Here is a 72,089-nt window from a genome sequence, read left to right as displayed (position 1 = left end):
ATTAAAAGTTAAAACAGAGTATAAGATTAATATCCAATTTTAATAGCCTTGTTTTTTCAGCAGTCGTCTCTTTAATCATTTCCTTTTGCCTTACGTTGGTCTCTATACGCACATTCTCTTCCAATTCTCAACGAGCCCGGCAAAGTACAAAGTCACATAGATATTGAATTATGCTTAAACTTTTGCATTAGTATTTGGATTATAGTGAAACAGTGTCTTATATTATCACATACTTTCTTTTACAGCCGCTAAAAGTTAGTTTGCAATTTGCATGATCCTGTTCTTTTTCTAAAAACATATACATTCTTTAGAAAAACAAATCCCAGTTACCTTTTTACGTTTTACACTAGATCAGTTCGGTCACTGGTCCATATTACCTGGTTTTTTCATTGAAGTATTTGAATAACTATTTGCAACACGAGTTAACAACTATATATAGCACCAGTTAGTTTATTTGCATTTTCTTATTGAAGTGTTCAATTCTCATTCTTTAAGATAGCACCATGTTGAAAATAATTTACTTACTAACATTGAAGTACTAATAAATTAGTCATGTCTTCCTTTCAAATTTGGAAACTGTTGTAATGGTACTTCATTTGGGGAAGAAATAAAAGAACAGAGTATGTTAAAAAAAAAGTACTAATAATTACATTATGATTTCCGTGTAGAAAAAAAAAGAAGATAGAGCTCCACGGTTGTATGCCATTTACTTGGTGATCTACTGATTTGAATTCCCGTTATAAGAAAAAGGTTCAAGTGGCATTTTACCCCTAAATCAAACTTCATTCGCCAATTTTTCATCATTAGTCGGTTTGGGTTTCCACTAAGTTTTAACTGTTTAAAGTTATAAAGATAAAAATATTTTTTCAAATAATTCATTTTTACAAGTGAAGCACTTGTCAAAACTATTTCATTTTCCGCAAAACCCTTTTTCTTTTAGTGTTTTGTTCGCCGCATTACTCACAAAGAAAAAAAAAACAAGTATCACAAATCGACTATAGATATAAGAAAATGATATATGCGTAAGTCAAGGGAAATGAAATGGTTATATTCTATAGCACACATGCATGAAGCTTGAACTCAAGAGTATTTGAATTTATAATGCTTTGCTATTGTGTCTATTACACCACTAGATATCAACTCATCTTGATGTACACATACTAATTTTCTTATTAATATCCAATTGCATTGTTTACAATGTTGTTCTCTATACTTTGACTACTGCACTATAATAAACTAGTGTTACTACTGCTTACGGAGAACAGCGAAAGATGACTGGAATAAACTAAATTTGTGTTTCCTAATGGTGCTTATATTGATTATGTATTCCATAAATTACAGTTACGTGCTAGATTATGTCATACATGCTATTCGGTTCATATTATTTTTTGGACTATCCAAACATCGTAGGTAGCTTTCTCCTATATATTGTATAGGCATTTTAATTTGTAGTTTTATTCAGGCAACGTATGATCATTCGTCTATACATATATTTTGAGGGGAAGTCTGATTTTTCTATACTGGATAGATTGTAGACTGAGGTAGAGAGAAAGCGTCAGAATGACATAAGCATGTGGTGTGATGTAAAAAGACAAAAAAAAAAAAACTCACACATGGAAGAAGATGAACATGTAAATTGTACAGTGAGGGTTTGAGAAAGCAAAAAAAAAAAGATGAGAGAGAGAGACTGTCGCTGAGACAAACCCACACGGCCATTCTCATGGCCTTCCATCATCCCATCATCGACTACTTCTATTTCCTTAACTTTTTATTTTTGAACCGTTGAATTTTATAGTATCTTCCTCTTTTCAGACGGAAATCAAATCAGATTTTCAATTTCTAAGAGTAAGACTACATACTCAATGATGATCAGAGTAACATGTAACATACACAAATATATTATGCATTCTAATGCGTAATGATGTTTCTATCTTTCAAAAGAAAAACCTTATTACTAGATCATGCATTTTATATATGATAAACGAAATATTACATCGACAAAAGAAAAACTCGAAACTATCAAATATTTTGTTTATAAAAATTATCTAACGATAAATATATCATTATATGAATTTGTGTTCCAACCCTAATCCGACGATCTCTTTCTTTAAATAAAGGGACCCTTAAATAAATAAGTTAACATTCTTTTTTTTGTCGACATAAATTAACATTCTAAGAAGGGTTCATGCATGTTTTCATATTAGAATACAGTAGATGTTGACAAAAAAAGGAATACAGTAGATAATTTCGTAAAGTTAAAAAGTTAAGGGTAACAAGGTAAAGGTAAAGGTAAAGGTAAATGTTTATATAGTCCAAAACGATCATCATCATAACGCCAATGACCAAAGGATATAATTGATTAGATCTCGACCGTCATAATTTTTTGGTTTGTAAAATATTTGTGTACACACACACTAATGCTCTCAACTTTTCTTGTCGCCTCGGTTTGACGTTTATCTCACAATTCGTCCTTTTAAGTCAACCTCTGAGTGATTTAATCGTTTACACGTTCTTTGCTTCAGTATTTTATTCCTTTGACTTAGGTTTATCCTTTAATTGTAGGGGTTATATATTTGCAGGATGTTTCTAGTTGTGCCAAAAATTATATGCATTCATAAAATAAATAATATCACTACAAAAAGTAGTTTTACATCATTTATTTTGAATATTTGCATTAGTTATAAATGATGTAAAAGAGTTTTACATCACTTTAAAAAAATGATTCTGAAAATATTGATGCAAATAATTTACATCAATTTATTTTTTTGATCAAAAATGAAATATTAAATTCAGTGATGCATGGTGCAAATAAATTAGACGATATTTTGATGTATTATTCCAAGTAAAACATTAGATACGCATCACATTTGAAGTGACGGGTCTTCATATATTTTCCACTATCGTCAACTATGTTTACATATATAATTAACTGCGTTATACGCACATGTAGACAAAAAGGTCTTAAATAGTTAATTAATTTTTTTTTTCAAATTGAGGCGAGATTAGTAAAAATGGTATAGGTGGAGCCTGGGTAGATATTTTCGAGACGAAGAAGCGAAGTTGAACCATTCATATTGACTTCAACGGTTATATGCATTCGTTAATTATTAAATCAATGAAACCCTCACATCTTTGCTTTCACCAATTTCAGTTTCTCCTCTCCGTGATTGCAATATTAAATACATAGGTTTACCTCCTGGAAGAACCTTTAAATTCACCACACTTTTAATAACCAATCAAAGTGATACATAAATTAATAAATAAAAAATATCAAACTAAAATAAAATAACTAAAAAAATAACGTCAATTTTTACGACGTTAACGCCGCTAGCTAAACCCTAAACCCTAAATCCTAAAATCTAAATCTAAACTTAAATTCTACATCTTAAACCCAAATTTTAGACCCTAAATCATAAACCCAAACTCTATTCTCTAAACCCCAAACCCTAGACCATAAACCCAAACCGTAAAACCTAAACCATAAATCATAAACTCAAGCCCTAGATCCTAAACCCAAAACCTAGACTCTAAACCCAAACTTTAAACTTTACAGGAACAACATCAACATTAACTCAAACCTTTAGGATATAGAGTTTAGGTTTGGTTTAGAGTTTACGGTTTGGATTTAGGGTCTAGGGTTTGGGTTTAGGATTTAGGGTATAGAGTTTGGGTTTAGGGTTGGGGTTTTAGGGTATAGAGTTTGGATTTAGGGTATATGATTTGGATTTAGAATTTAGACTTAGAATTTAGGGTTTAAGATTTAGGGTTTAGCTGACATCATTATCGTCGTTAAAATTGCCGTAATTTTTTTTTCAGCTTTTTTTAATTTAATATTTTTTTATTTACTAATTTATGTGGCATTATAATTGGTTATTAGAGGAGAAGTGGATTTAAAATTTCACATAGGAAGTGAACCTAAGTATTTCTCATATATACATATATTATTATATAACAATGGATATGCACATAATAATCCATATAGGCCATTATCAGTTAGCCATACATCGATCGATATGTTTTATAGTACCAAAAAGAACCTCTCATACATGCCTTTAAAAAGAAGTAAAAGTCTGTTTTGGAGGATGCTTATGCAAATGGAAAATCATCAATTTGCATAGATATTATGGTATATTTGAAAAAGATATAATAACTAAATCTTCAGTAACATAGATATAGATCCCACGGATACTTTAAAGTTGGTAGAAACAAAATCTTTACTTTGGACAGAGTCTCAATCCTCAGTTACACAGAGGATGGTCAAAAATTCGACTATAGAAAACACACCTTTACCAATCATACTAGGTAGATATTGCTTTACAGATGGATCATAGAATGATCAGAAATCTTTTTTCAGGACAAAGATGGTATAGCACGCTAGACGGTTTTGACGGTTTGATGAGGGCACAAAATACAAGAGGTAGTATGTCATCCCTCCATTCGAAAGTGGAAGCAATTATACGGGCAACAGAATGTATGGGAATTTACGTCAGTTTCAAGTCACTTTTGCAACGGATTTTTCTCAATTGGTAAAGATGGTTTTGAAACCAGAAGAATAGCCAGCTTTTACAAGTTATTTGGAAGATATCAAGAACCTGAGAGAAAATTTCAACAACTCAGATATCATTCATGTTCTCAAACACATAATTCAAGAGCCGATTGTCTATCACGTAGTGCAAGAAAGCAACCGTCGTATGTAGTTCACATGGACGCAGAGTTACCAGTTTGGTTTGCAGAGTGTTGGTGAGTCTATTTATGCTGATGACAAAAACAAAATCAAAAAATAACAGAAACGAAAAAAATGAAGAAACGAAATTCAAACTAATAAAATTAATGTCGAAGTTAAGCACTGAGAGTCAAACTCAAAATTCACTATAGAGAGAAAATAAATCTCACTTAAACCAGTCATTTAATGGGGGTGATTAATTGAGTTTTATCTCTATTTTTAGCTTTAATTTTTAAATCACTAAATTTTATCAATTATGATGTAGCTTTATTTTTATAAGTTAAAGCATACATCAAGTTTCTATTAATTTTTAACAATCATGCTTTAACTTTATTTTTAAAGATACAACAAGAAAATAAAAATAAGTTTTTCTTATGCATTTTAGGAAAAAAACTACATCTTTCTTTTATAGGCTGTAGAATCTGTAAAATGAAAAAAAAACTATCTATAATATCAAATAAATTAGATAATCATAGTAAAAATCATCTATAAATATTTTAATTTAATTTTTGGGTGTTTATAAAATTATTGAAATATTTTAAATAACATAAATATTATTTACATATCACATTTTAAATAACAGTAAACTTTGATAATTTATAAAACAATATTAAAATAAAATTAGTTTAATTGATAAAAAATAATTGTTTTATATATACATTACATGCTCTATTTTTAATTATCTATAGCGTGTAGTTTACCGCTACAACAAATTTAACTACACCAAAAATCTCTATAAAAACATCTATAGTAACAATTTTTCAGATACAACCAACTTATCTACGACTAAATTTTTACAGCTATATTCAAACCATTTATCACCGGTGTATTGACAAACAATTAAGTCAACCAAATAGATATACCTAGTGGGAAATCAAATACTACTCCTGTGCACATTCTCGTTTGCAAACGAGGAAGAACATGGAGAGAAACAATTAATTGTCACAACACTACATATAACTATACTCATCATTTTATGTTTTAATTTTGGTAGAAACATTTCCCAGCTGAGGTATCAAGTGCATTTTAGACCATCTTAGACTATTAATTCTCACCGAATCTTTAAATTTCTATCTCAGCATCCGAGTTTAACTATACTCATCATTTTATGTTTTTATTTTGGTATAATCCATTATACACTTTCTTACAAATATTTAATTATTGTTTCAATAATAAATATATATAATTAAAATCAATTTATATCTAACCAACTACGGAACTACCGTTTTACAGAAATGTGAAAATGAGTTTTAATCAACAAAAAATTGTTTAGGAACTTTTGTATAGAACAATGTCTAATGCTCCATTCGTTTCAGTTTAATTGCCGTTGTACAGTAAAATTTTCAAATAAAATAAGTGTTGTTTTAGATTTTCAATGCAAAACTTATTAACAATATTCTCTAGTTATTTTTCTATTGGTTGAAATATATATAAGTGTATAGGTAATAATGTTTTTATTTAGAAAATATATAAAAAATGTTAGTTTACTTTGTGTGCATATCTTAAAAGACAATTAATTGAAAAGAAAAACATCATTGAATTGAAACGCACCGTTTTGAGAGACAGAAAAAATTGCGATTTTGGCGACAATTTCTCCAATGGATTCGGCGGAATCGCCAGGATCACCGAAGGATTTGACGGAGGTTACGGATGATCGGAAGATGCGGGGTGAGATCTCTGATCCAGGAAACCTTCAAAGGGGAACTGGATTGAAGATTAACGTAGAGAAATCGAGATCAGAAAATAACAATGGAGGTAGCGATGGTGCGGTAACTGAGTTACAAAGGAAGGAAGTTAGATCTGAAAATGAGAATCAAAATGGAAAAGGGAAGTCAGTGAGTTTCGCGAGAGGCTCAAAATCGGAGGGGTCTTCATGGGTTGATGTTGCTCAGGAGAAGAAGGTTATGAAGAAGTACGATGTGGAAATCACAGAGAAGGAAGAGTGTAGAGATTCCAGACGAAGTTATTGAGAAGGTGAATCATCTCTGGGAAGATTAAATTTCTGGACAATGCTCCACACATTGCCAAAGTTCATGCTACGGTGAATAGGATATGGAATCAAAGAGACAAAAAGATGTTGATTGATGTTCATGTGGTAGACGAAACAAAAATGAAGTTTAAAGTTACAGATCCAACGATGCGAGCAAGGATTCTGAAAAGAGGAATGTGGAGTATCGGCAACATACCGATGGTGATCACTAAATGGGTTCCAGATGAAATGAAGGAGAAGCCTGAGATAACAGCTATACCACTATGGTTCATCTCAAAAATGTGCCAATGCATATGTATTCTTGGCAAGGTTTGAGTTTTATCTCAAGTGCAGCAGGTTTCTCGGTTCGTTTACATCCAGAGACTGCTGCGTGCACAAATTTTAAGATGGCAAAGGTATTCGTTAATGCTGATCTTACAAAAGAGCTACCAACCAAGATAAATTTTACAAAGAATGGAGTTTCGTCTTTGGTTGAATTCATCTACCCATGGTTGCCACTGCGATGTAATACGTGTGGAAAGTGGGGGCATACTGATAAAGTATGTATCATAAACAAGAAGGATGGGTCAGAGAAATCAGAGAAACAAATAATAAATGAGGGAGTTGTAGGAAAATATGGCCAAGTTGTTAAAGATATGGAAGAAGAAGCAATGAAGAAGTTAGAAGCAGAGGCTAAACAAGATATTGAATCATCAAAAAGGAGATTTCAGCTGAAATTGATAAGGAGGTTGAAGAGGGGGAATTAGTGGAGAGCTGGGAGGATGCAACACCAGGTAAAGGTAGTAGAAATCCTAATCTGAAATATGACCAGGTGAAGATATTGACACCATCTAGATTCCCAGCTCTTCTTGAAGTAGATGAGAAAGGAAATGGGGTAAACCAAGTTGAATACGAGGAAATTATAAGTGTAGAAGAAGAGATTGTGATAGAAGAAACAGAAGAGGAAGTGAGTAAAGAAGAAAATTAAAAGGAGGAAGTGGAGGCAAGTAATGACATTATGGAAGATACTAATGGAAGAGAAGCACCAGAGGAGGGAAACAAAAGTGGTAAGGCAGGGAAGAGTGTAGCTGGTATAGAGCATTGGCCGGATCTAACAGCTAACTCTATTCGACCATCCTTGCCAAGAAGATAAAAAATGATGCATAAGATTGTTCCAGACAAAAATATGCAAGGAGGTACGCCGTGGAAAAAGGGGAGAGGAACAAAAATCTCATCTCAATGACAGGTTTTTTCTGGAATATGAGAGGGTTCAATCGGTATGCAAAACAAGAAGTGGTGAAGAATTGGATTCAGTCTAAAGGTTTACTTTTTGGAGGGTTGTTGGAAACTAGAGTGAGGGAAAACAAGGCTCAAAGGATCATGTCAACAATGTTTACTGAATGGTCATTTATCAGTAACTACGAGTTCAGCAGGAAAGGGAGGATTTGGGTTATGTGGAATTCACAAGTACACATTACGCCGATTTTCAAGCCAGGTCAAATAATTACGGTTTCAGTTCTGGTGGAAGGGGAAGTAGAGGAGTTCCTGTGTTCGTTTTTCTATGCTGAGAATACAATGGAAGGAAGAAGAGATTTATGGGGAGATATTAAATCACATCAAGATTCACCACTATTTAGAAATAAACATTGGATAATCATGGGAGATTTTAATGAAATTCTAGAAGGGGATGAGCATTCGAGCTATCAGAATTCGGGGATAATAAATAATGGTATGAGAGACTTTGATGATATTGTTCAGTACTGCAATCTTACTGATATGGGAAGTCAGGGTCCAAAGTTTACTTGGTGTAACCAAAGGGAGGAAGGTTTGATCTGCAAGAAGCTAGACAGATTCTTGGTAAATGATAATTGGCTGAATAATCGCACGCAAGCTTATGGAGTTTTTGAGGCATGCGGATGTTCTGATCACCTTCGTGGTCGGTTTCATCTAAAAGCAGAGGCAGAGGGTAAGCGGCGTCCTTTTAAATTCACAAACGTGGTAGCAAAAATGCCAGAGTTTCTAAGGATGATGGAGGATTATTGGAGAGAAAATCAACCATTGTTTCAATCTACATCTGCCCTCTTCAGATTTTCTAAATACCTTAAAGCTTTGAAACCGCTGATAAGGAACCTGAGTAAAGAGAAACTGAGGCAATTATCTTTGAGAGTTAAGGAAGCATACAAGGATCTGTGTGAGAAGCAGGAGAGGCTGTTGACTAATCCAACTCAGAATAATATTCAGGAGGAGCTAAGAGCGGCAGAAAGATGGAACAGAATTGGCATTGAAGAGAATGTTTTAAAACAAAGATCTAAGATGCACTGGTTGCATCTGGGGGATAGGAATAATAAAGTCTTTCACAATGCGGCAAAGATGAGAGTGGTGAAGAATATGATCAGAGAGATCAAATGTAAATCAGGAGTTATTGTTACTTCACAAGAGGAAATAAAGAATGAAGCAGATAGGTTTTTTCATGAGTTTCTCTCTTATGTTCCTGAAGACGTCAGGAATGTTTCAGTTGAGGAGATACAAGAAATTCTAAGTTTCAGATGCAATGATAAGGAGCGAGGCCAGTTGATTAAGACAGTAACTGAAGAGGAGATTAAAGATGTACTGTTCAAGATGCCAAGCAACAAAGCACCTGGGCCAGATGGGCACACTACGGAGTTCTTTAAAGTGTCTTGGGGAGTTATTGGGAAAGATTTTACTACAGCAGTGCAGTCATTCTTCAACAAAGGCTTCTTATCAAAGGGATTGAATTCCACTATTCTGGCTCTTACCCCAAAAAGAGATGCAGCTGTTGAGATGAAGGATTACAGGCCAATCTCTTGATGTAATGTTCTATACAAGGTGATTTCTAAAGTCATTGCCAACCGGCTTAAAGGTACATTACCACAATGCATCCTTCTTTTTATGTTCAAGTCAATGGGGAGTTAGCAGGGTTTTTTCAAAGCAATAGGGGTTTGAGACAGGTCTGTGCACTCTCGCCTTACTTATTTGTCATCTGCATGAACGTATTGTCACATATGATTGATAAGGCAGCTGCTGGAAACCGTATAGGTCATCACCCTAGGTGAAAAAATATTATGTTAACTCATCTGTGCTTTGCGGATGATCTACTGGTATTCACAGATGGGTCAAAAATTTCTATTGAAGGAGTCTTACAAATCTTTCAAGAATTTGAAGCAATGTCAGGTCTCAAAATAAGTCTAGAGAAATCTACACTATATACTGCTGGGATCTCAGATAATCAAGAACAAGATATCATCACAAGCTTCCCATTCGAGTCTGGTAAACTACCAGTAAGATATCTTGGGCTTCTTCTCCTCACTAGAAGAATGACTGTAAATGATTACATGCTGTTAGTGGAGAAAATTAAGAAGAGAATAAAGTCATGGACGGGAAGATTTTTATCTCATGGAGGAAGACTGCAGTTAATCAGTTCAGTCATCACAAGCCTTGCCAATTTCTGGCTCTCGGCTTTTCGTTTGCCGAGTAGCTGTCTTAAAGAAGTTGAAAGTTTGTGCTCTGCTTTCCTATGGTCAGGCCCGGAGTTGAAAACAAGTAAAGCCAAAGTAAGCTGGAAAGAAGTGTGCTTACCAAAGCAAGAATGAGGTCTGGGGTTACGGTCGCTTAAAAAGGTAAACAATGTATTGTGTCTAAAACTCATATGGAGATTGTCTTCTAATAGATCGTCTCTGTGGGTAAATTGGATACATTGTTACTTGATAAGAAAAGGCTCATTCTGATCTATTAAGAGCAATTCAGTTGCCGGATCATAGATGTGGAAGAAACTGTTGAAAATGAGGGACATGGCGAAGTCTTTTCACAAAATGGAAGTTAATAATGGAAAGCAAACATCTTTTTGGTATGATAATTGGTCGAGTTTGAGCTGTCTTAAAGATCTTTTGAATGAAGGAGGAAGTATAGCTTTGGGTATTATGGAGAATGAAATGATGGAGGATGTTCTGTTGAGACATAGGAAACGAAGGCATAGGATCCAGATCCTTAATGAAGCTGAAAATAAGATCGAAAAAGTAAAAAGGAGAGCAAGTCAGGAGGATGATGTGCCACTTTGGAAGCAGTATGATAATAAATTCTCTCGACAGTTCTCTACAAAGAAGACTTGGATGTGTATTCGGCAACCCCAACCGGAAAGTAGCTGGAGTAAAGGTGTTTGGTTTCCCCACTCTACACCTAAGTACTCATTTCTAGTGTGGGTAGCTATCAAAAACAGATTGCAGCTTATGGATAGAATATTATCTTGGAACAATGCAGTAAATGGTACTTTTGTGCTTTGTCAAGTGGAGATGGAAACATGTCAGCATCTGTTCTTTAGATGCCATTACTCAAGTAAAATCTGGAGAGAAATGGTAGAAGGTATCTTGAAGGAAGATTACACCACAAGTTGGGATGAGAACCTCACTATTATATCTCAAGCTAGAAGATGTCCAACAGAAACCTTCATTATACGATACACTTTCCAAGTTGTAGCGCATAGTATATGGAGGGAGAGGAATGCTAGGAAGCATGGTGAGCAACCATTAGATGAGAAGTGTTTAGCGAAGATGATTGATAAAATGGTAAGACTCAAACTGCTACTTGTGAAAGGAAAAGGTAAGAAGTATTTGGAGGAAGGGTTGATGAAATGGTTTGCTACAAGATTATGAAGAATAGGTTTATTTCATAGATTTGGCCGGTTTATGTAAATAAAATAGTAGCACTTGATGTAATGAAGTTTTGATTGAATAAATTTTACATTCATTCAAAAAAAAAGACAATTAAAATTAAACGGAAAGAGTACGATTTTGGCTTGAAAATGTTCTCTACGAGTATTCTACAATACTTATTTCATTGAAACAACTTTAAAAATTGCTGATACTAGTAAGGTGTAAAGCGCCCATTACATATCCCAAACTTTAGTACATACTTTTTCAGGAAAGGATCCGTCAAAAACTTGTTGTTGTTTCCCGACAAATTTCTGATGATTTTCTTCCAGATGAAATAGATCTAACAAACCGTGTTTGTTGGAAATATATCGAGAATAATCATTGTTGACGACTTTTCGATGTATATAATTGATCGGGAGTTATATGTTTTCTTGTAATGCATTACTCGTCCTCCCATCTAGCTCCTACTTGATTGTATGTTTGCTCTTACTTGGTTGTCAAACTCTCTCAAACTATATGACCTTAGATAAGTCTCTGTATTGCTTTCATGCATTTTAATTTTGAAAAACGTTTTGTCCAAATAAAAGGCGGCCACCGTATATCATTATCACTAATAAGTCACACCATAGTAGTACAACATAAGGTGCGACTTGAAGATTAGGATGTTCATACATGAAATTAATGCATAGAAAGAATTACGTTTGACTGTCATTTCTTTTTTCTTTTTAAAAAAGAAGTCAGAAGGTGATTGGTTGGGCCTATAAAAATTTTACCGTATAATTTTGTTTGTATAATTTTTTGATGTAATTGTATCTAAGCTAGGCCTGCGACTTTGACCCGTATCCGATTATCCGAACCGGACCCGACCCAATTTTGACCGGTTCGGTTGGGTTTCGGTACAGTCAAATTTAACCAATGGATAATAATATAAAAATCCACGGGTAACGGGTCGGATCCGGGTTTTATCCGAGCCTAATCGGATACCCGCTATAACCCAAAGTAATGTTTCCCGACATATCCGTTACACGTGCTTCTCGACTCGATACAAAACCCCAATTCCCAAAATACAAACCCTAGCTTTTCGATTCGTCTTCTACATTATAGCGATTGAGAATTGTGAAGGTCTCTATACAAATATAGCAATCAGTGTTATCATAAACCTTAAAGCTGGAACCATTAGTCGATCTCGATCGTCCTTTCTCTCCACCGTCTGCATCTTCGAGAATTCATTTGGAGGTGAGCAGCGATTCCTTTTCGATTGTTTGATTCCTTTTTTGTGTTATATTGATTGGGATTGTTTGATATCTTTGATTCTTTATTTGTGATAAAGTGATTCGTAGATAACTTTTGTCTTTTTATACCGTTGATGATTTTGAATTTTTGATATTGTTGATGTCTCGATGAGTTGATGTTGAGCACGATTTACTTATTCTAATAGTTGTTAACTTGTGTATGTAGATGGATTCTTCTCCAACTTATCAACAAGATGAAATGAACCATGCATCAATAGATGAAGACTTTTCTTCAGAAGAAGATGTACAAACAATGGGTTCGGGAAAAAGGACCACGAGAGATGAAGCTGGTCGTTCTGCAGAAGGGTCAAGAAAAAAGACGAGGTCTTTAGTCTGGAACCATTTCAACAGGCTACCAACCAACTACAAAAGATGCAAATGCCGCTACTGCAAGAAAGAGATGAGTTATCCAACCAAGTCTGGGACCTCTAATCTCAACAAGCATATCACTAACTGTCGGTCATTTATGGTATGGAAGGCTGCAAATAGGTGCAAAGACCAGTCACAGTTAGCTACAGATGAAGAAGGCACCTTGAGTTTGAGCAAGGTGTCTGAGAAAGTGTTCAGAGATGCTACCAATGAGATGATAGTCTTAGCAGAGTTGCCATTAGCCTTTGTGGAAAGCTTGGCATGGAAACACTTCTGCAACAAAGTGCAGTTAGATCCGCCTGTATGTAGAAAAACATGCACAAAGGAGATTGCGGCAATGTGTACGTCGAGGAAAGAAGAAATGAAGAAAGTTCTTGGACATAACAAGCAAAGACTCTCTCTGACAACAGATATATGGACTGCTCCCTACACTGCGGTTAGTTACATGGTGATTATCACACATTTTACTGATTCAAGTTGGAAGCTTAGAAAGATGATAATAGGATTCAAGAATGTGGATATATGGACTGCTTAGCAGAGTGGTCTACAATTGCGAGAGTTCTTGTGGATTGTTTAGCAGAGTGGGATATTAAAAGAGCCTTATGCATCACAGTTGATAATGCCACGGCTAACACATCAGCCATGAAGAAGTTCGAGGAATAATTCATGAACCAAGGAGAAGATGCACTGGTTTTGAATGGCGAGTTCTTGCACGTTAGGTGTGCAACACATATTCTTAATCTGATTGTCAAGAAAGGTTTAAATGAGGTTGATGATAGCGTGACTGCCATTCGGAATGGTATTAAGTACGTGAGGTCTTCAACCAACAGACTGAAGTCTTTTGAGTTTCGGGTTGATACGGGTAAGATAACTAGAGGAATCCTTCCGTTAGATGTCAAGACAAGATGGAACTCGACGTATCTGATGCTAGACCAAGCAATCAAATTCAGGGCAGCATTCGAGAAGAAGAAGGCTGAGGACAAACCGTACAATGACTACTTCATGGAGCTTGAAAATGAGAAAAAGAGGATTGGACCGGCGTCTACAACAGATTGGGAAGAAGCTGAGAGGTTGATACACTTTCTTGTCATCTTTTACAATTCAACTTTGATGCTCTCAGCTACAAAGCGCATTACGTCGCACAAGATCTACAATGAGATTGTCACCATCACTAGGAATGTCAGTAAGATAAGCTCTGCACCAGGCGCTGATGAAACACTACGGTTACAAGCTTTGACGATGATGGGGAAGCTAAGGAAGTACTGAAATCCATTTTTGGAAGTATCTGAGTCTGAGACTACTAAGTCAAAGAGCTGTAAGATGAATAAGCTTTTGATTGTTGCTACTGTTTTTGACCCAAGAAAGAAGATGAACTTTGCTAACCTCTGCTTTGAGAAGCTCTATGGAAAAGAAAGCATCGAGTATAATTTGCTTTCTGAATCCATTACGGATATCATGAAGCGCTTATATGATGAGTACAGTCTTGGATACAGCACAAGTGGTGGAGGATCAGGTGGTTCAGCGTCGCAAGGAGGATCATCTTCACAGTCGCAGTCACAAGAAAGTGGTGCAGTTTTGCAGAGTCAAGTCATAGGCAATGGAATCGGGTATGAAAGAATGGATAATCTCTACGAGGAGCTTGTACAAGAAACAGGTACACAAGATTCTAGTAATGAGTTAGAAGTGTATTTGAGAGAGAAAGTAGAGGCTACAAAAGGTGTTACTGGACTTGGAACCGAGTTTGATGTTTTATCATGGTGGAGAAGAAACAGTGTGAAGTTCCCGATCCTGTCTCAGATAGCTGCTGATATTCTTGTGGTACAAGCATCAGCTGTAGCATCAGAGAGTGCATTTAGCACTAGTGGAAGAGTCTTACACCCTTATAGGAGCTGCTTGACACACTTTATGGTGGAGGTGTTGGTGTGCGCATAACAATGGTTGAAATCGGAGATTAATATAAACGAGAAAGGCATTCATACCATAGAGCAGCTACTTTCAGATGTGGAGCAACAAGATGATCTTATGAGAGGTATGATTCACCTCTTTTGAACTCTTTAGCATATGATCTTGATACTTGAAGTTAGAGCACTTATAGGATTCTGTTTTTTTTTCATAGAGCTTGAAGCTAGATGCAATGTAGAATAAGAAGTGGACTGTGGAGTGTGGACGAGTGAGAGAGAGTGAGAGTGACTGTCTCATTTTCATTTTATGTTTGCCGTTCTTGTTTAAGACTTCAACGCTTCAAGAGTTCAAGTACTTTATATTATGGTGTGAACTTGTTGCTTTGAGAAACCTTTGTTTTATTTTCTGGTTTTCATTTTCGGATTGTGTTCTTGTTTAAGACATCAAGTACTTTGACATTTCACCAAATAAGTTTGCTTTGAGAATCGGTTTTATTTCGGTTACTATTATGATTTCGGGTACTTTTTAACCGAACCGATCAGTACCCAATTGTTTCGGATAAGACTTCGGGTATGTTTTTAACTGAACCGGTTAGGACCCAAATTTTTTGGATTAATTATGGTTACTTTCTTCGAAAACCCGAACCGACCCGGAACCAGACAGAACCGATCTGAAACCGAACCGCAAGTCTTCCATGTACCTATTGGTTACAATTTCTAAATAACCGAAATACCCGGACCCGAACGGTTCTTACCCGGAACCGACCCGAATACCCGAAATCCCAGGCCTAATCCAAGCTGTAAGAATTGAATGAGAAAATAATAAAAATTGAAACATATTCCCAGCTACAACAATATTTTTCCCTACATCTTAAAAACTACAATGCTTTATAAAACAAGATTGCTATTGCCATTTTTTATTTTTTGGTTTTAGATTTAAAAATTAGATAAAGCTTGATTGGTAACTTTTATGGCTGTAGATAGAAATGAAAACTAAAGCCACTTGATACATTCCAACAAATCACCTCCGTCGTGTATATTTCTTCGCTAATGCAATTTAACGAAATCGAATGTACAACCGGTTAACAAAACATATACTCCCAGCTTTTTTTTAAGTGTCACTTTGACATTTTTAATTTTTCATACAAATTAAAAAAATTATTAAAATATATTTATGTTCTTATTAATTATATCTATTTGTAAATAATATTAAGCTGGAAATAAATATAATTTGTTGGGATTTATTAAATTCATGTTCAACTCTATATTGTTTGATTAGTACGATATTGTCAACTTTGGGCTTTAGGCAAGCCCGCATGGTTTTACTTTTGGCTTCTTTCCCAAAAGGCATCGTACTAATTAGAGTTGGACATCTCTTTATATATTAGACATTCTTTGTCTATTCTCCAATGTGAGACTTAGTTTGATATATCACATTCTCCTCCTTAAACTAAGGACCATACTCTCATATCGTGTCCCACAACTGAACTTCTAGGATCTTCTGACTTAATCTCTGCCACACATTCCTCTCATTCATAATTCGAAGGGTCCCATTCATATCTCGAAGGGTATTTTGGTATTCTTGTAGACTTCTCGTCAACCGCTCTGATACTAATTGTTGGGATTTATTAAACCTATTTCCAACTCTATATTGTTTGATTAGTACGATATTGTCCACTTTGGGCTTTAGGCAAGCCCGGATGATTTTACTTTTGGTTTCTTTCACAAAAGGTCTCGTACTAATTAGAGTTGGACATCTCTTTATATATTAGACACTCTTTGTCCAATTCTCCAATGTGGGACTTAGTTTGATGTATCACATTTCTTTTTCTCCTAATCATATCTCACATAGAATTTTTATTCTTGGTCTCTAAGTTAACATCAAGTTTACTTCCAACATTCTCCCCTTAAAAATTGAAGTTAACTTGCTTCAAATCTCCAACTCCTACTAGCTCTCTCATTTCTTTGAATTTGCCTTAGTCAGAATATCGGCTCTTTGTAACGATCCCAGAACATGCTGGACATCCACTTGCTCGTTTTCGACGCATTCTCGGATGAAGTGGTACCGTTTATGTATTTGTTTGCTTCGTCCATGAAATACTGGATTCTTGGTAATAGCTATCGCAGATTTGTTGTTAATGTTGATCATTACTCGTCGGCAAGGTTCTTCAGTTACTTCTTCGAGCAATTCTTCTAACCATATTGCTTGCTTGGCGGCTTTGGTAGCAGCCATAAACTCTGCTTCACACGAGGATAGAGCAACCATCTCTTGCTTTTGAGAACACCAGGAGATGGGATAATCATTCAGATAGAAAACATGTCCTGTGGCACTCCTTCCGCATCTTCGTCTATGTTATGGGATGAGTCGCTGTATCCTATTAGCTCAGTCTTGTTATTTCTTCTGAACACCAGCCCAAGTGACTTGTGCCTTTAAGATATCTCAATGTCTGCTTCAGTGCTGCGCCATGTGAGGTCTTCGGATCATGCATATAACGGCTAAGTATTCCTATGCTGAATGAAAGATCAGGTCGGGTGTGTAAAAGGTATCTAAGACACCTGATGTTTCGCATGTACTCTCGCTCGTCTATTCTCTGTTCATCCGGTGTCTTTGACATCTTTAGGCCAAACTCCATAGGAGTATGTGTTGCATTACATCTGTCCATCCCTGTCTCGTTCAAGATTGTATGCGCATATCGCTCTTGTGTTAACGTTATTCCATGTTGATGAACTTCGATGCCCAAGTAATAGGTTAACAATCCTAGATCAGACATCTCGAAAATATCTGATATCTCTTTCTTGAACTCTTCTATCAGCTCCAGCTTTGTCCCTGTTACTAATAGATCATCCACATACACTGTGACTACGACCAAATGCTCCTTTGATCGCTTTCGATATAACGAAGGTTCTTTAGAACACTTGACAAAGCTTAAACGCTCAAGTACTTTATTGATTTTCTCGTTCCATGCTCTCAGAGCTTTCCTTAAGCCATATAGAGCTTTGTTTAACTTGTATACTTTATCCTCGCTACGTTTAACTTTGAAACCTTCTGGTTGACTTATGTACACATTCTCCTTTAGATCTTCGTGTAGGAAAGCGGTTTTAACATCTAAATGATGTATTTCCCAACAATGAGAAGCTGCAAAAGCTATTATGAAACAAACGGTTTTGATTCTCGCCACTGGAGCAAATATTTCCTCAAAGTCTATGTCGTGTCTCTGATGTATCTTTTTGCGACCAGTCTAGACTTGTATTTGTTTATGCTCCCATCACTGTTTCTTTTGATCTTGAATATCTACTTCAAGCCTATTGCTTTTGCTCCCTTCGGCAAGTCCACAAGATCCCACATTCTGTTTTTAATTATAGATTTCATCTCGTCTTCGCATGCATCTCTCCACGCTTTCTCTTTAATTCCATTAGAATTTCATAAAATAATATTTTTATATAATAAGAAAAAATGTTAAAATTTCACTTTTAAGAATAAGGAGATATAGGTAATAAATATATAGACGAGAAAAGTAGCCACAATATTATATTTTCTTAAGTCTTTCGAATATGTTATCAACTGTTTTTGTTGTTTACCTGTTTTGTCATTAAGTTCGTCGCTATAATCAATTAGGGGCATAGCCTCCGCGCAAGCGCGGGGCCGGGTACATTATTGATGCATTGTGTAGTCTTATGTATAAGATTATTTTTTTTAACTTTTTTTCCGTGTTGTATATAATCTATATTATAATAGATCGATTAGGTTGATATGAGAATAACCAGTGATTTATTATGTGTTGATATTTCCAATCTTATGTGTGGACGTCTAAAAGAGTTTCCGATTTATCTTCATGAATTCGACATCTAGCAACATGTTCCCCATGAATATGCCAGACAGAGACCCACATATCCGCTGAGATTCAACATCTGACACGCTGACTAATTTCCATCCTCATTAGCTATCCAGTAAATCCGCAAGCTGTGCAAGTATAAGAAAATAATTAGGGCTGGGCAAATAAACCGAACCCGAAAACCCGAACCAAACCCGATCCGATAAAAATGAATCTGAACCGATCCGAACCCGGCATAAATACCGAATGGATCTTGTTTTATGGTATTTTGGCTTTATGGGTATTATCTGAACCGAACCCGAACCTAAATGGATACCCGATAGAACCCGAAACATTCAAAATTTCCAAAAAGAACTTGTACCAAACATGATATCAATTCCTAATATGTATTCAAAATATATTAAACATCTAAAATAATTATCTATTATACGAAGATTGATGGTTGAAAGTGGCGGTTGAAGGTTGAAGGTTGAAGTTTTTAGATTTTGGTTTTGTTTTCATTGAATAATGTTTTTCATTTCATGAGAACTTGGTTTTCGTTTTATGCTTTCATTTATTTGGTTTTCTTTCGATCAATAACTATGTTTACCTTTCACTTGATTTTGAATGTTCACATTTGATGTTCCTTTCTTTTTGTTGAACCGATTTTATTTATGTTTTGGTTACAAAATAGGTACAAATCAAGTATTTTAAAACCAAAGAACCGATTTTACTTACTTTTTGGTAACAAAGTAAATATAAATCATGTACATTTAAACCGAAGAACCGATTGAGACCCGAACCCAAAAATACATCGGGTTATACCGGTTCTTTGAAGAATTACGAACCCCGACCCGAACCCGATAGAACCCCAACCGTTCCCGAACCGAATTTTCATATAACCCGAATGAGGCTGATTTTAATAAACCCAAAAAACCGAAACCCGATTGGGACCCCGAATGCCCATGCCTAAAAATAATTATCTACCACAGTTTAGAAACCCCAAACAATAGTGAAACCTTTTATTAGACATAGATCAAGAGAATATACATAACCTTATAAATATGGTCAAGGCGAGATCTTTTAACAGAAATAAAAAATGAGCTCATCTCAGGTCTATGCGAACCCTATTAGTCTGTCCAAGAAGCTGTGTTTCTTTTTCATTTGTTGTTCCTGTAGTTTTAGGCTGTGTAAACGATTTTGTTCACCTCCTCCTTGAAACTACCATTGTGTTTTAATTCGGATTTGAAGTCTGGAAAATTAGTGAATCCCTCCATGGCGTACAGGTCTTGGTGGACAACTTCGGAAAGTAGAACAAACAACAAAGAAAAGTTATATTAATCAAGTTTTCGGTAGGACTATGAAATTCTATCAATTTAAAGAGTTGCAATGATACGTGACACTGAGGTGAGAGTTAAGCGACGAAGTGGGAGAACCCTAGGCCCTAGCTTAGAGACGGTGAAAAAGAATAGACGATTAGGAGGCTTCTTTGGGTCTGTCTGACGTCAGCCTTACCTTTTAAGGCTTATGTAGAAACTAGGTCTGATAGGCCGCGAGTTAATTAAAATGACCCAACAACCATTAATTCATTAAACAACCCTGTTCGAAAACTCATCGCCGAAGGCCGTAAAATCGCCGGAAAAGCGTAACTCGGGCACCAACGGTGACGATTTAGATTGATTCGGTCCAAAAATCAGGATTCTTAAAAAAAAAAAATTTACTCATTTCATCCTATAATCGAGTAGTATATATAAAGATTCATGATATTTTCATGAAAATGGCAAAAACGAAGAAATTGATGTATAACTCGTGAAAAATTATGAGCCGTCGGAGTCAATATTGCATAAAACCTAAAAGTCTAAAAAGAGGAAGAAGACTTGTAAAAATCATAATTGCCTTTAATTAAACTTAATCATAAAAACATGCAAAACACTCATGGTTTCAATTTGAACCCGGGTTGTTAGTGTTTTTAAAGATGTGTAAACCGTTGCACTAAATGATATTTATTGTAAGTTTTTACGAATAGATAATATATTAAAACAAAAGCATAAAGATGAGTCTCACAAAAATAAATGAAATGTTAGTGTTTCTATTCGAACTCGGGTTGCTAGTGTTTTTTAAGATGTGTAAACCGTTGCACTAAATGATATTTATTGTAAGTTTTTACGAATAGATAATATATTAAAACAAAAGCATAAAGATGAGTCTCACAAAAATAAATGAAATGTTAAGGTGGACACCCTTGGGAGAGAGCAAAAACTCTATCTTTATAAGAGCATCTCCAAAAGACACTCTATAACTTCAAATATGAAAATTTTTGCTTTCCAAAAGGAATTTCAATTTGAGGAATGAAACTCTATATTTGAAGTTTCACTACTCAAAACTTCAAATTTGAAGTTTCATATTTTTATTTGTATTTTGGTCCCTACAATTACACATCACATTTATAATTCATAAATATTTTTTTGTTTATATAAAAATTATATCTCATAAATATTTTAAGTTTTGTTTACAAAATTTAAGTTTACACATAAAATTAAATAAAAATTTAAAAAAAGATTTAAAATATTTAGATAACAAAAATATACAAAAGAAACTTAACAAAAAAACTTTTAAAAATTAAATGAAGACATAACTATTACACATATTTAAATATTACAACAACACTAATAGTCAGGTAAGTTTGATCCGGAACCTTTAAAATTTCCAAATATTGTCCAATTTTTTTGTATAATTGAAGATGGTTGTTGTTTTGTTGTTGATGACTTTTCGTACAATTATTTCTTGTTCTTATATTCACCAGTATTAATAGCATCGATAAAAGTTAGTCTTTTAGCAATATTTTATGTTTCTCTTTTACTTTCTTGTTCTGATCTAATGTATTTACAAGTATTAATATCTCCTGATTTCAACAATTTTTATCTCTAATCTACAAATTAAAAACGAGGAGAGCTATTTTTACTTCGAAATGCACTAGTAGCTCATATATGCATTACGAAAATCACTTTATGGAATAATATGGTATTTTGGTTGAAGTTTAATATTAATTAAGTTATTTTATTTAAAATTTTATATTTTTAATATAATATTTTATTAATTAATATTGTTGTAATATGTTTATATATGTGCTAGTTATTTACAAAAGTTTTATGAATTCAAATTAGTTATGACAAATATAAGGACTATATTATAAAATACAAATAGTTTTGAAGTTAAGTTTGAAGTTTTGCTTTTGGAGAAGAACACCTTTAAACTTCAGTTTTGAAAACTTCAAAATAGAATTACTTTTTAGAGATGCTCTAATATACATGATTTTATCACTTACTACAAAAAAAATTCAATATCCAAGAACTTTTTTTTCCGTAGTATGTGTACACGCAAGCAGAATAAGAAGAGTTGAAGGAAATAAAAACAGCTAAGACACTTGGGCAGATCGAATGAATGTGTTGTCCGTCTTAATATGTCTTCTAAAAGTCATAACGTGACAAAACACCTTTTCTAATATAATATTAATATCTTAATTCTTTCAACTACCTTATGATATTGAATATATTAGTTAATTAATCATAATCTCGCCCACTTAATTCGTCGATTGCTTCATTATTCTTTTTTATTTATTTTTCTTCTTTCAATCATATCTTCGCCGTACTTGCTTATTCTAGTAGCATATCTTACCATTCACAAATGTTATGATTAATTGATTATTACATTATTTTATATTTTAAACCTATATAATACTCTATCTGTTTTATAATACATGATATTTTGATTTATTCGGAGATTAAAAAATCTATTTTTATCTAAAAAATAACTTTACAAATATAATTTAAAAATCATTTAATCAATTAAAAAAATGATTGCAAAATCTAACTGGTTAGACAGTTTTCAGTAAAGTTAAAAATAATATAAATATATCAAAACTTCATCTATATTGAAACAACGAACATCTTCTAAAACATCAACTATTATGAAACGGAGAAAGTATTAAATATTAGGTAAAAGCTACATTAAGGTCGGTTGTTAGTGGTAGAGTTAATATCCATATTGATGACTTCTACCTTCAGATAATTCAAGTTTTGATTTGTTGGTAGATATGTTAAAAAATGTGCGTTTCTCTTGGAATTTTCATGATTAATAGTCTTTGGTTTAAAGGAAAACGTAACAGTCTAAGACTAATATAATCTATTCCTATTACTACAAGAAAGCAAACCCCAACCTCGTCATTCCTTAATTTATTATGTAAGTCTAACCTAACCCTAATTAGTAATTTAACATTTTTACCAAAAAAACCCTAATTCATACTATGTGACTGTCCTCGGCTTAGCCATTGTTTAAAAGTTTTCTGATTTCACTTTTGTTTTAAAAAATTTCAAGAATGTTAAAACATTATATAGTTAAAAATCTAATATATCATAACTGCGATATTGTCCTAGTGATTATGAAAACTAATTGATAATAAGATTTTTAGTTAAGCGTACCTCTGAACAGAAGTATGAACTTACATATCAGTTTCGGAAAAGAAAAAAAGTATGAACTTACATACTTTGTATTCGTTTAAGTAACATCTTAATTAGATATTTAAATATCTCCTGAAAATAATTACTTAAGTGGAAAGATTAATAATCGAGTTGATAATTTATCAATAAACCTAATGTATTCATCGTCACCAACTTTCCCACCCGCCCTAGCCCCACAGAGATGTAGACCAAATCATAATCCTTCTTTCTAGAGGTCATTAACGATTTCTGTTTTTTAAATTAGTATAATAGGGGTTGACATATCTACAAAAACATGTTCACCCCCTCCTAAATAACATCTTATCTGATTGTGACTCTCTCTGATAATACGGATGAAATCAAAATACCAGTTCAGATGTTTAATTGTGTGTGTAATATACGAGGTATATGCTGTCCATGATGTATTTTTATGGGAATTTCACTTGACATAACATTCATATATTTAACTTTTTATTTTTTAATTTATCGTTTATGAAAAAAAAAATATCTTAAAATGTTATTTTTCATAAATAAAATAAAAGAGAAGTTCTAAGTTAAACGAGACTGTCAGATTATTTTTTTTGTAACAAATTAAAGTGGTTGTATCCCCCTGATTACTCGTGTAAAGATAAATCAGTTATCGATACATTTGAAAAAAAAAACTTATTTGATAATTTGGTGGTTCTAATTGGTGACCACCATTAGATGAATGGAAAAGATAAATAGAATGAAAAATAAATTTTCATTTGAGAAACTGAAAAAAAAAACAAATTGTTTATTTTGTTCATCATTAGGATTGCAGAAGAAATTTTGTTTTATAAATTTATTCTTCCATGAAAAATTTAGAGAAAAAGTGGGATCCCACGTATTAATAATCTGACCAAAATTTTTACCCTAATTAGTATAAATTTTGAGGAACAAAGAATTTGCCATAATTTTCTTTATTTCAACATAATCACCAATTGAAACAGTATTTTAGTTGCAGTGACTCGTAAATTAATGAGGTTGAGTTACTTCTCAGAAATTTCGGGTAAAAATATGTAAATGGATATTTGTGGAAAAATGAAAATTGTAGGTGGTCTTTAAGAAAACATTAAAGTATGACAGGAACTTACAAGTCAAATAATTTTAAAAAAAAAAAAACTTACAAGTCAACAAAGAAATAAATATGTAATATCATATCCTTAAGAATAGGAGTTGACATATTAATTTACTTATTTTTTTCCCTAGTGCTTTCAAATTTGTTTTTAAAAGAATTCATCTTATCAATAAAACAACAATATAAGATTGACAACAAAACCAAAAAAAAAAACGAAAAGGTTGACAACAAAACATCATAGAAGTGATATGGACAACCATTCGGGACACATCTCTCCGAACATTCTCCCGATCTCTATTGTTTGGGCAGGCTCATTCTCATTCAAATCACTATTTCTTAAAAGGTAGGTACCAATCTTGAATTAATCTTTCAAAACCATATTTTCCAATTTAGATTAGTTTTTATCTAATATTTTAAATATCTAACATATAGTATACAATAATTGGTGCATATACATGTGTATCAATATCAATTACTTTTTTCAAAAGCCGCTGCTAAGTTTCAATATTATAGAGCCTAGACTAGTATAGTTTTTTTTGTAAGACATTTATACTATTAAAACAGAAGTCATGACTTAATTCTTGTGTGATTTTTTTTAATTTGGACCATCCTTAGAAAGTTGTTTAAATTATTTTTTATATAAATATTTCAGCTATTTGAATATTCTATAACAAAAAAATCAAATAGATATTCCTATATTTTCTCTCAAATTGTATCTGAAGAAAAATCTTTTCATATCTCTTTTACAATATAAAATATATTTCATTTTTCATTAAAACAAAGCTTTTAAATTTTCAATCAGTTTCGTATTTGTTTAAAATAAATGTATATTTCTTTTTTCACTTAAAAAAAAATTTAATTTTTTAAGTTAATTTCGTGTTTATTTGAAAATTAAATATATATTTCATTTTAACTAAAACAAACTTTTAAAATATCTAATTAATTTTTGTAATTATAACTAATCTCATGTACAATATTTTACTAAATTTACGATACTAATTAAATATAATAATTTTCAATTAAACTTTTGTTCCTTAATCAATAAGATTTTTCAATTTAGAATTTTATATCACATGATTTAATATATGCTATCACTGAAAATTCAAAACATATAAATTAAGTTACTGTATGTGAACTATAAATTTGTTGTGTTTTAAAATGTTATATTAAACAATTTATAATATGTTAAATATTATAGTTAGCCAAGTAAAATAAATAATTATGTGTATAAAAATGAGAATAATCATCCGTCGAGATCTAGTTCTTCATTAATAACTTAAACTGTCTATTTGTAGCTGAATATATAACGTCTAGTGAAATTTATATGATTGCAGTTTTAACTAAGAGAAAATATCATTTGCGACGATAAACCAACTTCTAACATATAGACTAAAACGTATAGCACTAGACTATTCGTTGATGATATAACATTCATATTTTCAATTTCAATCGTCATCAATATGTGAAAAATTTGTAAGAGCACTGCATAAGATCATATTAAGTTGTCGTGATCGGATGATAGCAATACCTCATTTTTGCATCATAAAATATAATGAATTAAGCAAAATATTTTATTAACAAAATAATATGTTTTATTGACAAACAAACAAATACATTTCTTTACTCCAAAAGGGCAAAAAGGATTGATGATAACAATACGAAGAGAGCAAATAATGGAGACACTTTTTGTTCTGCTTTTCTCGATCTGCCATGATTGATTATATTCTTGAGACTAAACTTACTTATTATAATTGAATAATCTTAAAGAGAAAGTAACGTTTGTTTAATTCTTGGACTTTGTGCATTTGATTATCACATAATGATTAACCTATAGGATTATAAAAAGTATATATAGTTTGCCTACGTTTAGAGAGAGGTTTAGCTTTTTGTACCAAAGGAATTTATATCTTTGTTATCAGAGCATCTCCAATGTACACTTCTATATTTTTCTCTAAAATAGAGATCTCTATTATAGAGGTGAAAATGCTCTAATGTATGCTTCTATAATAGAGTTATTCTATTTTAGAGGAAATATAGAGGAAAATTACTTTTTGTCTCTATATTTAGAGGTGGAAATAACATATCTCTATATTTTTTCCTATAAATAGAAGAACTCTATTATAGAGGCATACATTGGAGCATTTTCACTTTTATAATAATTTTTTTCTATTTTAAGAGAAAATATAGAGATAGAAATAGAGGTGGGTTGGAGATGGTCTTACACTTAGAATGCTTGCAACATGATAAATAATGTTGTTAATGAGACTGATACAAGACAAATAATGTTGTCGGTACAAATGTTGAAACATATATTAGTTTATGCATGTGAAAAAGATTAATTGTTCAGTTGAATCGTTTTTACAAAATAATTTTTTCAATATTGATATAAATAAACGTATCATAATAAAGCTAGTTTTCAGTAAGTATTTTTGTATAATCCTTCAAACCGACAGAAGTATATTTTTTTTTTGTATATGAGAAACAACCATTTTATCATATTAGTTGAAGTATAAGATGTGTATTTATTTTAGGTAATTTCTCCAAACCGACTAAAGACAATTGTATTATTTTTCTTAAGGAACCTACAAACAAACAAAAATATACAAAATCGTTATGTAAAACGTGGTTATAAACTTGGAAATTGCCGACAAAGAATTGGAAGTCTGTCTGAATCTGAGGGCCTTCAAGATGTTTGAAAAGAACAGGATCAATCAGACAGTTCGAATCTTGAATCTCTATCAGTTTTCTCAATACAAATAAAATGCCGTGGACCCTGTCAGACAAAGTAGTCGGCAAATTCATCATAATACAGAACATCAATAGTGTATATGATGATGAAGCATCTTGACAGGTATATTCTGTTAAAGCCCTACACAACTTGAAAACTTGCAAGTGTTCGAAGACTTGTCTTATTACTAAACATCTTCTCATCTTTCGCTGTGAAGGGATAAATATTGTTTGAAGTAGATAGAACAATCTCTCAAATTCAAATGGCCAAGTAACATAAGTGAGACCAAAACAAAAGTCTTGACCCGTGTGTAAAGTTACAACTCTGTTACACTTCAGTTGTCGATATACAAAACATCGTCTTTCGACAAGTTCATTTTCCCATTCTTCCTCCTCCCTCCTCTCCTTTGAGCTCCATCAGATTCTCCTCTCTGTTAAAAACATACCTTAATCATTACAAAACGAAGTGAAAACCAAAAGAAACAATGAAGGAAAAGAAGACGAACCTTCCTCAAGACAAAAGAGAGGTATAGATATGCAGCTTCCCATTCATCAGCTGATAATGTGCCTGAAAAAGAACAAGTGAGTTTATGTTTCAATAGAATCAAAACGAGTCATATGAAGTCGAACAAAGACTTACTCTGATCTTGGTTACCATCACCCAAAGCACCAAGCCTTCTCATGAGTTCTACAAACTCCGGTTTCTTCATATACTCATGGACAAACTCGTGTGCGTTCTTTACAAACACCAACTCTAGATCATACTGTTCACAAGTTCATGGGACAATGTCAAAGCTTATACACAACGAAAAAAATAAACAGTTTCTAAGCTAAGCCTATGAAACATGGAGAGGAGGAAAATGATATACCTCTTCGGCTAAAGACTTGAAGACGTTAAAGGGCACAATCCATTCAGGACAATCAACAGCATCCTACCATTACAAAATTTGCATGATACCTCTAAATGTGTAACCGTGGTAGACTACTAAGTGTATAAGATTGAAGAAAAATTTTAAGTACCTCAAGATGAAATACGTATTCAATACCAAAAGGGCTGCTAGATTTGAACTTCTGAAGGAGGATACAGCGAGAATCATCATCAGAATACTAGAAGAGAATACTGTCTGCTAGACACGACAGTTAAGATAAAGCTAACAAGGACTTTGGTAGTGAAGTAACGAAACAAGCATAACCTTTCGGGAATGCTCTTCACCAAAACGAATCCAGTATACACTATTACCAATCTCCAAACCTTCAGCTGCGTATTCAGACAACAACAAATAACCAAATTTAGTTTTGCCAAAACCAAGAATCAAGTGAAAGAGAAAGGAACACAACTCAGTGCTAATAAGATACAAGACAAGAAAAAGAGAAAAAAACATTAAGAACCTTCTCGGAGTTTTTTAATGATAACATTGGCATCTGGCATTGTTCCTATAAAGACGCCTCCAGGACGAAGTAGAGCTGAGACATTAGCCAAAGCTCGCCGTGCACGTGCCTCAGTAGTCCATGAGTAATGCATAGCAAACTACAATCAAACAATGACTTGCCATATTGAAACTTCAATAGTTTGCACAGCCAAAGTAGATACTGAATCTTGAGGAAACAAAAGGAATTGAAACACAGAAAAAAGAACCTGGCAACTACAGATATCAAAAGGAGCATCCTCTTCAAGAATCTTATCTAGTTCTACCTGAAATCATTGATATGCAAATCCACTATTAAGATTGAGAAGCATTGAGTTGTGTGTTTTTACATCTGCATCTGATATAGTATCATGCCAGGAACTTGTGTACTGAACAAGATTCCAAAACTATTCGAGGAGCTTATCTCATTTATACCTCAAAACAGTCCCCACATAATAAACGGGAGGGAAAGCTGAACTTCTTACGACGTTGGTGATGGTCTGCGTCACCATTATAACGCGTCCGACAATCTTCAATCTGTCACGAGAAAAATCATTACACCATATATATATATAGAGACAGCGCAAGAAATAAAGATATTCAGCGGTCACTTACCGACCCTTCAGCTATATCGATTCCAACATAATAACCAATCCTTGCCTTGTCCCACTTGATCAAATCACCACCCTGGTAAACAGTAAAAGCAATACATTGCAATCAGTCTTAAGAAACATAAGCACTGACATGAACACAACAAGAGACAATAACCTTCCCACAGGCAAGGTCTAGAACAGCATCATCAGGACGAGCATATAGCTGGATCAACACACTTTTAATCTGTTTTGTTTTGCGAAGAAGAAGAACGAAATCAATATCTTTAAACACAACAAGCCTCCTGGATGAAAGAAGATGCTGTGATTAACCAACCCAATTGTTGAGTTTCTTAAGATGAATGATGGGACTAGCTTCTCTCTCTTCCAAAGTTTGGTTTGTTCTTCGACTGTAATGATCTGCTACTTTCCTCGCAAAGTTCTTTGTGGTATCATCATCCAGAAACTGAGAATCACCTGATCTCAAACCAAAACGAATCCGACACTAAGCTTTACAACTATTGCTATAAGCACACTCAACAAACAAAGTAATCTCTCACAAAGCAATAAAATCACAAGAATTGAAACAAGACAGCAAAACACAGTCCTCAAACAAAGTCATCCCTTACACTCAATAAGCAGTAAAATCACAAGAGTTGAAACAAGACAGCAAGCAAACACACAATCCACAAACAAAGTCATCTCTTACACAGTTATCAAAACAGAGGAACGAAGAAGCTTGATAGACCCAAACTATATAAAGGACACAACTTTTTGTTTCCCAGCGAGCAAAGAAGATAGCTTTCAGAGCAAAGGAATGAAATTAAGATAAAGAAACTGTAAAACCCAAATCGAAACCCAGATTATGAAAGCTGTTATTTATTTTTTTCCTCGAATAGGAAGAGAAGGGGGGGGGGGGGACGATTACCTTCAGGGTTTGATTTGAATCTGGTGGAAGGAGGAGGAGTGGAGCTTGAAGGAGATTGGGAGTATCCTCTTTTCATAATAAAGAGAATCTCTGTTTTGTGCAAAGGAGGGAGGAGCAGAATAGGGTTTATAATTAGAGTTTGTATTTCGCTCTCTTCATAAAAAGAGGAAATTCTGACTCTCTTTGTTTCACGCCGCTCTTCTTTCTGATTTCTGAATCTACTGCCGAACAAAAGCAAAAAAAAAAAACGGAGTTTCTGGTCGAGTGGTATACAAATTTAAAAAATATCGATTCCACTGAGGATCGAACTCAGAATCTCTGGTTTCGTAGACCAGCGCCTTATCCATTGGGCCATGGAACCAGTCGCTAGTTACGTCACCAAGATGTATTTATATTTTAATTTATAACACGTTACATCAGATTATAGACTCTGATAGTATTTATTTAGCAGTAGTTCCAGTGCATGGTTTGGCTGATAGCCCAAGGTTCTTCTGAGTTCTAAAATGGGAACCGTTTTTTTTAAGGGAGTTCCTTCTGAGTTCAAAAATGAAATTTGGTTTAGTTTTTCTATATTAAAATAAATAAATAAAGTTGAAAGAAAAAAATACGGAGAGATCCACTCAATCAATCCCAATATATAAAAAGGATTGATGGAAGATTTTTAAGCTGTTCACCTCTGCCTGGAAATTCATCATACAAGAAATCAAGTTTCTTCCACATCACAAAATTCATTGTCTAACTGGGATACGCTTGACACATGGACTTAATCAAATTTATTGTGTCCTACATACATGCAAACAAGCTTCTACCTAACTTCGACGTAACGACTTCTGACTCTACTTAATCTTCATCGTGATCATCCGCTAACCTTTTTTTTTGACTAAATTATCTGGAAATTTTTCGCATTTCTGAAATCGTCGTTTCTCTGTGGTTAAGGATCATGCAGTTAATTTAATTCACTCTTTCACAATTAATTTCCCTCATTTATCATGACCGCTTCAGAGATGCTACCGCTCCGACTCCCTATGTTTCTCCCAATATATAAACTCATACGCCTCAGATTCTTAGCTACAAGCCTACAACCATGATCATTAAACTCAATACATCAGTGGAAAAAAAATGGTGATGAAATCGATAAAGATCTCCGACAAGACTTCACTGATCTAATTTTTCGGTGACTTCTCTCCAGGACTTGCGGAATCGGAGTTAAGCGACGACACCTCTGTCACTATTGACACAGACAGTTCCCGGTTTCACTTACATGAAGGTGACCTCTAAGGTAAGGCGTCAAAACCCTAAAATCGTCTGCAAGTTAATTGGTTTGATACATCCTAATTTAGATAACTGTAGGCCACCTTTTACTACTAATTTTCTCAACCATGGATGTATATGTTGTTGGGTACATAAAGCTGGTTAATGGCCAGTCTATCATAAACCGGTCCGTTCTTGATGAAGTGGAAATAGCTACCATACAGTCAGTGGTTGATCTAGAAAATATTTTGAGTGGGAGTAAAAAAAATTTAATGTATTAATAATTTTTTGTTTGATGTTTTATTTAATAAGAATAACATTTAAGAAAAAAATAAACTAAATAATACAGCTATAAAAAATTTAAACCGGAAGAAAAAGAATGAACCCATTAACAAAAAAAAACTGGAACTATTGTGAGAAACAAAATTTAATTGAATGAGAAGAACTCATGAACGGAAAGACTCAAATGAAAACAAGGTGAGGGGAGAACTAATACATGGGAAAAAAAATCAGAAAAGTAAGAAGAAAACAATATTATAGAAATCAATGTAGAAAGGAAAGGATGGGGGGAGTGTAAGAGCATCCGCAATGGGAGTTCTTAACTGGAAGTCTTTAAGGAAAAAATAATTAAATAATCAGTGGACTCTACCAAAAGTTAAGGATTCAATCTTTAAAATTCTTAAATAATGATTTTTTTTTAGTGAATCCTTGCACTATTTGCGGGTCCCCACGACATGTGGCGATCCGCGATTGGTTGATATTTTTTTATCTGAAAAAAAAAAATAATAATACTTAAAAAATCAAAATACACTTTTTATAACGACTGTTATTTGAAAAACACCATTGCGGACGCTCTAAGCCTGGTCAAGTAGGGGCATAGTGAGATAACTAGCCAACTAAGCTGGAAGATACATGTGTATCCTGATACAAATAAATTTATCTGTAATTATTGTGGGGCAGCTGCCACCTTCATGGGCAACGTGGATCCGCCTCTGCATACAGTATGTTTTGATTCATCTCAAACTAAAATTATCAAAAACCAAAACCTTTTCTTTATGACTTATTCTTGGTGAACCTCTGGGAAGCTCCCACGTTACATTTAAGGCAATCAGTAGGAGGTACAGACCCTTACAAAATGTTCTAAAATTTCCATTTAAATACGAGCCTCTTTAAATACGTTGAGTCACATATATGTATATGTATCGATTTGACTTTTCTAATGGGCCTTTTGAGTTTGGGTCTGGAGAAAAATTTCCAAAAAAGGTAGAGGGAGCCTCTGTTCTATAGTTTGCGATAGATTAACATTTAACTTCTTCTTACTCTCTAGAGAAAAAGAGGAACTAGACTATTGAAATGGGTCGGGCGTTGGGCTATTTTGGGCTTTTGTTATTTATATTCAAATTTTGAAAGTTTTTTTTTTAACATCAAAACTTGAAAGTATATAAACACTAACGTATTAAAATGGATCATCAAATAGCCGTTTAGCTAGAGGATCATGGCTTTTGAATCCGAACTTGGATATTGGAGGTTTGCTTTCTTATTTTTTTCCAAAGTTATATTTAAGGTTTCATCTCGATAATTCGTTTTCTTCGTGAACATGAATTGGTTTTTTCTTTTCTTCTTCTTCTTTTCTCTATCTAATTTTCTTGTAGCCATTTATAGAGAAGAATTTGAATCAGAACTTGAAACTGGGTGTTTATTTTTGTTAAAGAATGTTTAGGTTTCGGCGACCATTGTTAATTTCAAATTTAATCTGAATATTTAGGTTTCAATCTCACTCAGAGGAAGATACGAAGACGGCGACGTTCCGTACAATCCCCGGGGTATCGGTGAGTGCTAACGCCGCAAATGTCGCTGAGTTCGACAGAACGACGTCGTTTCTTCGATTCCTTTGCAACCGATTCCGAGAAGCTCCGGTCCGATCAACGGTTTAGGTTTATTCGCGTTCGAGAGGACGACGTCGTTTCCTCACCGGTTCTCAGATTTGTTCATGTTTAATCATCAGGTAATGAATTTGTTCGATTAATTGTTTTTTTTTTCAATTTTCATCATCACTAGTTTTTTTCCTCTTTCAGTTTTTCTTGTGGGATTTTAGGTTTGCAGTTATACATCGCGAAATTTCCAGAAATCATCTGGGAGGTGGTGTAACTTTACTCTTTTGATTTTTATAGTTTCACAAATTGTATCTTTCTTTTGCAGTAAGAGCTCAGAAACTACGTAGGGTTTTTCTCAATCACTCAAAGTAATACACATCTGCATGCATTGATATGCATTCAAACATTCATCATGTGCATTCATACATTCATCATATGCATTCATCGTATACATATGCATACATCCATATAACATACATAATACATACCCAGCTTACTTCTTTCTTTTTTAGATTTTTTTTATTTACCGCTTGCTTCTTTTTTATTTTTTGTTTCTTCGTTGATTCTTTGCTTCTTTGTCCTTATTTTCTTTGTTGTCTATTCTCTTTGCCTCCTTCCTTGGTTTCGTGTTTTCTTAGTTTCTTCTTTGATTCTTTGGTTTCTTGATTCAATTGTTTGTATATCTGCTTGCTCGATAAGTTGGTTTCTATTTCTTCTACAACGGATGGATCCCGTAAGGCATCTGACACTTCTTCTCGTGATATATACTTTTACTCAACTGACCTTTTTATATCTGCCTTTTCTCTAACTTATTCAGTTTCTGACATGCAAGATAATACCTCAGAGTCTTAGAAAAACGGCTAGATCACATTAGCAGGATCCACGGAAATAAGCGTCAGTACTCCCAAAGAGATGGCTGCTTGCCTTGACCAATCAGTCCAGGTGACTTATAATCTTGTATCTTTATTATTTCAGTGTTTACTAATTAAACATCGTATTGGGCATTGCAATCATAAAGTCTGTTTGTCGTGTAGTCGTTCACATGACATTTTCACTATCACTGTGGAACAAATGCGCAAGATCAATACAGATTCTCCTGAAAATGGTATTTACAATGGGAGCTTGAAAGAAGAGTATCATTGTGCCAAGTTGCACATAGTATACCTTGCCGGTTCAGAACGAACCAAAAGAACTGGTTCTGACGGTATGAAAGTTAAAGAAGGTTAGTGTTCTTGTGTTTCATTTTTTAGACCAGCAATAAAGCCTTGCCGATTATTTTGTTGTAATGGAAGTTGATCCTTTTTTCACCAGGAGTTTACATAAATAAAGGCCTCCTTGCGCTGGGTAATGTCATCAGTGCGCTTTAAGATGAGAGAAAGCGCAAAGATGGTGCTCATGTTCCTTACAAAGACAGTAAACTTACACATAAATAAAGGTATACTTGTCTTCTAATTTCTTGAATATCACATTGCTCAGTGTTTGCTCCTTTCTCACAAGTTGTTGCATGCTAACTTCTTAGGTAACCTGCAGGGTTCTTTTAAGCCCTTAACATTTTGGTTAATGCTGGTTTTGTATCTCTAATGCTTGCTATGTGGGTTTCAGCTTGCATCAGTACTGCAGATATTAATGCTGAGGAAACACTTAACACACTTAAATATGCCATCCGTGCTCGAAACATCCGGAACAAACCTGTTGTAAGCTATTCCGATATATCATGTCAATAGAAGAGACTAGTTATTGCTTGAAACTAAGTTACTCTAATTTTCTTGTTCTATAATTTGATATCTTTAAACATAGGTTAATAGAGATCATGTGTCCAGTGAGATGCTGAAAATGCGCCAACAGCTAGAGTACTTGCAGGCAGAGCTTCCCTTACGGGATGGAGGATCCTCATGTGCGAACTCCAGGTATGTTGTTGACCTTAGTGTCTGGTTTTTACTTGAAAATTCAAGAAAAAATTGACGTATAAAGGAAATGATTGCTTATCTAGAAACTGCTAATGAACTCCATCAGTGTCGTAGCAGATATGCTGGTGTAAAGCATTCTGAAAAAAAATTTAAAGACATACAATATGTAATGTCCGAACTGATACATTTATAATTTTGTGGATACTCGTTATTTTTATGAAGTATTGAATTGTTCGGTGGTAGGATGAAATCATCGGTCTCGTCAAACCTGATGGGCTAAAAAGGAGCTTGCACAGTATGGAGTCGTCCAATTATGCTATGGTTGAAGCCACAATAGGTAAAAGAAATCTTCCAAAGAGTTCTGATACTAGAAGAAAGCAATGTTATTTAAGACAAGAGTTCTCATATTATGTGCAGGTGATTCAAGGGAAATAGATGAAGAGGCAAAAGAGTGGGAGCACAAACTCTTGCAAAGTAGTATGGATAAAGAGTTGCATGAACTGAACCGTCGTCTGGAGGAAAAGGAGGTCTCTTTCACTTGTTTTCTTAGAACTAAAACGTCCTGGAGGGTTTGAGATTTATTCTTGTCCATAACTACATAATCGATGTGTGAAAATAGTCTGAAATGAAGCTTTTTGACGGCTATGATCCGGCTGCGCTAAAGCAACATTTTGGGAAGAAAGTTGCAGAGGTGGAGGATGAAAAGAGATTTTTTCAGGTGGAATATGTTTTGCATTTGATGCTCAAGTCTCATCAAAAAGGATCATTTTGAGTTGTTGAACTGTTCGGTTATTTCTTGCTTTAGGGAAGAGAGAAACCGTTTGTTGGCTGGAATTGAAAACCTTGCTTCTGATGGTGAAGCACAGAAGTTGCAAGATGTGCATGCTCAGAATTTGAAATCGCTTGAAGCACAGCTTCAGGACCTTAAGAAAAATCAAGAGAACCATTGTCAGCTACTGAAGCAGAAACAAAAGAGTGACGACGCTGCTCGGAGGTTAGAGGAAGAATTCTATCCATCAAGGCACATAAGGTATAAGCATGATGTGTTTTTCAACTTTGAATATATATTTTTCAGTTATCGTATATGCTCATGTCACATCTTCTCTTTGAAAATACATTTGTTTGATTGTCTTCCTTGGATTTGATAGGTTCAGCTGCAACACAGAATGAAACAAGAAGCAGAACAGTTTCGACAGTGGAAAGTCTCCCGGGAGAAGGAACTTGTGCAGGTACCTTTGCCTTTTATATCTTACCTAAGTCCTTGAGTTGATATTTTTATCCATAAGAAATCTTCTCTCAAATAATCATAGATTCTAACTGTACCTTTACACTTATACTTCCTGGCTAACAAAATTACGGCAAGAAGGCAGAAAGAGCGAGTATAAAAGGCATAAGCTACAAGCTTCGAATCAGCGCCAGAAAATGGTATGCACAAGATTGTTACTATGTAATTCTATAATTTTGAACCTTGAGTAGTGTTCCATGGTCTCTGAAAGATAAAAAGATTCAGCTGTGATATTAAGGAAAATTTTCACTCTTGGGTTCTTCAGAGGAAGATAGAAGAGGCTGCAATGGGTACCAAGAGATTAAAAGAATTGTTGGAAGCTCGGAAATCTTCTCCTCGTGAACACACATGTATGGTTTTTTTTTTTTTTTTTTTTGAAACAGAACACACAGGTATGTTGTAAAATACTTTTAACACTTAAATGGAATCATGTCACTGAGTAAAGTAGTTGATATGTGGAGTCTGTTGAATAGCTAGCTTGGGCCCTACATGAGTTATCCTCGTATTTAAAGAAATAAAATGGTGTTCCTTTTGTGCTTTTGAGATTCTAAGTAGAACACTCTTTGTGCAGGTGGTACACACGGTTTTGGAACAAAGTAGGTGCGCATTCACCATATCCCCTTTTTTATTTACATTGTGCAGTTTATATCATTGTGGTTCATTACAAATCTAATTCAGTTCATACTCTTCTATACCAATGAGAAGGCGTTGCAGCGATGGCTAGATCATGAATTGGAAGTCATGGTGAATGTACATGAAGTACAAGAAACAAAGCCATGTGTATGTCTCCCCAATGCATTTAGCCTTTGTAATAAGTTAATCATCACCAAGACTGTTCACTTTGTGTGGTTAGCCTTGCCGGAGAGTTTTCTGTGTTAAGACAAGTGGATGAGTTGGCAGTGAAAGGCTTAAGTCCTCCAAGAGGGAAGAATGGCTTTGTTTGGTACTTCTTCTCACATGAACTTTTTCATTCGGTTTCTAATTTTGCCTTTGACCTTATTTTACAAGTTTTGTCTCAGGGCATCATCGTTGTCACCTAATGCAAGGATGGCTCGAATATCTTCACTTGAGAACAGCTCGGCATATCTTCAAATTCTCTAGTAGCCATGGCCTCACAACTCTCTGAGGCAGAAGAACATGAACGTGCTTTAACAAACTGTGGCTGCTGGAACCAGCTACGTTCAGTGGGAGAGGCAAAGAACTTGCTTCAATATATGTTCAACTCTCTTGCATAAACAAGGTGCCTCCAGATTCCAAGTGACACACCTCTAACATCGAAGAGAATATATTTCAGCGGGAAAATTAGCCTTCAACAAGTGTGTTCATGTCCTTTCTTTGTGCTCATGCAGGTGCCAAGCTTCTTCCTTAATTCTTTGATTTCTTAACTCAAATGTTTGCATTTCTGCTTGCTGGATAAGTTGGTTTGTATTTCTTCTACAACGGAAAAGGATCATGTAAGGCATATGGAACTCTTTCTCGTGATATACTTTTACTCAGATGTCCTTCTTATATCTGCTTTTTCTCTAACATGTTCATTTCTTACATGGAAGATAATACCCCATGCTCTTAGATAAACGGCCAGATCACATTAGCAGGATTCACTGAAGTAAGCGTCAGTACTCCCAAAGAGATGGCTGGTTGCCTTGACCAGTATTGTATTGTTTGTTTAGGAGAATGTCTGATGGATCCAAAGGATTAACGGTAAATCTTAAATTTTCATCTTCGTCTCATGTTGCAAAGTATCAACTTTTAAGGAAAATTGACATTGTTTATCTTTTTTGAGTCTAAAACTGTTTGCATTTTTTTTTTTTTGCAGATACAAAAATAAATATATGTACTCTCCTTACTTCTTTAAAACGGTAAAATGACATAAGAATTTGCTTCTAGGAAGGAGAATTGGATTATTTCACATAAGTCGACATTATATCGTTGCATTACTGACTTTCAATGAAATTTTTTGAGGTTTTTTTTCATTAACATTTTCCACTCTTTTCTTTTTACCTACATTCATAGTCCCGAACATATTTTTGTCTTTTGCTTCTCAGGTATGCTTGTTTCCACACTTGCATTGCACATCCCTGTTCAATGTATAGGGTCTCATTAGATGTATGAAATCATGACTTTTTCTTTGTTCAAAAGTAGTTTCGTTTGCTTGAAGCTGCAAATCTTTATTCGTTACTGATAGGACATTTGTGACCAGTTTATCAAACTGTTTCAGGACTGTCAGGACAAAGGTACAATTATTTAGATAATCTAGAAGGATCTTGCTACACACGTATCCTACGTAGTCAAAGACACGTTTTTGCTTAATCAGGTCCATTGCAGATGGAACTCTAAATCCTTCTGCCAGGTATTTGTCTTCGCTTTTATTCAGTTTACATGTGATGCACTTTAGGTATCTGACATCATTCTAGAGTTGAATAAGAGTGTATTTGGATATGATAAAGTCAATATTCATCTGGAGACATGTGAAGCTTGAGCTAACTGCAAAATGAAACATAATGAGACTATGTTCGAGTAATGAAGACTAACTACTAAGCAAACACCATCTCGCTTATTTTTGTTGTTGTTCATAGGTGCCTTTCTTCTATATTACGTCGGCTTTCTTTCTGTTGCTCTCAATTCAAGTCCCATGTTAGAATACAGTTGGAGCAATCAAAAGTTCTTTCACTTTAATAGTTCATAGAAACTGCAAAAGTGAGAATTCACTTGAAACATTTGTGAAGGCATAATGTTTTTCTAATCGATTAATATGTGTATGTTCTTTTCATCTTGGGTGGTGGTGGTGAAGTGAAGGATGTGTGCTTATTAAGAAAAGTATCGAGAATTCACTGCAGGTAACACCCGTTGTATACTCATTTTATATGAGTTTACTCTAATGTTTGGTATCTGGGTTTGTGTGCTCCGAGGATATTTGTATTTTGTTGTTGTTGTTGTTGTTGAAGATGTCTACGAAAGTCAAAAAGGGTTTGGATACATGAACCGGTCTTGCCCATTTAATATGTAACCTTGATGCTATATTTGGGTGGTAGTTAGCAAGCTGACTTAGATTTCATATCATTCATTTGACAACTGCTTGATCAACTTCGCATGTATCTTTTTATTAGAGGTGAAAACAGTTGAAAGCGACTCTGGATTGCAGATACTCCATCCGGTGAGGTGTTGGTCTGGCAAAAAAACAAATAAGGTATAAGGTATTAAAGTTTAACCTTGTCTTAAACCTGTATAAGGATTGTGACATTTTGTACATGCCTTCTTGGCATTCGTTTTGTGGACTATAGGCAGTGCTTGAGAGTGGAAATTTCAAGAAGAATTTGCATCTTTCAACTAACTCAAGCTTCACTCTCTTCCGGTATGGTGTTCATTCTCATTGTTTTATTCAGTCTTCGATTTTCTTCTATGATTTGAAAGTTAATCTCTCTTTTATGTTCAGTGTAGCAGATTTCATAGCCAAGGTAGCCGAGAACATTATAGGTATATACTATCGAAATCACAACAGTTATGCTATCCACAGAGAGTGTGATCGTTGTGATTTCAGGACATGCATTCATGCATCACATTCATACATACATGCATATGTTCATGCATTGCATACACACATACATTCATGCATATTTGCATCCTTTATTCTAGTTTTGTTCATTTCTTTCATCATATGCTTAATTTAATTGATTTCTTGCTTATTTAATCAATTTGATTGATTCTTTCTTTTTGGTTTCTTCGTTTCCTTGATTGCTTCCGTACATGCTTAAGTTGTTTACTTGCTTTCTTTTGTGATTCTTTTTGGTTTCTCTGCTTCTTTCTATTTTTCTGCTTAGCGCTTTGGTTGCTTTTTTTGGGTTTATTGTTTACTGCATGGCTTCTTTGCTACTTTTTCTTATTTGCTTACATGCTTCTTAAAATGCAATAAATTATGCATAGCTAAATATTATCACTCTTACAGTTTATGTAACTTGCAGTAAAAACTATGTCGTAAAACCTATTGATTTATGTGGTGAGTTCGCTGTAAAAATATGAGTTACTATTTTTCCAATAGTGTTGATTGGTAACATTTTCGATGTATAAGTTGCAGTATATATTATTTTTAAAAAATATAAATAATATTTAATACAATTTAATAAGATATTTTAAAAATAAAATACATAAATTAACATTAACTAAGGATATTGATCTATATATATATATATAGCTCCCATATATATACAAATATTTTATGTACATAAATTTTTAATTACCAAACAATATTAAAAATTAAAATTATTTGAAAATTTTAATGGACTATTTAAATGGGAATTATACAAATATTTTATTTACCTAAATTTTTAATCATCAAAGAAATTAACAACTAAAATTATAGATTTTTTTTAACTAATGAAAATGAAAATACTTTTCAGAAAGGCTTTTTTGTATAATTTTGAGAAAAACTTTGGCTAACAAGTATATAACCATATTAATTGTTAAATATATTGTATTAATTAATATAAACTAAATGTACACAACTACAACTACGTGATTATGTATTTGTAAATTGTTAAATTTGCTAAAATTCATAAAGAAGGCGTGGGGTAGTTAATAGACAAAACTAAAAATTTCTAACTCAAATCTTAATACATGAGATTTTTGTTGATGTTGATTTAAGATTTGAGTTATCATTTTTACAAAGATTATAACTCAAAATTGTTACTCAACAATAAACAATTGTAACTCAAACACAACTTCAAAATTTTAAAACTAATTCATGATTGGTAACATTTTTTATTTATGTGCTTAACCCAACCTAAATCAAATGTAATACATGTTACCAATCAACGCCTATGTTTTATTTTATAGCTGTGTATTCAAAAATATTAGTTTTAGTCTTTTAAACAGTAATTAATACAAATATAATTTATTAACAATAGACAATTATGTTAATTGTTTCAGTTGGTTAGTTTTCCGTAAATTGTTGTCTAAATTATGTACAATATTTATCATTACCAACAATATTTAACATATTTAGCAAAATTCAAAAAGACAAATTAAAATATTTACGCATTCTCATTTTGCAAAATATTATAACAGTAATGACACCAAAATTTATCGTAATCAAAAACTAATAACTTGATACAATTTTAATAAAAAATTATTAGTCAAAAATATGCCCGTGAATCAAAACCTAGTAATAGTCTTAATTTCATATGAAAGATTATAATAATTGTTTGAAAAACTTACTTACCACATGTCCATTGCGCATATATACTTATTAAAATGAGTTTTTTAGAAATTCAAGAGTCTCCATTACTTATCTTCTGTTAGATACTCTTGTAATAAGAATTATTTCTAACTGTTAATTTTCAAAAGAAAATAACAATTACATAAATAAATATGTTAAAAATACTTAAATTAAGAATACCTTTAGAATTATTTTGATCCATGAATTATCAGTTGAGCAATTTCATTGAGAATTTCCTATAGAGTAAATAACTTGATATATCATAAGAAATTTATGAGATTACGAGAACTTTTGGTGTCATTAATATAGGTTCAGTCACTTTTTAACAACATTTAATAAAATAAATAAGTTATACTAAAATATCAACTCCTAACGCATTAACCGGGTAACAAAATCATCATTAATTTTGTAAAAGCGTTCCACCATTCAAAACCAAAGACTTGCAAGCAAAATCACAACACTTGAAACATGAAGAGAGCAAAACAAGTTAGACTACAAACAAGACAACCCGTTACTTTTTTGCCCCTAAGATCTCCATGTCTCCCATATCTAAATCTTTTTCTTCTTTTAACACACTTGATCTCTTCCTCTATTACTCTCAGCTTCATGCATCCCAAACATTGTATCATACATGGGCTTGTTCAACGTCTCCGGCAAGTAAAACGCAAGCCCACCTCCCACTAACCCACAAACCGCAAACACACCAAACGGTAAACCCTCTCCTAAAACCACCACAAACGGCGCAAGAATCGCTCCCATCTGAGCCGCTTGAGTCGCGCAACCCAACGCGGCGTTCCTCACCACCGTAGGAAACAGCTCCGCTATATATATAAACAAAAGATTGTACGTTCCAGCCATTCCAAAAATCCCCAAAACACCTGAAACCATCCTAACCGTTTTCCACGGACCGACGCCTCCTACAACGAAACCGGTTATACAGAACACGCAGCTGAACCACTGAGTCCCTATGGTTAACGGTTTCCTCCCGTACCGGTCTAACAAAACCGCCGTGATGGCGAAAGCTGGCATCTCGGTGACGGCGTTGAGGAAGACGTTGAGGTAGAGATTGGTCTTGAGGTTGCCTACGTTGAGGCTTAGTCCGTAGTATACTATCGAGACAGTGAAACTTATTGCAATGGCTAAGATAAGTCGTATCCGCGCTAGAGGCGAGTTTAAAACGTCATGAAGCGATCCTTCGACAACATTATTCCTCTCGCCCTCCTTATCTTCCTCGTCATCTAGAGAAAGTGTGACACCAGCTGGAATGTTACGCCCGTTCGTTTTAGCTATCGTATGCATCAGCTCCATAGCCTCGTCTACTTTGCCTCTAACGAGATACCACCTCGGGGACTCGGAGATAAACGGGATGACGATGAGGAGGAAAAAGAGAGACGGTAACGATGATACTATAAAAAGCTCTCTCCACGACCTGAAGACGTAAGCTATCCCGGAGAGGAGCGCAATGCCGGTGGAGAAGAAGTAGAACGTCGACATTCCGGCTACACCGCGTTTGCTTGGTCCAACCGGTTCTGTGGCTAGGACGAAAGCGGTTAGGCCGACACCACCGGTGCTGAAACCGGTTAAGAATCTGAGAGCCACGTAGACCCAGTAGTTTGGGGAGAAAGCTGTCGCGATACCAAATATTGCATTGATGATGCAGACAACTGTTAGTGAGCCTTTTCTTCCTAGCTTCGAGTCCGACAGGTGTCCGAATACTCCCGCACCTGCACAATAGCCAAGTCGGTATAAATTTTCTTTATGACTTGTTTGTAACTAACCAGAGAACGTGATCATAATAAAAGTAAACAATATTAAAAAGGGTTAAAGACTTGTTAAAAAAATTCGAATAGTTCATGTATAGGGACCATAACATAGTCAAGTCGGTATAAATTTCATGATGACATGTTTCTAAGTTGTAACTAACCAGAAAACGTGATCATAAAAGTATACAATATTAAAAAGGCTTAAAGACTTATTCGATAGTTCATGCATAGGGACCATAAAGTGCTTTATGTTGGACTAGTGGCTCACAATCTTTTTATTGATATGATAACGATATCTTTAGCGTCATCGAAGTTTGACAAGTATGCAAGTGCAACTGGATATTCCTTCGGGGTTCGGATATCCTGTTCATTTATATAATATGTAGCAAATTTAGAGATTGGATATGACAAAACCAAACTGGCTCTTTTTAAGAACTAGTCTAAACATAACCCACAAAAGACAACTACTTTTGATTTTTCTATCATAAAGCCTACATATAAGTCATTACTATAATGCTACTTTTACGTTGTCTAGTAGATAAGTGTGTGGTCACGTTTATTTCAAACGCGAATGTGATTGTGATAATCATCATTATGTACATGTTTGCAGACTAATTTATATTAAACACATTTTGATAGACATTTTTGAACAAACACATGTAGAAAGATGGATGAAATGATGAGTGATGGGCATAAAACAACCCAATGAATATATTCCAGGCAGGCGCACGACAAGCCACGAACAATATATGTGCTCGCTCTAACTTTTCATTTTTAAGTGAATTAAAGAAAAGAACAATATTATGACTTCTATACCAAAAAGCCAATAAGATAAAATGTAATGTGACTCATTTGTCAGTCACACGTATATCATATATACTACAAGTAGCATTCGAGTCTACGTGACTACAACTCACTTTGTTGTCGTTATATAGTTTCCTTTATTCTGCCGCAATACAGCTATCATGTAATTCAAATCCTTTCTGTTCTTTTGCGGTAATCAAATTCAGTTTTTTTTTGGTGAGTAGGTCAATTTCGACCGCATAATAAAATATGAGTGAATGCATTACCATTCATTTTTATAAAAATATATGAGATATATCTTTTACGCTGCTGAATAATATTGTTTTCCAATTTTTTTGACAAATCATTAAAAGAGTCATGTGAACGGGGCACGTGGTACGATCCTGAAGGACTCAGATTCAAGCCTAACGTGGTCATCGAAATGCTTTAAATCTTGTTGGTCGACCGATATATTTTAAGCACAACTAAGACCATCTTTAACGCTTCATATTTGTGGTCCTTAACAAGATCCTTAAGCATTAATGTTGATTTAATTAAATGGAAAACAAATAAATGCTAGATAATCGATCCTTAGTGGGTTGATTTGGTGACCGAAAATATCAAGGGTTTTTAAAACACGTGTCAGCTGCTCATTTATTTGTATTTTTTTTCTTTTTCTTTTATTTCTTTCTTTCTTGTTTTCGTTCTTGTTTTGTTCTTGTTTTCTCCGCGAGAAGAGACTGATCGAAACCGACGATGGAAACGACGATTCTGTCGGTCCACTCGACGGCTCCTCCGTCTTTGCCGTGATTAGAAGGATCGAAACCCACCACGGACGACGACTCTCTCGGTCCTCAGCGCGGCTCCTCCGTCTTGTCTTGTTTTCTCCGTCGGAAGAAGGGTCTAAAATCCATCACAATCGACGCCTCTCTCGTTCCTCACCGCGACTCCTCCGTCTTGTCTCCTCACCGCGACTCCTTTGACTCCTCCGTCTTGTCTCCTCACGAAGACTCCTCACCGTGACTCCTCTGACTCCTCCGTCTTGTCTCCTCACCGCGACTCCTCTTACTCCTCCGTCTTGTCTCCTAACCGCGACTCCTCTGACTTGTCTCCGTTAGAAGATGGATCGAAACCCACCACAATCGACTACTCTCTCGGAGCCCACCGCATCTGCTCTGTCGGTTCTCGTCTTCTCCGAGTGAAGAATGGTTCAAACCCATGACTTCCCGTGTATGTACTAACTTTCTCACTTCATTCTTGTGTTTTCAATTTAATTGTTAGCTAGCAAACTGGTTTAGACTATCATATTGTTTGATCTTAAGTTGATTGTCTTGTTAATTATGACAGGGAGTTTGAGCTCTGGACATGAGGTCCTCCGACTGAAGTCACAACCGGAAGGAGGTTCAGTGCAAACTGTGGGTGAGGTATGTGTGCAAAAATCGACTTTAATTTCTTGCTTGCGACTGATGAATGCTTGTTAGAGTTAGGATGAATGCTTGGGTTAGTGGTTAGTAGGTAGAGTGATGAATGCTTGCCACAAGTGGTTAGTTTAATGAATGCTTTGTGATGAATGCTTGTTTTAGTGTTGTAATAGGATGTGGTTAGGTAATAAATATGGTAGTTACATGTCTTCTCAGCTCAAATCTTCTCTTGAGAAAGAGTAAAGACAATTACTCTCCCGTATCTAACCGCATCTTCTCTTTTCATCTATAAATCTTTTGTTCTATCTTTTCATATTCCAACAAAAGCTTCTGCTCTTTCTTTTCATATTCCAACAAAAGCTTCTGCTCTTTCTTTTCATATTCTTTTTTCTTCCTTCTCTCTGCTCTTCCGTATTACAATATGGATCACACGAATTTTGTTGACCTTCTGACCAGTCAACAAGATAGTGTCATTCCTCAATCGTTTCCTTGGGAGAGCTCATCACAAGTCCCTGTCTTCAGCACTCAATGTACAGAAACTTCAAGTTTCTGTGAAGAGTCATCTACACAGCGCAAAGAAAGAAAGAAATGGACTCCTTCTGATGATCTTGTGCTCATAAGCGCCTGGTTAAACACCAGTAAGGATCCTGTCGTGAGCAATGAGCAGAAAGCAGGCACATTCTGGAACCGCATTGCAGCCTACTATGCAGCTAGTCCGAAGGTGGAAAGTGGAGATAAGCGAGGAGCTCTTCAATGCAAGCAAAGGTGGCAGAAGATCAACGATCTTGTCTGCAAGTTCTGTGGTTCCTATGCGGCTGCGACAAGACAGAAAACAAGTGGTCAGAGTGAGAGTGATGTTGTGAAACTCGCACATGAAATTTTCTTCAATGATCAGAAGATTAAATTCAACCTTCACCATGCTTGGGAGGAGCTCCGCTATGACCAGAAATGGTGTGAGCATGCTAGTAGTAAGCTTGGTGGAAGCGCTAAGAAGAGAAAATGCGAGGATGGAGCAGAAACAGAAAGCTCTCAAGCTACTATCAATGTCGATGATCTACCTACCAAACGGCCTGCTGGTGTTAAGGCTGCGAAAGCAGCTTCTGCAAAGAAACCAATAGTAGATAAGGAGGCTGATGAGAAGTTTGGCAAGTTGTGCTCAATTAAAGAGAAAGACCTTGTCTTGACAGAGAGAGTTTCCAAAATGAGACTGCTTGACAGTCTCATTACAAAAAAAGAACCACTTTCTGAAAAAGAAGAAGCACTGAAGAGTAAGCTTCTTACAGAGATGCTGGATGCTCCATAATATGATGGTTCTGTCGCATGTTTAAATGTTTCTTAATGGGATGTTTCGGTTTGATGCTTTTGTTTCATGTTTCATATTTCTTGTTTCTGTTTCATGTATCGGTTTGATGTTCTGTTGTATGTGCTTCATGTATCAGTTTCTGTTTGATGTTTATGTATCTGTCTGTTTGCGATTTCATGTATCAGTTTCATGTATCAGTTCTCTTGACCACTTCTTGTTTCCATTTACGATTGCATCTCTTTCTGTATGTTTTTGTTTGATGCTTCTGTCTGATTGTATACAGAGAGTCAAGAGAAGTCACAAGATTGCAGAGAGAAGTCACAAGATTGCAGAGAGAAGTCCCGAGATGTTTGGTTAAACATGTCACGGGAAGACACAATGCCACTAGAGAAGTCACGAGATTACAGTTGTGATATGTCTGTTTGTGGACTTTATGTTTGTCTGTATGTAACTTTAAGTCACGAGATTTTTATGTTGCTTATGCAGATTTATATATATAATTTATATGTCACGAAACTTTATGCTTCTCTCCTTCTCTATATAAAGTATTGAGACATGAAGTATTTTTTTCACCAACAAGTTTCATCTGATCACCGACTCTTTTTCTCGCACCAAAACACTCTCTTTCTCTTCACCATCACACTCTCCTCACCAAAACTATTCACATGGCATCTTCATCCCATAATACGTTTGATGTAGAAGATGGTGAAAGTTTTGATCAATATTTTGATCGGTATGTTGATCAATATTTTGATCAAACTTTCGATAGTTTAGCCATTAATCATGGTGATCAAGAAGTCCAAAAAAAAAAGAGAAAAAAACGAGTTCACATCGAAAGGAACCGTGAAGAAGGCAATGTACGTTTATGGGAAGATTATTTCAGTGAAACCCCAACATATCCTTCTAATCTATTCCGACGGCGATTCAGAATGAACAAACCATTGTTCATGCGTATTGTTGATCGACTCTCCAATGAAGTTGAATTCTTTCGACAAAAGGAAGATGCTCTCGGCCGGCTTAGTCTCTCTCCACTTCAAAAGTGTACAGCAGCCATTCGTGTCTTGGCATACGGTAACGCCGCTGATGCTGTTGACGAATACCTCCGACTCGGTGAAACAACTACTCGTTCATGTGTGGAACATTTTGTCGAAGAAATAATAAATTTATTCGGTGAAGAGTACCTAAGAAGACCAACACCGGCTGATCTTCAACGTCTACTTGAAGTTGGTGAGTTCCGTGGATTTCCCGGTATGATAGGAAGTATCGATTGTATGCATTGGGAGTGGAAGAATTGTCCCACCGCTTGGAAAGGGCAATATTCACGTGGTTCCGGAAAACCCACAATTGTTTTAGAAGCGGTTGCTTCTTTTGATCTCTGGATATGGCATGCGTTTTTTGGACCGCCAGGTACTTTAAATGATATCAATGTTCTTGACCGCTCACCTGTTTTTGATGATATAATACAAGGTCACGCTCCGGCAGTCACTTACTATGTCAATGGAAGGGAGTATCATTTGGCTTACTATCTCACCGACGGTATTTATCCGAAATGGGCTACTTTTATCCAATCAATTCGGGAGCCACAAGGGCCGAAAGCGGTTTTATTTGCTAAACACCAAGAAGCTATCCGAAAAGATGTCGAGCGTGCTTTTGGAGTCTTGCAAGCTCGCTTTGCAATTGTTAAAAACCCGGCACTTTTTTGGGACAAAGGCAAAATTGGGAATATTATGAGAGCATGTATCATACTCCATAATATGATAGTGGAAGATGAACGAGATGGATATACTCTGTCTAATCTTTCGGAGTTCCAACACGGAGACGACCCCGGAAGTTCACATGTCGATCTCGATTTTCAAACGGATATCCCTTCAAATATCGCCAATATGATGGGTGCTCGAAGTAGAATTCGTGATCAACATAAGCATCAACAACTGAAAGCGGATTTGGTTGAACATATATGGCATAAATTTGGACATAATGAAGACATCAACTGAGTTCGGAAGTTTGTTTTTGAATTATTCTCGATTATTGTACTAATCTATATTTTCATGTTTTTTTTAAATCTATGTTTTAAATGTTATCTTTTAATATATTTTATTTAATAAATAAATTTTATTAAAAAAAATTATTAATTTTTTTAAGAACCTCGAATTAAGAAACCTCCATTGGACCGCTAAAAATGGAAGTTTCTTAACAGAGATCCTTAACCCCACTTAAGATTTAATTTATTATTAAAATTTTCTTAAGGATCTCAAAAAGGGTTTTAGGGTTAAAGATGGCCTAAGTACAACTAATTATGTCAATCTATTCATTAGTTAACAGATAACCTCAAAAGAGCTAAATCCGCGTCAATAAAGAGAGAGATCAGATTAATATGCCCTTTATACACCTCTCGTATATAGTAAAAATATTTTAATTATTTATTTGGTTGAATATGTGTGTTCCAAAATCTTGGATTCCTTGAAACATTAACACATTCTCAAAGTTGGATTTTGTTTTTATTTTGCTAAACCTTAGTTTTAACAGGGAAAAATTGACGTGTAATTCATTTTCGACAGCTGTTACTTTCTGTTTTTTCCAATTTTCAGAGTTCAGCGAAAAAAACATTGTTGGTGAGAAAACGAACTTACCGATCATGCAACCAGCGAAGAAGAGGGCTTGAACGAGACCGATCTTATACTTCTCGCCGCACACCAATCCCCACTCCGACACCGTGGAGCTTCCTTTGCCTTCTGTCCATTCCCAAGAACCCGGATCCATGTCGCAATACGAAGATCCGACCGGACAATCCGACCCGACGCACCTCCAGTTCGGTTCTTGATCGGCGAATATCATCACCATGGTGTGAAACGCCTCTAGTGCCCAAGCAAGACACGTCAGCACGAAGTGCTTCATCTGCCACTGACCAAACTCGCCGCAGTATCTCTGTAACATATCGTCTATGGATAATCTCTCCACTTCGTCGGCTGCTTTCTTCGCCGGAGTATCCAGCAGCGGTTGCCGGACGTTGTTATTGTTATCCTCCGGAGATTCCATAATTATTCTCGAGTTTTTAGAGTATATTATTTTGGAGGCGTTGATTTGTTTGACGCAAAGGAGAAGGATTCTTTGTCGTATTTATATTAGAGAGCCAGAGAGGTGTATGGAGAATGAGTCTCTTTTCGCTGGTTGTTATCTGAAAACGGAAAAGCGAATAAATATTTGTTTTATCACATTATGAGTTGTCCTTTAGTTAAATATTTCACATTCTATATTAATTCAATTTCTAATATAGAAGTAAGCCAGGGTCGATACAGAATTCAATCTATATTTGGTTCGTTTATATAAAGCGTAAGAGTGGAGTGTATTTATATATAAGTGCGTGTTATTTCATGCTAAATTTGTTCCAGCCATATAACCAATATATCTTTCTTTTTTTTCCTCTAAAAATGTTAATATCATTAACGATCCTAAGAGAATGCTTCTGAGGCAAAAAGAAATAAAAACAAGGAAGCACTAAAACAACTACATCTTAACAATGTTTGCTATACATCTTAACATGATACCATTCTCTTAATCAAATAATTAACCATGCAATAAATACATCTTATGTTTTTTTGGCTAGATTAAAACTTCCACTAATCAACAATTATCAAAAGTTACACACTGTTAAAAAAACAGAGCAATCACAGTAAAAACTCCACTGGGACTGTGAAGAGAGCATTATTTCCGCTAATTTCTCTGCACAATGATGACTAAATATTACAGCAAATGTTGTCAAGTTCATTTATTAAACGTTGCTAAAACCTTTCACATTAAATTCATTGACTAGTTAACGCACGACGTCACCAGTCACCGCTAGTAATTGACTAGCTAACTGAAGGGTACTTGGGTCAATCTCACGCAAAAGTGTGCATCTTCAAAGTCTTGATTAGTAACCGTTGATTCTAATCCCAATCCAACGGCAGGCAATACAATCCGCGCGATTGCTTTCTATTGGCTTACCATCATTCACACGTCTCTACGCGCTAGTATATATAAATCCCCAAGAGCGTTGTTTCCACTGTATAATTTTTCGTACGCTTCCCTCTACTTCTTTCAAAACTTTCATAAAACAAAATGGCGGGTCGTGGAAAAACTCTCGGATCTGGGGTTGCTAAGAAGGCGACGTCTCGGAGCAGCAAGGCGGGTCTCCAGTTCCCCGTCGGCCGTATCGCCCGGTTCTTGAAAAACGGCAAGTACGCCGAACGTGTCGGCGCCGGAGCTCCGGTCTACTTGGCCGCCGTACTCGAATACCTTGCCGCAGAGGTAATTAATTTACTCAGTTCTGTCGATTTTGTTAGATTAATTTAGTTAACCGGTTTGGTATTGTGAAATTGGTTTTTTGTAGGTTTTGGAATTGGCTGGGAACGCGGCGAGGGACAACAAGAAGACAAGAATCGTGCCGCGTCACATTCAACTGGCGGTGAGGAACGACGAGGAGCTGAGCAAGTTGCTTGGAGACGTGACGATTGCTAATGGCGGTGTGATGCCGAACATTCACAATCTTCTTCTTCCCAAGAAGGCTGGTGGTGCTTACAAACCTTCCGGTGACGACGAATAGATCTCAGTTCAGTTCTGTAATGAAGTGTAGATTTAGATTAGTCCTGTTTTAAATCGATCTTGTCTGTAAACGTTTGCAGTGTGTTACCCTTAGATTAAATATGTCTGGTCTTAAAAGATTTGATCTTGAACATCGTGAACTTGACCAATGTTTCTCTGTTTCCATCCCCATAAAAGAGATATAATTTGCCAATGTGCAACGGTTAAATCTGAATCCTGCTCTACCTCTAGATCAAAATCAGTAGATAATGAAATTAAATAGCGCGATAGTGTCTAGTTGACACAAGTATACAATGTCGTCTTTCAAGTTTGTATATTTATCATATGGTCTCAAGGTAAGGCCAAGTTCTTGGATTTGTAATTAGGTTGAAGGAGTTATGTTTCTTGATAAAGAATATTAAAAATATTAAGGAAAGTGAAAACTGAACACACTACATCTAAATCTTTGAAAGTCTGTTAATTGGGTTTTGAAGAGAGTAGAAGTAGAGGACGAAAAAAAGAAGCAAGAGGATGATAAAGTCATTCAGAAACATATAATGAAGATGTCAAACCAATTGAGTTTCAAGAGAATATTAGAAGCAGCAGCCATGATCATTAAGGATAGGAGAGAGATGAGTTAACTTAGACTTGCACAGAGCTTGGAACATAACAGCCCACAAGATTGTAAAGGTTCGAGTATTGAGAAACTATTCTCTCCACTTGTCTGATATCACCACTCTCACCATCAATGATATATCGACTTTTTGTGTAACATCCGCCGTAAATATAAAAAACCACCACGGTCTTCTTCTCCTTGTCAATCAAGAAACTCCCAAACATACAACCATGACAGAGTAATTGCAACGTTTCAACTTTGAACAACTTGCTCCACGACACAGCGCCGGGCTCGATCTTATCCGTAACCAAAACATCAACCTTAGTACCACACTGGTGTTTAAACAACAATGCAAGTTTCTCTCCTTTAACCGAAGACAGAGACGCAAAAGAAAAAAACTCACATGATATAGGCAGACGCGGTCCAAGACCCTCTCTCGTAAAATCAAAACACTGTAAGAAATTCTTTCCTGATTGCTTATCTTTATCACTGGTGCTTAGCCTAACGATTTTATGGCTAGCACATGATTTGTCGTATCCAAAAGCAAACATCTCATACGAACGTTGTCTTGGGCATTCGATCCATCTTGTTTTACCCCAATACGGGTTATAAACCAAAAGCCTACGTTTGTTGCGTCTCCATCTATATATAATAGCAAACTGAATTTTAGAATTCAATGACGTCAATTTTTTTTATAGGAAAAAAAATTGAAGATCTAATGGTTCATATTAATTAGATATTTAATCCAAGGGTTCTATTTTTTCTAGATGATGTCATCTCTTTTAAAAACGGAATTTAATCTAATGGTTGATATTAGCACATCTGTTAATCCAAAGGTTGATATTATCACACCTTTTAATCCAAGGGTTAAGATTAGATTTACTTGACGAAGACGACGGACGCTACCGAAGCTTTGTGTCGGTACTTGGTGAAGCATCTGCGTCCGTTAATGGAGTCGTGACCCCTGGTTTGCATCTCTTCCTTTGTTTATATTTGATAACCAGTTTGCCCTTGCTCTTGTTTTCAATATTTTTCCCGGACTCCTGATTCAATTTTTTGATTATACACCAAATTTTATCTCCCGATCATCAACCGTTCATGATAATTGCAGTTGCCAACATCCTCGATCATTGAATCTTTGTTTGTAAAGGTAAATCTTCTGAAACTTTCGATCTATTTTTTTTGTGTTTAAAGTTAATCGATGAATTTTTGTGTTATTGTGGACCATTATTGTGTTTGATTAATTGAGAATACTGTATTAGATGAACTGAGAACGATATATGTCTCTTTTCCGGATTGAATTTGATTTCGCTGTTTTTTGTTTGTCTCTATTGTTTATCTGTCTCTGTTTCTCAATTTTCTTGGTTTGGAATTTCGGTATATCTCTGCCTTTTTCTCTGTCTTTTCTCTTCTTCTTGTCTGGCTTAATTGAACAATTCGATTCGAACATATGAGGTGAAGTTGTACCTTTAAACAAATTACCCACGCGATACGGGATTCTCTTTGGAAAAGGTCAAAGAACAAACCCAAAAAACCTTAACTTTTTCTGAAGTCTTCATAAATCTCCAAATGTGGAAAATGTTCACGTTGTAGCCTTTTCTGCTGACTCCAAAATCTCTATTTGCCTAGATCGTTGTATTCAATTGATCTCATTTCGGGTAGTTTTTTGTTTGTTTGTTAAGTATGTGAATTTTCATTAAATCAATAATGATGCAGAGAGATACATTCAGCTTGATGAATCAAAACCTACTGTATCTAAGTTGCTACTCAAAGCAAAGTGTGTCTTAGGGAGCCACAAAAAAGCTAAAAAGAACTCACTAAGACAAACAAAATTTCAATCCCAGCCATATGGATGTGATTAAAGCTTGACTAACATTATGGTTCAATTGACAACCTTTAAGTTAACAGCAGACCACAGCGAATAGATTGATGTCGGGACCTGCATCAAAACCGCACGAGGCCAAAGAGGACACAGCCGGAGAACAGTGAGGGACCGCAATGTTAGGTACAGCAGACTCACTTCGGTTAGTTGCTTATCGATCCCTTTGGTTAGGGTTTAACTGTGTTTTGGTATACATTTGTACCAACGTAATTAGATTCCGACCACTGAGCAGAATGCAACCGTTCTGGAACATAGCTTCTCCTATACTCCTTTTCATTGTGATTCTGAACATTTTAGTTTTGCTGAGCCATGTTAGTTTGGTGTTGCAGATCTTTTTGTATGGTTGATGGTTCTTCCATTGTTTTTTCTTCATTTTTTCAGCAAAGTTGATTCAGATTGTTGACAAGTTCAAAATGAGGGGTCTTTAAGAGGGCAAAAGACTTGCTAAAATTTAGTTGGGAACACACCTATCGTGCATGCGTTTAAGTGTGGAAGATTGTACTCGAAGAAGTAGAGCAACGGGAACGGCAATATGCGTTAAAAATTTGATAGTTATAATGTTCAAATCATTGAAATACAATAAAAACATAATCTCTTTGTAATAACGTACCATGTATCAATGTATATTTTTTATTTTTAGTTTTGAATGGTTAAAGATTTTTTTTTTTTTTTGAGCAACAGAATGGTTAAAGATTCATTTTAATTATCTTGCTCTTTGTTCCTCAACAAGATATACAACCCCAAAAAAAAAAACAAATGAAGAAAGAAACCAACAATGAATTTATCAATATGTTTGCGATGTTATTTATTAGATGTAACGATTCTTGTGACCTGTCATGAAAAGCTAACTTAACGGAGTAGGCGGATAATGGCAGGACGACTTAACATCCTGGCCAAGAGGAAGGATTAGGGTTCCCTCTATTGGTACACCACTATGTCTGCTATCGGTCTTGCAGTTAATATCCTGGATTCCCGGTGAAAATTAGCAAATTATTACACTTATTGTATATATTCATTGTTTTTGGTTGCAATGGAGAAACAAAGTAGCCAAATATGGGGAAAGGTGGAAGATTATGTCAAGAAAGATACATAGCATCTAATAACTACTAACGATCTCGCGATCGGTTTATAGTAGGGATAGCCATTCTATTTTTGTGACCTCTGGCCGGTGTCAGGCTTCGTTTGTGTCTGTCTCTTTTGTTTCTTTTTAGCTTTGTTTTTTGTTATCTACTTCTGTGTTTGTCTCTTTAATTTGTTCATATCATGATGCCATCAACAAATTCCTCCAAATCTCATTATAGATGTCTAACACACTAACTCTTGAAAGATGGTAAGTGTTCATTAAGAGTTTGGATCAAAAAACAAATTAATTGCATTATTTAAACAATTAAAGTAAACCATTGTAATTTTCTAGATGCACATTTGTAGTATTGTATAAATGTATCAATGCAATAGTTTAATTCTTTTATTGCAGTTAGATGATTAACCGTTGCAATATATGGTGATCAACCATTGCAATAAACCACTGCAAAACGAATAGCCATTGCATATTTTAAAACTTTTTACCATTGTTCATTTTAGTTTTTATATAAAGATTTGTGAACATTGGTAAAATCCAACATAAAAGGTGAAAAAGGAGATTCATTTTCAAAGGATTATAAAATATATTTGGAAAACACACATAAAACTGAAAATTTTATTTTTTATATCTTTTGTATATCAACCTTATTTTTAATAATAGAATACTTTAGGTGTTTTACTCTTCTAAAAGATTTTGTGTAACCCAAAACTTGACAAATGTTGAAATAATCTTCAAGAAATTGCGCAGATGCGCTTATCATTGCCCAAATTCATATTTTACATCATTCCCAAACTAACATGTTCGCCTTTATGCTGGCCAGTTAAACTTCAAATGCTATTAGCTATGTAAAATGCCTTATACATTATAAGAATTGGGTGTAAAATTCATTATTTTTAAGAAATCCATATATAAATTTATCAGAAGGCAATAAAAAGTGGCAAAAGCCAACCTATCTTAGTCAAAAGAGAAAGCCAACCTATTTTATCTTATTTAGTGATTATGTAAATTATCATTCTTTAATCTAATAGTTCTACCTTAAATTTCAGAAAATTTTATATTAAAATATTCATTTTTATATATAATCATTTTGTTCTTGATATTATTATATATAATAATTATTTTACTTTTCCCCCGCGATTCGCGGGGGTCTGAAACCTAGTATACATAGCAGTAAACCGTTGCAGTGAAAGACACGATGTACAAAGCCAACTTTATCTGAGTTTTTTTTTGAGTAATAAATATACCTTTACGATTAAAGGATGGACCAAAGGTTTTGTTGTGAAAGTCATAAGGATTGACGCTTATCACATGATCATTGGTATCCCCCGTGATCACAAGAACCACCCTTTCTCGTTGTGATGTTGCTGCTTTTTCAATGTGCTTATTGGCAAAACTTTGATCTTTAGTTAAAACGTTCCAGCTTTTGCAAGTAGATCGCACTGCTCCTATAGATTTCACGGAAACCCTAGAGAGAATCTCCTCTAGCAAAGTCCATGGGAAGATTGGATATTATCATTGGATTCATGTTGTTTCAAGTGGAAAACAAAGATAAATGAATAAAAATAAGTTGATCAAACTCTTTTTTTCTTTCCTCTTTGGTTGCTTTTCGAGGGGATGCCGATAGATTGTTTATTTAAGGCACATAAACCCTAATGCATGTTCACGTCTCATAAGAAGATCTTTGTTATTGGGCTACTCTTATTTAGGTCCAATTAAAGCTTTGTACTGGATGCATTCATCTTATTATATCCTGAAACTAGACTGAACAAGAAAATTGTTCTCGGATATTATCAGATTTTCAATGTTATTGACCAAACCAAAACAAAAACCGAAAATATCGAACAAAATTCAGGGTTTTTTTAGCTCAACATCAAACTTATCATTAACCAAATCAATGTCTTACATCAGGCTTATCCTCAACATAAGATTTTAACCACACTGGCAGAACATAATACAACTTAGGGACAAAAGACGAGAACGTAGAAGTCTCCTTCTCTATTCTGTCTGCTACTTTGTTACCACTCCTAAAGTAATACACCACTTCAAATCCTCGATTCTCTGCCAACAAGATGGAGATTTCATGTATTAGGGGCTTCATTCCAGGCTACATAGCTTCTTCTCCACTGATTAGTATCTTCAGCACAATGGAGTCTGCCTCATAAATCACTCGCGTGTATCCAAACCCGGAGATGGCTAGAATTGCCCATCTTAGCGCTTCAATCTCTGTCTCTAATGATGATCTCGCTCTTGGTAGCTTCCTCGCCCCAGCCCACACAAGATTCCCCTGATGATCTCTCGCCACCCATCCCATGCCTCCTTCACCTGTATCTTTCTTCCAGGCTCCATCAATATTACATTTTAACCATGTTGGCGGTGGTGGTTTCCATCTCTGTACAGGTTTCTCTGGTGTGGCTGTTTTAACCTCCTTCTCTTTCACCTCTTCTCTACTTTTCCATTCCATCTCATCCTCCTTTGCTTTAGTGATCGTTGCAAGAGCATCATAGTCTTTACCTTTGAACACAAATTCATTTATGCTCTTCCATAAATGCTACAAAAGCTAAGGTACTAGGCCATCTTCTACTTCCTCCTTTGGAAACTCTTTTTATTTTTTTCTGATTTAAGATCCATTGGTGGTTAGAGTATCGAATCTGACTAAATACCGTTAAGAAGAGGATGAAACGATGACACTGCCCAGATTAATCTTGCATAAGGGCATTGAAAAAGCAAGTGATTTATACTCTCTTCCTCAGCTGCGCATCTGCTACAACTCTGATCTTTAGCTATATGTCGCTTCATCATATTGCCTACCACTGGAAGGGAGTTACTGATACTAGAATGCATCAAGACTTGGCTGCGTCACTTCTGCCTGCTCACTTGATTCCCCAACAATATTCACTTGAACCCAGTAACCGGATTTGACTGTGTAGTGTCATGTCTTTGTGTACTCCCATGAATAAGTATCTTCACTTCTCAGTCCTGCTGGGGTGATTCTTCTAATTCTCTCCTTCACCTCTTCTGTAAACAAATCCTCCAGCATTTCCTCATTCCATGCTCTTCCACCTCGATCCATCAACTCACTTACAGTCATATCATCAGAGACAGGCCATCTGTTTCGACTCTCGTTGAGCTTCATCGATTGTATCATAGTTGCTGGCTCTTTTCAAACCCAAGGATGATGCCAGACCTTAGTGCTTCTGCTTCTGCCATTCCCAATAACTACTCTGGCTCCCTGCTGGATCAATTTCTGAGCAGCATGGATGCTACACCATGCATACGATGGACGAGAGCCAAGAGAAGCATTCAGAGGATCTGAATTTTTGAAATATCTGCTCTTGAAAATCTTGGCCATGAGAGAGTGTGGGTTAGTAACCATCCTCCACAGTTTCTTTCCCTACAGCTCAATGTTATATGCTTCCAAATCTTTAAAACCCAACCCTCCACACGACTTCGGTTTGCATAATGATTCCCAACTTTTCCAATGCATTCCTCTTGATTCCTTATTATTCCTCCACCAAAAGTCAGCCATGAGAGAGATGATCTGTCTGCAAATCGATTTTGGAATGAAAAGCATGCCATAGTATAAGTAGGAAGAGCCATTGCCACTGCCTTCAATAGCACTTCTTTTCCGCCTGGTGAAAGTAATTTGGTTTGCCACCCGTGTACTTTCTGTTCCATATAAATACTCAAACAATTTCTACGTCTCTATATCCGAAAAAACCAAAAACAGTTTCTATTTCTTAGCACTAACAATTTAAAACTATTTTATTTATTTAGTTTTATATTTTAAAATCTTCATACCTCTATATTATTATCATATAAATGAAGATGCCAAAATCTAGATTGAGGATGCTAAATAACAAAAAAATATGATAATCTATTCATAGAAGAGAAATGAGATACTGCTTATTATTTAAACTTGCTTGTAAGAACAATCAAAGTAAATGGGTCAATCAGTAAACGGTTAGCTTTAGATTTGCGCAGAGCTTGAAACATAACAATCCACAAGATTGTAAAGCCGTGAGTATGGACATTCGATCTTCTCTACTTCTCTGAAATGACCACTCTCCCCATCAATCTTATTTGTATTATTATTGTGAATGCTTTGGTGGATATGCATGATTTTCTTCCATTGGTGGATGGGTTTTGGTCAGAGACAGAGCCTTTGTTTAAATCTACATCAGCTTTATTCAGATTAACAAAGAAATTCAAGGCTTTGAAACCAATTTTGAAGCAATTAAGTAAGGACAAAGTGGGGGATATAGTAAAGAAGACAAGGGAGGCATATAAAATACTTTGTGAAGCTCAAACAAAGACTCTTGAAGATCCTACTTAGATAAATATTGAAGCAGAGTCTGTTTCGTATGGAAGATGGACTTTTCTTTCAACTTTGGAGGAAAAAGTAATTAGTCAACGAGAAAAAATTCATTGGCTGGATGTTGGAGATGGGAATAACAAGAGTTTTCATAGAGCCGCTAAAGTACGGGAGGTTCAGAACTCTATAAGAGAGATAAAGAGACTGGATGGTTCAGTTGCAGACAACCAAGAAGATATTAAAAAAGAAGCAGTGGATCATTTTTACTACTTTCTAACTCATATTCCAACTGAATATAGTGGGGCCAGTATAGAGGAGTTAAAATCTCTTCTAAACTATGAATGTTCTGAAGGTGATAGAAGCATGCTAATGAGAGCTGTAACAGCAGAGGAAGTAAGAAAAGTCTTATTCTCCATGGCTGTAGATAAATCGCCAGGTCCAGATGGGTACATGAGTGAGTTTTTTAAGGTTTCTTGGGCTATCATGGGAGGGGATTTTGTCATTGCAGTCCAATCATTTTTCGACAAAGGGTTTCTGCCAAAGGGTATTAACTCCACCATTTTGGCGCTCGTCCCAAAGAAGAACGATGCTATTTTCATGAAGGATTATCGATCCATATCATGCTGCAATGTGATCTGTAAGGTAATATCAAAACTGCTGACTAATCGTATGAAAAGACTAATCCCTCTCTTCATATCCTTGAATCAGTCTACGTTTGTAAAGAATAGATTACTAATGGAGAATGTCTTGTTAGCTTCTGAACTTGTTAAATGCTATCATAAAGACTCGGTGACAGAGATATGTGCAGTAAAGATAGATGTATCAAAAGCTTTTGACTCCGTTCAATGGTCATTCTTGTTTGCAGTGCTTGCATCTTTAAATTTTCCAGAAAAATTCATTGTATGGATAAAGAAATGTATAGAGCTGGCGTCCTTTTCAATCCAGGTCAATGGGGGAATTAACGGGTTATTTCAACAGCAAGAGAGATATGCGTCAATTATGCTCTCTATCACCATATTTGTTTGTAATATGTATGCAAGTTTTATCTAAACTCCTAGTTAAAGCTGCAGCTGAGAAGCGAAATGGGTATCATCCTTACCGCAAGGAGCTGAGCTTGACCCATATTTGCTTTGCTGATGATGTTTTGGTATTCTCATATGGGAAAAAGAGATCTATTGAAGGCACTATGGCAATGTTTCAGGAATTTGAAAAAATGTCAGGTCTTAATATCAGTCTCGAGAAGTCTACTCTATATCTGGCTGGAGTTAAAGCAGATGATAGAGTTGCCATTCTGGAACCATTCCCATTTGAATCTTGATCCCTCCCGGTTAGATACCTTGGTCTTCCTCTTCTAACCAAAAAGATGAATGTTCATGATTATAGCCCTCTCATTTCAAGAATAAGAACTCAGATTTTTTCCTTGACTGCGAGACATCTTTCTTTTGCTGGACGGCTTCAACTAATTGGGTCTGTCATATATAGTATAACCAATTTTTGGATGTCGGCCTACAGATTACCAAGTAAGTGCATTCAAGAAATAAATAGTAGTGTTGTTCGTTTAATGTACGCTGGTACGGCGTCTGCGTATGCAGATATGTTTTTCATTAAAGTTTGTTCGTTTCATCGACACAGGTATCTGCGCGGCCGAACGCAGCATCCAGCGTCAGACGCCGAAAAAATTAGCGGCCGCAACTTAAATTTCGCGTCTACTTAACCTATTTATCGTTTTGTCCTTAACCTAATTCACTAATTACCAAAAATACCTAAACTAATAGACGCAGAAGCAGCCTTCAACTCCCATAGAGGCAAGCCTTCTCTTCTCCAGCTCTCTCTCGAATCTCGATCTCGAACCTAGCTCTCTCTCTCTCTCTCTCTCTCTCTCTCTCTCTCTCTCTCTCTCTCTCTCTCTCTCTCTCTCTCTCTCTCTCTCTCTCTCTCTCTCTCTCTCTCTCTCTCTCGATCTCAAACCCAGCTCTCTCTCTCTCTCTCTCTCTCAAACCCAACTCGAACCCAGCTCTCTCTCGAACCCAGCTCTCGATCTCGAACCCAGCTCTCTCTCTCTCTCTCTCTCTCGATCATATCTTCTCTCCCGCTTGAGAACTGTTCCTGAAGTGAGTGCCTTTGGGAATGTTGATGTGTTGGGGAAAATTGATCGTCTCTCTGACAGTGGTGCTTCTAAAACGGCTGCTACCCTCCACGCTGTGTCGATCTTGCTGAAGCTTGGTCGCTCTTAAAAATGGTAAATTGAGCTTAGTGCCTTGGATTATCCCCTCATTACTCAAGACGGTATGTGATTCATTTGCGGTCTTAGATATTTTGTTTTGAAATCTCTTTTGAGCTTTGTTGTTATGTTTGGTCTCTGATGGTCTGTGCTTATAGCTCTCACTCTTGGCTTCTTGAGATTGTGGTCTGAAAAAAACCCAAATGAGCTATTAGATTCTGCTCTTGTTTAGTTGTTACTTGAATGATGTGTGTTTAGCTTTGTTGCTTGAACGATGTGTGTTGTGTTTCATCTCTGCCAATGGTTGGTATATGAGCTTGGTATATGAGATTTGGTCGTTCTAGATGGTAAAGACATGTTTTTTGTACGTATATAAGTGTATACATGATGAGAGGTCCTTAGTGGTGTGATGTGTATGTATGTATGATAATATCTTAACAGTCTTGATGAAATGGGCTGGCTAAGATCCCAGATATTGAGAAGTGCTTAGAGGTTCTTGCCACTTTGGAAGCAAGGACGATACTGGTGAGGTTCCTCATCTAATTTTGGAAATACAGTTTAAGAATGATGGCAAAACCTCACACTGGTTTGATACAGTTTCACTCTTAGTTTCCTTTTTTATAAATTCAAGTTAAAGTGACTCATGATAGGATTGTTTGTAACTTACCTTCTTGTCTGCTTGAGCTGCTTTTAGGAATCTTCTTTAGAAAGGGTATTGCGTAGGCAACGAGACATTGAATTGTAAAGTGCTCAACATTGTTTTCTCCTGCAAAAACAACAGAAAAATTTTACCGTGTTATCGTTAGATAGTTGATGACTGATAGTTTAGCTTTGTTACTTGAACGATGTGTGTTTCAAGTGTCTTGGTGAACAAAGAGCCCAAAGAAGGTTGAAGAGAAGAAAATAGCCGCATGGGGAAGTGATGTTCCTAATGATTTGGAACTGAACGAGGAAGCACTTGCTAATGCTCTGAGAATAAAAGTCTCTTTTACCATTTTAAGTTTTTAACCTGAAGAAACTTATTTCGTTTTGTGTGATGATGTTGTCTCCCTTTACTCGCAACACCTTCTCTTGTAGTATTAATAAACTGAAATCTTTGTCATTTAAACTTTATGAAATTTTCTATTGTTAGACACATCCTTATTTTCTTTAATTGGCTGGAAGTTCTATAAACATCACAGGAATAAAAAAAAAGATCTTAGTGTCATGGGTCACATATGGCTCACATTGTCTCTTGCTGAGTGCACTTGATTAATTATGTTGAAATATAATTCTCAAGATTCACAACAACTTGATAAGGAAGAAAATATGGATTTCTACCAAGAAAAAGATTCTAATAACCTTTTCAAAATATAAGTTATTCTAATAATAACATAATAAATTTGTGTTCTTTCTGTAAAATTTCCATATTTTAAAAAATGTTGTTATATTTATACATTTGACTAAAATATATTACTAATAAAATATAATATATTGTAAATATATTTTAACTACATTTTTTTTTTAAATACAGTTTTACAAATTTATAAAAATAAAATATGAATAAATGAAAATAGCTGCAGCGTCTGCCGAACGAACAACCTAAATCTGCTTCATGCGTCAGCGTCCAGCGTAAGCGTCAACTTCCAGCGTCTTCGAAACGAACAACAATCTGCGGCTGCGGCTGCATCAGCGTCGGCGTCTACAAAACGAACAATAATCAAATGAACATGATGCAACCGCAACCTCAGACGCCGACGCAGCCGCAGATTTCTGCGGCAACCAAACAAACCGCACTAATATTTGTTCGGCTTTTCTCTGGTCTGGACCGGTCCTATCAACACAAAAAGCTAAGGTAGCATGGGTGGATGTATGTAAACCGAAGGATGAAGGAGGTTTAGGACTGAAAAATATAACTGTTGCAAACAGAGTATCTTGTTTAAAGCTAATTAGGTGCATATTGTCAGCTAGATCATCTCTATGGGTTAAGTGGATCTGGAAATATCTCATCTGGAAATATCTCATCAGAAAAGGTTCATTCTGGAGTGTAAAGGAGAAGATTTATTTAGGGTCTTGGATGTGAAAGAAATTATTAAAACTGAGATCTTTGGCTATGCAGCTGTTTAGAGTGGAGATAAATAGTGGTTCTACTACTTCTTTTTGGTTCGATAAATGGTCATCTTTGAGTAATTTGATTGAGTTAACAGGGGAAAGAGGAAGCATGGACCTTGGTATTCCTATAAACTCTACGGTGGAAAGTTCTGTCCAGACATAAGGACCAGAAGACATAGAGTCCTTACACTTCGGCTAACAGATCAGGAAGTTATGGCTCTAAGCATCCAGGTCTCAATCAACAATTTTCTTTTTTAATAACTGTTGGGATCTCAACGCCTTTTTAGGCCAAAAACTAATCTCATGACGCCTTATATAATAGTGTACATAGACGATTAAATTCATTTAAAGAGCGGCTAATGGCCAGTGTTACTCGAACCCATGACCAGGACGAAAGCTCCAGCTGGAGCCCGATTACCAATAGGCCAATGTGACCTGGTTTGGGATACAATTTTTATATATTTGTTTTGCTCATATCTCTTTGGTTATATTTCAGAATTACGTAACATTTATTTCCATTTGATATATTGTACGCATAATTTGGACATGTATTTAGAGAGATATTAGAATAATATGTTTTTATAATACAATAAGTTTTGCATGTCAAAAATTTGAAAAATAAATTTTGTTAGATTCATCTTGTTAATTAGATGAAGAATATATTTTGACAAAATGTGATGTGAAAAATTAAATTAAGTTACTATTAATTTAATTAAAATGATCTTTGTATAAGATATACATGTTTTATTTGTTAATTCATGTTGGAAAATACATCGATCTAGTGGGAGTTCTCTTGTGTTTATAACTTAATCTACTAAGAGTTCTATTGTGTTTAGAACTTTAAATTTTCCATGAAATAAATTTTATATTCTAATAAGATTTTAATATGGTGATGATTAGAAACATAATGAACTCTCGATCTTGTATTTAACTCAAATTAATATGATTTAATTTATGTTCATTGCAAGATTATATTATGTGATTGAATTATGCAAAGAAATACATATCTCTAGATGTGTAGGCAAGTATTTCATTTGCTTATAAGAACATCATTGAGAACTCAACTAAGGAAATAAACCGGACTCTTATGAATCGATCTCTCCCTCACAATCTGTATCTTGAGCTCGCAATCACCAGATTCGATCTACTCTCTAAGTGTTTAATCCTCACAATTCTCACGCTCTCGTTTGCAACCAAGAACTAAAAGAATCAAAAGAAAAGAACACACAGATTGTTTGCCCAGTTCGGGATTCAATGTGAATCCGTACGTCTGGGTGCTTGACGGCACAAGCAAACGATTTCACTAAATCACTCCAAGAGATTGTACACAGAACGATGATCAAAGAGACTTATACAATCACTCGCAAGCTCTCGATCAATCTTTCTCCTATCTCTCTCTGATACTAGCTTCACGTTTTTCTCTTCCTCTCGACTTCTCGTGATGATGATGAACTTCCTTTCTCTCTCAGCTATATAGAGGAGACCGGTATAGAGGAATAAGCTGACTCCAATAACAACCCGGTTATCGCCTTCTCCAAACTTGTACCAAGAGTTAATGAACCAAAACCGGTTCAATACTCTAACCCGTTGTTGAATGTCACAAACTCAACAATCTCCACCTTGACATCAACAACAAACGTCCATCTCTCATGCCGTCAAGCATAGCCATGCGCTTAGCACTTAGCTACTCCGAGATCAACAAGTGCTTGATCAAACTTGTTGCTCAGAATCACCTTCGTCAACATGTCTGCTGGATTCTTGGATGTATGAACCTTCTGAATCATCACTTCACCAGCTTCTACCATGTCTCTCACAAAGCTCATCTTCAACGCTACGTGCTTCGACACTGCTACATGCTTTGTCCTGTCGTGGAAGACGTTGTTCTTTGCCAAACATATAGCGCTTTGTGAGTCGCAACCAATCACTACTTCAGATTGACCATACCCCAGTTCCTCTGTCAGCCCTCTCAACCACAGACCTTCCTTTATAGCTTCTACTAATGCTATGTACTCTGCCTCCGTTGTAGATAGAGCCACAACCTGTTGTAACCCCGACTTCCAGCTTACGGTGTTGCAACCAACTCTGAAGATGAAACCAGTTGTGGATCTTCTACGATTGAGATCACCACCAAAATCCGAATCTGAGTAACTCTCTACACGAAACTTCTCTGCAGACTTCTTGAACACCAAACCCACACTCTGAGTTCCCACAAGATACCTTAGTACCCACTGAACTGCTGCCCAGTGCTCCTTGCTTGGATTGCTCATGAATCTGCTTACAAGACCCATGCTAAACGCAAGATCTGGTCTCGTACTAATCATGGCATACATAACACTACCAACTGCATTTGCGTACGGAACTTCATCGTCTGAACTTGCAAAACCTTGTTCTCCTTCCTTCAAAGCTGTTAACTTGAACTGAGCTCCAATTGGTGTTGACACACACTTGGCTTCACCCATTCTGAACACTTGTAGAATTTTCTTCACATATTTCGACTGAGAAAGCTTAAGAACTCCACCTACTCTGTCTCTCTCAATATTCTTACCAAGAATTCTTTTAGCCGGTCCAAGATCCTTCATGTCAAACTCTTTACTGAGCATCTCCTTGACCTTCTGGATATCTGCCATCCTCTTAGCTACTAGCAACATGTCATCTACATATAATAGCAGATATACATAGTCTCCTTCCTTGATCTTCTTCAGATACACACACAAGTCAAATTCGCTTTTCACAAACCCATTCTTCAACATGAAAGTGTCAAAACACTTGTTCCATTGACGCAGTGCTTGTTTTAGCCCGTAGAGAGACTTCACCAACTTGCAAACCTTGCCTTCTTGCCTTTCCTCTACGTAACCCTCAGGCTGCTCCATGTATATATCTTCATCTATAGTACCATGCAAAAATGCCTAACTCTAAGTCTTGATCAACCACTATAGATAGCATAACCCGAATCGATACATGTTTAACAACCGGTGAGAATATCTCCTGGTAGTCGATTCCTTCCTTCTGAGAGTACCCTTTTGCCACCAGCCTTGACTTACATCTCGGTTCTTCAACTCCAGGAATACCTGGTTTCAGCTTATAGATCCATCTGCAACCTATAGCTTTCTTGCCTTCAGGTAAATCTGTCAGAAACCACGTCCTATTCTTCTTCAATGATGTCATCTCATCATCCATTCCAGCATTCCATTTCTCCCAGTCACTACTACTCATAGCTTCATAACTATTTGGTTCTTCTGAGTCAATCACCTTTGCTACTAACAATGCAAACGCCAACTCAGAATCTTTAGTAAACCTTGCTGGCTTCACTATCTCCCTGCGAACTCTATCTCTCGCCAACTGATAGTTACTCAAATCTTCAGTTTCTTCTGTTTCCTGTTGCTCCTCTGACTGAATTAACTCTGTAGCTCCACCTTCAGCCTGACTCTCCTCAGTTGATCCAGATCCTTCTCCAATTTCCTCTGAGCTTCTGATCACTTCTACTCCTCCTGATGTTTCCTTGATGCGACTTTACGATAGACTCCTTTTGAATATCTTTGTACAACAAATCCTCTCTAAACACTGCATTTCGGCTAATGATACACTTTCGATCATCAAAAATCCAGACTCGATATCCCTTCACTCCAGTAGGGTATCCAATGAACACTCCTCTCAAAGCTCTTGGTTTAAGCTTCCCCTGATCTATATGTACATACACAATGCAACCAAATCTTCTAAGATGTCTGTACCCCGGTGTCTTCCCTAACCACAATTCTTCAGGAATGTTAAAGTCAATTGCAGATGACGGAGTGCGATTGATAACGTAGACAGCTGTTGCAACCGCTTCAGCCCAAAATTTCTCTTCCAACCCTGACTCGTTTAGCAGGCATCTGACCTTCTCCATCACCATCCTATTCATGCGCTCTGCAACTCCGTTCTACTGCGGGGTGTAAGCGCATGTCCTGTGTCTCTCTATACCTTGCTGCTTACAGAAATCATCAAATGCAACATTACAGAATTCTAAGCCATTATCAGTCCTAAAACATCTAACTTTCTTATTCACCTGATTCTCTACTAGTATTTTCCATTCACAGAATTTCAAGAATGCTTCATCCTTAGTGGCTAGAAAATAAACCCAAACCTTTCTAGTGTAATCATCTATGATCGACATGAAGTATTGCTTCCTAGCTAGAGACAAATGCACATGAGGAGATCCCCAAAGATCAGAATGCACATACCTCAGTACCTCTTCACTGTTATGTTTACCTACGTCAAAGCTAAGCCTCTTAGCTTTTCCCATAATGCAGTTCTCCCATAATGCAGTTCTCGCAGAACTCCAAATCACTTATCTTTCCCTTGTCTAAGATACCTTTCCCTGCTAGCAGCTTCAGGTTCTTGATACTCGTATGTTCCAGTCTGCTATGCCACAGAGCTGTATCATCCAAAGATCAGAATGCACATAACTCAATACCTCTTCACTGTTATGTTTACCTACGTCAAAGCTAAGCCTCTTAGCTTTTCCCATAATGCAGTTCTCCCATAATGCAGTTCTCGCAGAACTCCAAATCACTTATCTTTCCCTTGTCTAAGATACCTTTCCCTGCTAGCAGCTTCAGGTTCTTGATACTCGTATGTTCCAGTCTGCTATGCCACAGAGCTGTATCATCCAAAGATCAGAATGCACATACCTCAGTACCTCTTCACTGTTATGTTTACCTACGTCAAAGCTAAGCCTCTTAGCTTTTCCCATAATGCAGTTCTCCCATAATGCAGTTCTCGCAGAACTCCAAATCACTTATCTTTCCCTTGTCTAAGATACCTTTCCCTGCTAGCAGCTTCAGGTTCTTGATACTCGTATGTTCCAGTCTGCTATGCCACAGAGCTGTATCATCCTTTGATACTACTGCCAGCACCGTGCTTACCACTGTATCTCCATCAAGAAGGTATAGACTCCCACATAGGGATCCTTGCAGAGCTAACTTCCCATTCTTGTAGAATGACGTCTTACCAGCCCCACCTTCTTGCTTAAACCCCTGCAGATCAAGTGAGCTCACAGAAATCAAGTTCCTTTTGAGATTAGGAACATACCTGACGTTAGTAAGACACTTGACTGTCGAAACAAGCAATCTTCACCTTCGCCATCGATTCCTTCATCTCTGAGGAACCTGGCTCTGATACCACTTCTTATGAATCGATCTCTCCCTCACAATCTGTTTCTTGAGCTCGCAATCACCAAATTCGATCTACTCTCTAAGTGTTTAATCCTCACAACTCTCACGCTCTCGTTTGCAACCAAGAACTAAAAGAATCAAAAGAAAAGAACACACAAATTGTTTGCCCAGTTAGGGATTCAATGTGAATCCGTACGTCTGGGTACTTGACGACACAAGCAAATGATTTCACTAAATCACTCCAAGAGATTGTACACAGAACGATGATCAAAGATACTTATACAATCACTCGCAAGCTCTCGATCAATCTTTCTCCTATCTCTCTCTGATACTAGCTTCACGTTTTTCTCTTCCTCTCGACTTCTCGTGATGATGATGAACTTCCTTTCTCTCTCAACTAAATAGAGGAGACCGGTACAGAGGAATGAGCTGACTTCAATAACAACCTGGTTATCGCCTTCTCCAAACTTGTACCAAGAGTTAATGAACCAAAACCGGTTCAATACTCTAACCCGTTGTTGAATGTCACAAACTCAACACGGACAATGATAATTACTATATTTGGTATAGAAAAGTTCAGTATGTCCTCGGGGAAGAAGAGGTGAAAGATTTTTTTTTCATTTCATGAAAGAGCCTTAGCAGGATACTGCAACTCAACATGAAAGAGATCAAGAGGCAAATGCTGCCTAATTTTTTAAAAAGGAATAGTATTGAGTTGTGTGCATGATAATCTCATGTGTGAGTTTGAAGAGTATGAAACTTCAAAAGGCATATGAGAAGCCTTATAAAAGAGAAATTCAATGCCATGTCGATGACAAAACTTAGGATACTTAATCAAAAGTTTACTAATTATAAGCATGTTAAACATGTTTAGAGAGATCAAAAAAATGTTGGTCAGAATATAGTTCTCTTTACCTAAAAGTTGGAACCAGATGAAGGTTCAGATGACACACACAATACCAATGTTATAACCTTTGAGGATATATCATGTCATCTTGAGTTTGAACTTTGAACCATTACAAGTGGTTGATTTCTTCCCCGATTGCATCTAATTCCAGTTTATTCATCGCTAAACTGAGACAAGATGTGTTTTTAGTTGAATACGCTTCTGCTCATATATATCTAACACATAGTCGGGCTCAATCTTATTCGCAACCCAAACATAAATCTCACATCTATCCCATGGGTCTAACAACACTGCAAGCTTGTAATCTAAAACCAAATCAATGAATGTGATGATAATTTGATAATTGATTGACTAAAGAGTTTCAGTGAAGCTGAGAGGGTATGACATAAGATTGCAAAGAAAAGTGAAATCATGATTTTTTTGTACAGAACTTGTTGTAGAATCAATAGATACTAATATGAAGAAACAGAGAAATGAATTGCAATGACACCGAAGTCGAAACCGATTTCTACAGGAAAATCCAACTGTTTGTATCAGTTGGAGACGGAGAGAGAGGATACACGGGAGAATTATTATCCAATTATTAGGTAGGCACTACGTTAGTTAAACGAATATTTCCTTTTTTTTGTCTAAAATAACTAAAAGCAAACTGAAACTGAACTAAATCCAAATACCAATTATATATAATTTCTATATTTAAAAATATTAGTTTTATGGGAAAATTGCCAAAATGACTCAAAACTTGATTTTGAATACAAAAGTGTACTTCAAATTCAATCAAATGCAAATGTAATCCAAATGGCTACTGAAATTACAACAATCTCCTTATAACCAAACAAAAAAACATGTATTAAGTTTTACCATTATAATCCTCTGCATAAGAAGACTTACAAAGAAGTATTCTTTGGTAAATCTTTTAGTTCAGTAGATCTTTAAAATAATTTAAATTTTTTATAAAAAAATATTTTGATGGGAAAAAAATTGAAATCATATAATAATAAACATTTCTAAATGATTTAAATTTAGTTTTACTAAAATTGAATTATTTTCAACATAGATGAGTGAAAGTCAATTAACTCATGATAGTCCTTGGTTTACGGTTTGATAACATATGTTATAATATTGTTGGTATATTTATGGTTAGATTTTGAAATCTTATCTTTTTTTTTTTAAATTTGACCTATATGTGTTTAGTGACTATATAATAACTTGATTTAAACACTTTCTAACTATCTTAAAAGTTTAAGGAAGTTTTGTTTTGTTTAGCTATTTGATTCTTTTGTTTAGCTATTTGATTATAGGGTCCGAAAGACTCACAAAAGACTTCTTAAATTTTAGTAGAATTTAGGGTTCCCGCCTAAATTTTAGAAGAATTTAGGTTTCCCGCATAAATCGAAGTCTTCCAGAAGTCTTCTAGGAGAAAATTTTCTCATGTATTAGATCTTAAAAATAATTAATAAATTTTATAAAAAATATTTTGAAAGAGAAAAAAAATCAAAGTCATGTATTAATAATCATTTCTAAATAATGGAAATTTAGTTTAACTAAAATTGAATTATTTTTAACATAGATAAGTAAATATAAATTTTAGCGTTCAGTTAGGTTGGTAAAATATGTTATACTATTGTTGGTATTTTTAGGGTTATATTTTGAAATCTTATCTTTTTAATTTTTTTAGTTTGACATATATATGTTTAGTGACTATCTAATTACTTGATCTAAACATTATCTAAGTTTCTTTTAAGTTTAAGGAATTGTTTTTGCTTAGTTATTTGATTATAGGGTTTGGAAGACTCCGAGAAGACTTTGGTTTAGGGTTTAGTAACATATGTTATAGTATTTTTTGTATTTTTTGTATTTAGAGTTAGATTTTAGAATCTTAACTTTTAAAGAAAAAAGTGATCTACATGTGTTTAATTTTGTATATATTAAACGCTTTATAAGTTAATTTTAAGTTTAATGAATTATTATTTTTTCTATTTAGTTAGTTATTTGATTAGGTTATAGTTTGGAAAACTTCTAGAAGACTTCCCAATAAGACTTTCCAAGAAGATTTTCCAAGAAATCTTCTGACACATTTCCGCCTAAATTTTAGTAGAATTTAGGTTTCCCGCCTAAAGCGAAGTTTTCCAGAAGTGTTCTCATGTATTTGATTTTAGGGTATAGAAGACTTCTTTACTTCTCAAGAAGTCTTCTGTATAGAAAATATTTAACCTAATTGAAAATTTTGCCTCCATATATAAAAAAATTTACACATTCTCTTTCTTCCTCTCAAATGGCTGCAACAAAAATGTAATATTTCTCACTCTAAACCTCTCAAACCTCTCTCTAATCTCTTCGAACATCAAAACACCAAACTTTAAATCAATTTCTCATTTTTTTTCTTATGTCTTCGCACTAATTTATCTTCTTTTTGCATTTCATTACATGGTTCTCATCTTTCACTCATTCAAAAGTAGATCTATAAATTTTGGATATGTATTATTGTGTG

At 35.3% G+C, this 72,089-nt stretch overlaps 4 protein-coding genes, 1 long non-coding RNA gene and 1 other non-coding gene across 36 annotated transcripts; 3 read left to right on the top strand and 3 right to left on the bottom strand.

Annotated features, from left to right (window-relative positions):
• Positions 1-10,501: 10,501 nt before the first annotated feature.
• LOC106374169 lies at positions 10,502-11,359 on the top strand. Its single transcript, XM_013814256.1, has one exon. The coding sequence runs from the start codon at positions 10,502-10,504 to the stop codon at positions 11,357-11,359; it is 858 nt and encodes a 285-aa protein (XP_013669710.1).
• Positions 11,360-27,221: 15,862 nt separating this feature from the next.
• Positions 27,222-30,225, bottom strand: LOC125587773 (mRNA cap guanine-N7 methyltransferase 1-like). The gene is made up of 13 exons (XM_048758895.1): positions 29,980-30,225; positions 29,389-29,528; positions 29,230-29,298; positions 29,077-29,148; positions 28,897-28,998; positions 28,692-28,748; positions 28,445-28,583; positions 28,249-28,313; positions 28,076-28,126; positions 27,925-27,987; positions 27,696-27,819; positions 27,562-27,623; positions 27,222-27,486 (listed from the first exon to the last, which is right to left on the bottom strand). Exons 1-13 carry the CDS (start codon positions 30,053-30,055, stop codon positions 27,391-27,393), a joined length of 1,116 nt encoding a protein of 371 aa, XP_048614852.1. The 5' UTR covers positions 30,056-30,225; the 3' UTR covers positions 27,222-27,390.
• Positions 30,226-30,267: 42 nt separating this feature from the next.
• TRNAR-ACG lies at positions 30,268-30,340 on the bottom strand. The gene has a single exon. It is a non-coding gene; the product is annotated as a tRNA-Arg (tRNA).
• Positions 30,341-32,595: 2,255 nt separating this feature from the next.
• On the top strand, positions 32,596-41,842 carry LOC106377601. The gene is made up of 18 exons (XR_007324147.1): positions 32,596-34,046; positions 34,139-34,326; positions 34,416-34,539; positions 34,707-34,798; positions 34,902-35,011; positions 35,255-35,348; positions 35,429-36,041; positions 36,160-36,240; positions 36,378-36,436; positions 36,562-36,646; positions 36,868-36,896; positions 37,002-37,239; positions 37,316-37,536; positions 37,646-37,750; positions 37,847-37,997; positions 38,113-39,133; positions 39,404-39,483; positions 39,578-41,842. It is a non-coding gene; the product is annotated as an uncharacterized LOC106377601 (long non-coding RNA).
• A 43-nt stretch (positions 41,843-41,885) lies between these two features.
• Positions 41,886-49,958, bottom strand: LOC106377603 (organic cation/carnitine transporter 4-like). Its single transcript, XM_013817874.3, has 2 exons — positions 49,409-49,958; positions 41,886-43,232 (listed from the first exon to the last, which is right to left on the bottom strand). Exons 1-2 carry the CDS (start codon positions 49,812-49,814, stop codon positions 42,076-42,078), a joined length of 1,563 nt encoding a protein of 520 aa, XP_013673328.2. The 5' UTR covers positions 49,815-49,958; the 3' UTR covers positions 41,886-42,075.
• An 857-nt stretch (positions 49,959-50,815) lies between these two features.
• LOC111213050 (probable histone H2A.2) lies at positions 50,816-54,475 on the top strand. Of its 31 annotated transcripts, none has more exons than XM_048758872.1 (5): positions 50,816-51,065; positions 51,148-52,921; positions 53,066-53,104; positions 53,866-53,959; positions 54,218-54,475. In XM_048758872.1, exons 1-2 carry the CDS (start codon positions 50,877-50,879, stop codon positions 51,358-51,360), a joined length of 402 nt encoding a protein of 133 aa, XP_048614829.1. In that variant the 5' UTR covers positions 50,816-50,876; the 3' UTR covers positions 51,361-52,921; positions 53,066-53,104; positions 53,866-53,959; positions 54,218-54,475. The 31 variants fall into 31 exon arrangements, with proteins under 31 accessions (XP_048614829.1, XP_048614832.1, XP_048614825.1 ...); XM_048758875.1 differs by having other exon boundaries at positions 53,866-53,978; XM_048758868.1 differs by having other exon boundaries at positions 53,863-53,959.
• The last annotated feature ends 17,614 nt before the right edge of the window (positions 54,476-72,089 follow it).

Source organism: Brassica napus, chromosome C5 (genome assembly GCF_020379485.1).
Source record: "Brassica napus cultivar Da-Ae chromosome C5, Da-Ae, whole genome shotgun sequence".
Lineage (NCBI taxonomy): Eukaryota > Viridiplantae > Streptophyta > Magnoliopsida > Brassicales > Brassicaceae > Brassica > Brassica napus.
Note: the sequence above shows the minus strand (reverse complement) of the source record. Positions and strands in the feature narration are given on the sequence as shown.

What these genes read in the sequence shown, in the direction of transcription:
- LOC106374169 (XM_013814256.1), top strand. Translation starts at nt 10,502, where the DNA reads ATGGCGAAGTCTTTTCACAAAATGGAAGTTAATAATGGAAAGCAAACA.
- LOC111213050 (XM_048758880.1), top strand. Translation starts at nt 50,877, where the DNA reads ATGGCGGGTCGTGGAAAAACTCTCGGATCTGGGGTTGCTAAGAAGGCG. An exon ending in TCGAATACCTTGCCGCAGAG is followed by an intron (nt 51,066 to 51,147) that starts GTAATTAATTTA and finishes GGTTTTTTGTAG; the next exon opens with GTTTTGGAATTGGCTGGGAA.
- LOC106377603 (XM_013817874.3), bottom strand. Translation starts at nt 49,814, where the DNA reads ATGGAATCTCCGGAGGATAACAATAACAACGTCCGGCAACCGCTGCTG. An exon ending in CTTCGCTGGTTGCATGATCG is followed by an intron (nt 43,233 to 49,408) that starts GTAAGTTCGTTT and finishes GCTATTGTGCAG; the next exon opens with GTGCGGGAGTATTCGGACAC.
- LOC125587773 (XM_048758895.1), bottom strand. Translation starts at nt 30,055, where the DNA reads ATGAAAAGAGGATACTCCCAATCTCCTTCAAGCTCCACTCCTCCTCCT. An exon ending in TTGATATCTGTAGTTGCCAG is followed by an intron (nt 28,584 to 28,691) that starts GTTCTTTTTTCT and finishes GTTTGATTGTAG; the next exon opens with TTTGCTATGCATTACTCATG. An exon ending in CATTAAAAAACTCCGAGAAG is followed by an intron (nt 28,314 to 28,444) that starts GTTCTTAATGTT and finishes CTGAATACGCAG; the next exon opens with CTGAAGGTTTGGAGATTGGT.